This window comes from Peromyscus leucopus, chromosome 5 (genome assembly GCF_004664715.2).
Source record: "Peromyscus leucopus breed LL Stock chromosome 5, UCI_PerLeu_2.1, whole genome shotgun sequence".
Taxonomy (NCBI): domain Eukaryota; kingdom Metazoa; phylum Chordata; class Mammalia; order Rodentia; family Cricetidae; genus Peromyscus; species Peromyscus leucopus.
Genome location: NC_051067.1, coordinates 80,093,892 through 80,165,980, shown reverse-complemented (window position 1 = coordinate 80,165,980; position 72,089 = coordinate 80,093,892).

Below are 72,089 nucleotides of genomic sequence, written 5' to 3'. Positions count from 1 at the left end.
TGTCGTTCATAATGAATTCTGAAGGAAACAAAGAATTTAAGGCAAACTCTGGAGACAGCCGGAGCGCGAAGCCTTTCTCGTTGCCTGAGCTGCCCTGGAGAAGACGCATAACTGATCAAACATTGGTGGGATCATAGGCGGCTGCTGGCCCCAGGGATGCGTGGGAGGAAGCAGGAAAACTCTGGAGCCCTGGCCAGCCTCAATCTGACTTTTATTAAAGAAATTACACGCTCCTCGAAGCTTCCACTCGCATCAATAATATCAACTTTTGGACAAATGATTCTCTCAGGGGAGCGGGTTCTGAGTTTGCCTCCTAATCTCCTTCCTTTGAAGTATCCAAGGGCTTAAAGCATGGGTCAATATCGGGGGCCTCTGGCCTTTGTTGGGGGGGCTTGAAAGGGTCTTGCCTGGAGGAGAGTGAGACCACCAGCATCCATAGGGCCTTGTAGGCCACTGTTTCCACGCAGGCCCTCTCCAGGACACAGATAGCCACCTGCTCACCCTGCCTGAAAGTTCCCTGAGGCCCTGCTGTGCTACAGGAAATGTCCCACCTCCCCACAGCTCTAACATGGGCCACTCTCATGGTCACAAGCCTTAAGATTAAAAACAATTCTGAAAATACAGCTGTGGTATTTCTGACACTGTAAGATATGGAGCTAGCGTCTTGGAAAATAACAGGAGACACAGCGAGCCAGCTCCATAGTCTCTTCAGCCGCATTTCCTGGGTGCGCTGAGCTCAGGAGCTGCACCCTGTACCTCGTGTTAGGGCGCAAGCCCTGGGTGGCTCACACTCGCAGGCTCCTCCTGTGTTCTCTACACCTCGCCCAGGAATTAAGTGGAATTGTTCTTATTCTATTGGATCCAGACCCTGTGTTTTAACCTATGAGCTATTAAGTTTTTGTGGCCAAGTGAGTTTGTAAAACTCAGAGTCAATCAAGATTGACAGGTTTGTGCTCCAGGAATTCGCAGTCTCCCGACACGTGGTTGGCTATCGGAAGGCTCCATGAAGACCGTGTACACATTTCTAAGCAGAGTGGACCGTAGAGCAACCCCTGCATGTATTTTCCGAAAAGCCTGTGTTCTGTAAGGATTTACCAAGGGGATGAGTTCCCAAGGAGACAGAAGCATCACTGTGGATAGGCAGAGCAGCACACACTGGGTGCTCTTTGATTTGTGTACAAAATGAATCAGCATGTTTCTCAAAACCACTTCCATAATCACAGATAACTGAGTTGAAAGCCTGACATGGATCCAGGTTCATACCATGCTGGGTACCTAGAGCCAGAGGAATACTTTGGTAGATCTTTACTGCTTATTAAAAAACAAAAATAACAAACAAATAAAAGACCCCAAACACAAAACAAACAAACAACAAACCCCCCTCATGAACCTCCTCTCTGGGAAGTCTCCTGCAGCAACACCCCTCCAAAGCCCACCTCTCGTCAGATCAGCAAATCAGAGCCCAAAGGCTGGCTGTCGTTTGTCTTGTTTTTTTTTTTTGTTTTTTTTTTTTTATTTTATGTGCCTTGATGTTTTACCTACATGTATGTCTGTTTGAGAGCACTGGATGCTCTGGACTTGGAGTTACAGACAGTGGTGGGCTGCCATGTGGGTGCTGGGAATTGAACCGAGGTCTTCTGGAAGAGCAGTCAGTGCTCTTAACCACTGAGCCATCTCTCCAGCAAGAGCAGAACTGTGTGCTTTTGTGGAACACTCTAAGGCTGGCAAGGTACAGAGCAAATGGTGACTGCTATCACCCAGTAAGGAACCCTTGATCTTCTCATATACCAAACCCCTTGATGGTAGGGGTCTGTCTCCGATGTCCTTTGTCTCTGTCTCCTTCCAAGTATCTCAAATAACAGGTTCTGTCAGAACTGGGCATGGGGAATCTGTAAGTACCTGAAGTTGTTATCAGCATGAGCTCATGTGGGGAGCTAGCTAAGGCCTGGTGACTGCTCTTCCCCTTGGTCTCAGAGGTCTGAGCTTTTGTGTGGCACCTCAGGTATCTGCCATTGTGACCTTGGTGCCTCAGAATAAGCAGTCATCCATCATGGCCAAGGGTCTTGTGAAGTGACTGTGCTCAGCTGGGCAGCTCTTCTAGCGGGGAGCTATAGTCCTCTGGGGATTCAGTACTGTTGGAATAAGCAACACGTCTCTCCCACACCCGTGGCAGTTGATGTTGGCTATGTGTTGGATATCCTATTGACCAGAAAACCAGGGCTGGCTTCCACCATCATGGAAATTCCTCTTCATTTGGCTCAGGCTTCTGTGAACAGCCACTGTGCTCTAAGAGGAGGAAAGTATAATTATCTTAATCAAACTCTATTCTTACAAGTCCCAGGACACTCCCTCTGAATTCCACGGTTAAAACAGATCACGGGAACATCTCAGATTCCAAGGGGAGATGACAAAGACTGCCTTGGGATGACACAGAATCTGTGGCCACTTTGGAACCAGCAATACCTGAACTCCCGGGCTCCCTGTCTCACCTTATCCTGGATCTGGTCAGTTGCAGACAGCCTTGCTCCTCCTCTACTGGCTTATCTGGGAGGTGACTCAGAGCTTAACTCTCCCTGGATATCTTAGTGTGACAATTGCAGGCTGGCCTGCAGCTATGAAGCTATAAATGACTGTGTTTACTCCTAACAAGCAGCCCCTGGCTAGGTAGGGGCTCTGGCCAACATTTCAGGTATCCAGGAATCTGTGTCCTCCTGGAGATAAGCTCAAAGTGGCGTCAGGGAGACTCTCGCCATGGATTTTCAGCAACTGTCTCTACTTCTTGAACCCCCCTTCTGTCTCCCTAAGAGGAGTGAGCTCAGGGCCCTCTGCTTCTGCCTTACAAGGCACGCATGCTCCTTGCTTCTCTGGGCTTTGAGGACCCCTGAGCAGAGGGTCTAAACTCTGACTTTGGGAGGGGAACAGCAAACGTGGATGTCTTCCTCAGCTTCTCTAGGCAGAGCGCTCACACGCCAGCATTTGCCACACGCAAATGAATGTGCTATTCCCAACACGATAAATTTCACATCAGTCCTGCTGACGTGAGCTTACTAAACGCCCGATAGCGTTTTCTTTGTTAGGCTTCGCTGCAATCATCACGCTTTCTGTTGAACTGATAGTAGACATATTCCTCAGCCAACAACCCAAATGTCACCCCATGCACCACTGCCCTCATTTTTCACCATGAGGGTGGGTGCAGGTGTCATTATCCCAGCCCTGAGCACCCTAGTCCCTGGTCCCCATTGTGCCATGATGAACAACTCTGGAGACTGTTTACACAGTGCTGAAGCCCCCAGAAACAAGAGGAAGACAGCTGTGTAAAGTTCACACTGGCCCTGGAAAGTCCTCACTGAACCCAGGGGTCTTGCTGGGTCAAATGCAGGGCAACCTTGTGTGAGGCTGTTTATTAAAAGCTGTAGTAGCCAGAGCAGAGCTCCAAGGAGCTGTGCCCAAGGCTTTGGCCCATCCTGCTACTGAACTACTGAGTTGTTTGTTTGTTTATGTTTACTTATTTATTTTTGGTTTGGGGAAAAACTCAAATTGGACTGATCCTCTGAAACAGTCAGTCCCCTTGCCTCGGCCTCCCAAAGGCTGCGTGTTGTGGCCTTCGGGTTCTGTTCAGTCTGCCTCTTCCCATGAAGACAACTTCAGTTTTTCCTGGCCACTTTCAGTGGTCAAGTGATACTCAGGGAAAGGGGGCAGCCTGGATACCCCTGGCTGGTTAGGGTACAAGCTGGGTTGGATGAGGAAAGAGGAGACTCTGAGGAGATGAGCGTGTCTGCCCTGGGGCCAGAGATGAAGTGAATCACAGGGAGGTCTCCTCTCTCTAATTTGCCTGCTCCCCACCAGCAATGAGAGGAGTGCTCTTATCAGCTAGAGAATTCAGCCAGCCAGGCAGGGTCACATACCACACAGTAGCTGTGCCTGGATCGGCTGTCTAGCCAAGAACAGGCTGGCCTTTGTTCCTGTGGGACTGGGGGTGCCACCTGGGGATGGGGGACCCAAAGTGGGTGCAATTATGCTTTTTTAAGGAATAGAAATTGTATCTTCCACCACGGACCATGGGAAAATAAATGGAAGGATATATAATGTTGAGAGGGAGAGAGGCAAGCCGGGCCAGTGAATGCCAGCAACTCCTCTCCCCTAAGTGACTACATGAGCTCATGTACCTGTGCCATTTCGGGGGACCTCCTACAGTACCAAAGAACATATTTATTGTTTCAAACCAAGCTCATCCTCTTCTAACAGCTTACCCACACAATCTTGGTCTTGAACTTTGAAGAATCCTTATAGATTATTTATACATCTCTATCCATACATCCATCCACTCAACCAACCTACCCATTCATGTTGACATGAGTCCATCCATCCTTTCATCTATGCATCCAACCATCTACCGATCCACCTTGTCCATTCATTCATCTATCCATTAATCCATCTACCCATACATATCCATTCAAATCTACCCCTCCTATCCAACACAACAAGCATTTATTGAGCACATACTACCTGCCACCCAGTGGTGAGCAAGAGTAACAAGCTCCCTGCTCTCAAGAAGTCAACATGCTATTAGGAAAGATGGATAGTAGGCAAACAAGCGATTAAATAAGCAAAATAATTTGGAGATAATAGTGAATACTCAAAGAGAAAAACCAAAGAGACAGGCAATAAGGAGGGAGTCCTGTGGTGACCAGGAAAGGCCTTTCTCAGCAAGCAACTTGGGCTGAAAACTTGGGTTGAAATGACAAGGAGCCAACTACACAAAAGAGAGTGGCAGTCGGGCTGGTGTCAGTCTCAGTGCTGGTGGTGTATACACACACACACACACACACACACACACATGCGCACACATGCATGCACACACTCAAAGTAGAGATAATAGCAAGTGTGAGGTGGATTTTCTAAAGTAGACACAAGCCTGTTGGGTTTAAATGACAGAGAGGAGGCCGGCCTCCCTAGAGCAAGCTAAGCAGAACCCACTCATTCAAATGAAAAATGGCACCAAGTCCTACTGTAAATCAACTCAGGCCAGAGGGATTGGAATAAAGTCGCTTTAGAGCCTCTGGCAGGATCCAGCTGCCAGCCCGAGTTCAGGCCTTCCCCGAAACCCTCGGCATTTGTTTGAACTCTTTGGCAATGCTAAATCGTGCCTCTAAAATTAGTCAAGTTCACAAGCACCTCAAGACTGTGTCTCAAGGGGCGGTTGTTGGGGGTGTGTGTGCAGCAGGGCTTTCCTTGGGTGACATATTCCTGAACAAAAATCCTGCCTATTTCTGAAGGGTTGACACTCTTGTCAGCCAAACGGCATTGTGCCATGGCTCCCCGCTCCGGCGCCGCAGCTCATCCCAGCTGGTTCCCGGGAGCCACACACAGGACGTATTTCAAGCCAGGAGACTTTGAAGTGCGTGCTCTCTTAAGGCTTAACAATGTCAAGCTTCATAACCCAAGAGCTGGTTTGCTGGCTTCCTACTTTAAATCGCTCCTAATTTGAAACATGCAAACATTTCCACTTTATCAAGCAGGGTTACTAAACATATTATTGCTGGAACCTGCATGGTTTATGGTCTCTATACAGCCAGAGAGCCGAGTTTTATTAAAATAGACTGTTAAGAGGCTCAACTCATTATGAAATCTTCCAGGCTCCAGAATGAAAGAGTTTTGTTTATTCTAAGGGCAGGGGGAAAAAAGGACTGGAAAGAAGAGGAAGATTTTGTGTGTGTGTGTGTGTGTGTGTGTGTGTGTGTGTGTGTGTGTGCGCGCACTTGCTGGTGGTGAGAGGTGGGGACACAGCAGAGACCACCAACAGTCCTGGCCCTGGCCCCCCACTGCCCATGCTCCACAGTCTGTCCTCTGTCCAAAGCCTGGCATTCGTTCGTGGGGCCTTGGATCTGCTACTTACAGCAGAGCTGACTCTGGCTCAAAGACAATGCAAAGGAAGAAAGAAAGGTTATCTTCACCTGGGGTGAGAAATAAGCCTCTGGGACCCCGTGAAGACAAGCACACAGAGGACATTAAAGATGAGACCTGACGGGAAACCACACCTGTCTGCAAAGCTTGTCAAAGGAGCTCCAGACTGCAAACACAGGCCGGCAGCATCTGGTGCTTCTGAGTGCTCCACGCTGGAGGAAAGACGGTATTAATGATGTGAAGGATGGGGCTGGGGCTGGGAGGTCGTAAAGGTGGAGGTAGGACACCTGCAAAGCCATAGAGTGGATCCAGCTCACACACACACACACACACACACACACACACACACACACACACACACGGCGGGAAGGGGGGGAGATGATAGATAGATAGATAGATAGATAGATAGATAGATAGATAGATAGATAGATAGATGATAGATAGATAAATGATAGATAGATAGATAGATAGATAGATAGATAGGTAGATAGACAGACAGATAGATGATAGATAGATAGATAGATAGATAGATAGATAGATAGATAATAGATAGAGAGATAGATAGATAAATGATAGATAGATAGACAGACAGACAGATAGATGATAGATAGATAGATGATAGATAGATAGATGATAGACAAATGATAGATAGATAAATGATAGATAGATAGATAGACAGATAGATAAATGATAGATAGAAGATAGATAGATAGGTAGATAGATAGACAGATAGACAGATAGACAGATAGACTGAGAATGCAAGAGTCATCCCTCATCCCTCTGCATACAGGTACCTGGACCAAGCCTCAGAGATACTAAATCACTTGAATGTCCCATTGTCACTTACTGCCAGACTATGCCCTACAGAGACCAGCTTTCTCTGAAGCCATTTGGGCTGGTAGACAGGAACCCAATTGTCCTTGTCCCAGCACAGCCTGCACACAGACACTAACCCTAGCTGTCATCTAGCAACAACCATAGGAGAGATGCCCACTGAGACCAGCAGAAAGACCTCCCAGCTGAGCAGTCAAACCACAGAACACATGGTTACTGTCTGAAACCATGAGGATCTGATTGGTTGGGTGTGCAACAGCTGATAATCAACACACCATTTTTTTTTTCCTCCTCAAGGGTTTTTTGGAAAAGAAGTTCTCCTAGACTGACAGATGTCTTTGAGGCATCCTGATCATAGCAGGGATGATGATGATGATGACTATGATGATGATGATGATGATGATGATGATGATGAAGATGACGATGATGTTGATGATGATGACAGTTGTCATATGTGGGATATACAGGATGACCCAGGCTTAGGGCTGGAGAGGTGGATTAGTGGGTAAGAGTGACTGCTGTGTAGCCGTGAGGACCTGAGTTCAGATCCCTGCACCAGTGTAAGAAGCTGGGTATGGTCTCCCACGCCTGTAACGCCAGCACCTGGTAGTGGTGGGTGGGAGGTAGAAGGGGCAGACAGGAGGAAGACTGGGGCTTGGCAGCTTCCAGCCTAACCAAAATCCTGAACTCCAGGTTCGGGGAGAGATCTTGCCTCAAAGGAATAAGGTGAAGAGTGATAAAGAAGGACATCCATCATCTTCCTCTGGCCTTTATACACACATGTGTTGTGTATCACACACAAATGGCAGTCAAAAAAACCAATTTTGAAGACAAGGGTGCACCAGGCATGATTTCTAAGTGTTTGTATGTTTTTGTGACACCTAAGGCAAATTCTGTTACGGCCCCTATCGAACAGATGAGGAAACTCTGACTCCGCATCTGGGTCCCGAGTCCATTTTTAAGGCCCTCCATGACACGACTCCACAGTCCATCTCACGGCCAAGTCTCTTGCTAGGGTTTGAATGTGTCCCCAGCAAAAACATGCGTTATAAATGTAATCCCGGGACTCGGAGTGTGGCTTAGTTGGTAGAGTGCTTTTATCCACAAAACCCTGGGTTCAATCTCCAGCACCTCGTGAAGGAAGAGGCAGGGAGGTCGCAAGTTTAAGGTTACCTCAGCTGCAAAATCAGTCCGGGCTACACAAGACCATAAAACAAGGGGTAGGGGAGAAGGAAGGAAAGAAGAATACAGTTAATTAATCAAAACTTCAGTGCAATATCATTGGAAGATGGAGCCTAATAAGCAATGGCTAGATCACAGCCAAGGCCCTATACTGTTGGTGCCACATAGAAAAGGTCTTGAGGCGCCTGTTTTCTCTTGAATATTCTCTCCCTCCCTTCCCCCCATTTCCTCCCTCCCCCTCCCCCCACTCCCTCCTTTTCCCCTCCTCCTCACTATGTTCTCATTCTTGCTCTCTTTTCTCATCCTTGAGCTCACAGGTGCTAACCCTTCAGCCTTCCCTAGACAAATGATAGAGCAGAAGCCCTTGTTTTTCTTTCTTCTCTGCAACCATGGTGCTGGACACCATAGCCAACACCGTGCAAGCTGCAGTATTCTGTAACAAACCTAAAGGAGGGACAAATGGCTGGGTGTTGTTCACCGTGCTTTTAATTTTCTATCAAGTGCCACTCTCGACTCTGAGATTTTGAGTCTGGCCTGGTTAAAGTGAAGAGGGAGGAGGAGGCTGGAAAGGTGTTAACAAGCTATAAATGACCTTCCTGGCCTATTCAGGCATAAGTAATGTCTCCAAATTGCCTACAGTCAAAACTGCCAATTCCGGGCTGATTGCGATGAATCAGGCTCCCCCTATCCGCAATAATGTGATCAATTTCTCATTTCGCTGAATAAATAAGCTGGAAGACGGGGAGCTGTGTCTGACCCACCGTTAACCTTCTGCCTCATTATTCATATCAGACCTATGACATACATGTAAGAGATCCCTGGTTCAATTTTAGCTAATTATTTGTTAGGACTGAAGGCTCTGCGAAGTGTTACTGATGGTACAAGTGTCCAGGGACCTTCAGGCTGAGAATTCAGATGGAGCCAGCCTTTGTCTAGGGGAGGAAGGCAAGGGTTTCTTTCCTCTCCAGCTGAGGGCTGCCAGTGGTGTCTCTGTGTGTGCTTGGCCATGTTACTTGCCTCTGTGTGTCATGTGGGTGTTTTGTGACATTGCCAGCTGTTGTTACCTTTCATCTTCTTATTATAGTCAATAAAGACCACTTTTCCTAACCCGTTCCTGCCTTGGGGAGAAATCATTCAAGTATTTCCCCTCACCCTACCATCCCCAGCACCTCCCTGGAGAGACTATAGCTTATGGAAAGAGTGGAAGTTCTCATTGAAGCCGGGCATGGTGACACGTGCTTGCGAATCCCACACTCTGGAGGTTGAGGCAGGAAGATTGCAAGTTTGAGGGCAGCTTGGCCTACATAACAAGATTCTGTCTCAAAAAATTAAAACAATTACAAAAAATTAAAACAACAACAGCAAAACGTCCCCCTAGTGGCTGTAACTGGCCGATGTCTCTGGAGAGATGTCCAGGTGTGTCTCTGTATCAGGCACAAGCACACACAGGGTACATCATTGGCCTGTTCCAGGGGTGGCAGCAGCTTCCCTGGAAGGGGAAGGAAAGGGCTTTTCAGCTCAGCCTGAAATCTTTGACCTATCCAGAGGGATCTTGGGTGAGAGGTTGAAATTCACTGCCCTAGCCAAGGCTCCATCTAAAAATCAGGTTGATGGCTCCAAGGAACTGTCCAAGACCAAGAGTACACAGTTCACTGTAGATAAGCTATGGTTCTTTAGAGACAAAGGCCTTTGTCACACAGTAGCCACCATATTGCCTACACAATGGTCTAGTCTTTCTCATTTTCAGACACAGAATTTTCTCCAAACGCTCTTGCTCAGAAGTTTCTCTTAATATATCTGTCCTTTCATTCTACATTCCTGAGAAGACCAGGCCCAGCACAGGACCCAGGAGAGGCTCCTTTGCATGGCAAATGAGTGAGTGACTTGAATGAGCAACTGCATCCCATCTCCTCTGCATCAGGACCAGAAGTGGAGCCTGTCCACTATGGTGCAGTGGCACTCCTGTCGCTGCAGCTACTACGTGTTATTTATCATGTGCCAGACACGGTGGAAACATTGCACATGCATTTCTCAGTTAGCCCCTACTAGTCCCTGTTATCTGATACCACTCATCTCCACATTTTAGACACAAGGAAAAGGAGACCAGAGATGTGGAGGAATTGTCCAAAGATGACACACTTAGTGTGTAGACGAATCCAGCCCACTACTCGACTCCAGGGCTAACTCCAGACCATGGAGTGAGCATAGAGTGGAGTAGACGCTCAACCCAGCTGGTGAGTGAGTGAGTCATGTTTATCAAGGGCAGAGGGATGCCATCATGTATACCTGTCTACACAGAAGACTGAGATGGATGAAGAGGACACCAACAGCAGAAACAAGAGGACAAATAGGAGGAGGACGATGATCACAGCACCATCAGGAGGGTGCTGGGGGAGAGAACAGAGAAGAAGAGGAAGAGGGGGTGGCAGGAGGAGGATGGTGAGGAGCAGGAAAAGGACCTTGTACCCTGAAGACGCCTGCCTGATTGGCTTGTGCATTCATTAACTCAGCCATCTTCCTGATTTGAACCATGTATCAGGTTCTGTGTTGGAGGATGAGTATTCCAGCAGGGGTGGGATGGTGTTGGGTGGCTGTGCAGACAGAATCCCTGCTTCCTGTCCCCCAAAACTTGATATCTTATGAGAAGAGACGAGCATGGTGTCTGGGCCATCCAAAAGCTAAGAGAGTAAAGGGCAGCTACTGACTTCCTCTGTGGATGTCAGCTGAGGCCTGAAGGGCCACAGAAGCTGTCCAGTAAAGGGACTGGAGAAGTGGAGGAGAGAGTCACAACCTGGCCTTAGGAAAGGAACACACATGCAGAACCCGAAATGGTGTAGGGAAGGGCCAGGCCTCTAGTTGAAGGGTCGACAGGTAGACAGAGAGGGAATCAGCTGCCCAAAGGCTCCCCACAGGGCAGGCAGTGGGGGTGAAACTGCCCAGGAACCCAGAGCACACACGTCTCCTTCAGGTTCACAAGTCCCTCATGGGTCATGAGTGGGGGCCCCCCTCAGGTCATACTATAAACATGGTCCCATTGTGTCTCTACTGTTTGTAAGTAGCTTGGTCTCCAGAGGGCCAAAGCAAATATTTGCTGAGGCTGGCACTGCTCCAGCGGTGGGGGGGGGTGCGGGGGGTACGGGGCAGGGAGAGAATGTGTGGTCATGTTGCTGACCTTGAGCTGTTGAGACTCGAGAAGCACATAGCAACCTTCCATTCTCAATCAGAGCAGGCTGGGAAAAAGCCCCTCACCCTGGTTCTGGGGACAAGTGGCCTGGGTACCCTTCGTGCTACCTTCTTTAAGGTCCCAGTCGAAAGTCTCTTTCCTATATGTTTCAATTTTACCACAGTCTTCATTTTCATTCAAAAATCCACGACAGCAATTAGTGGGTAAGCCAACATTGCTTCGCCGCAGATCCAGATCTTACAGCTGAGTGGGCCAGGCCAAGGCTGAGTACCACCAAAGGCTGAGAGACAGGAAGCCAGGAAAGATGAAGTTCACGTAAAAAAAATTCAGGCCCCACTGGGTCTCTGATGCGTGGTCAGGGAAGGGTGCCCAGTGCCTCAGTGCTCAGCACTTAATGGAACTCATACCTCAGTTTCTAGGTGTCCAAATCAGCTTGTGGAAAATTCACACGGGTTCTTGCATCTGGGGCCAAGGAGGGACACCGTGAGATGCAAGGCAGGCTTTTCCTGTGATGTTAGGAAAATTCCCAGCTCCCCCCAGGCCTCTGTTCCAGTCTCTAGCTCCAGCCTCACTTTTTCCACCACCTTATCAATTCCTGATAGGCAGGCTGACTCAGAGTTGGGGGATGGTGAGGTCCAGCAGATCTCAACCCCACCAAGCTAAGCCCCAATGAGGCTCTGAACTTCCCCAAAGCATGATATCATCAGTACAGCTTCCTGTCCTCTACCCCGTACATGTGGACTCTGGGTGTGAGAGGCTGAGGTTCATAGGAAGCAACCTGTCAAAGATGAACCCCTAAAACAGAGGAGGATTTCTGAGATTTTTCTTATAATTTCATATGAATTATACAAAGTAACAGGTTTTACGGAGACATTTGCGTACAATCACAGGCTATACTATGATTATAGCCTCTGTTGCTCTTTGTCACCTTGCCCTCTGGTCCCTTTCCTCTTCTCTAATAGTGTTCCCTCTTCTTTCAGGTTTTATGGGTTGAGTTGTTGTTGTGTTTTTTTTTTTTTTAAATAAATCTAGATTCCAACATGAAAGAAAACATGATATTTGTCTTTCTGAGTCTGACTTTTTTTTTCACTTAACATGGTGATCCATTTTCCTGTAAACAATGCGATTTCATTCTTCATAGTCAAGCAAAATTCCATTGTGTACATGAAGCACATTTCTCCATTCACTCATCCATGGAGGGCATCCAGGCTCTTCTATACCCTGGCTGTGTGAAGAGCCCTGCCATAAGCATGGATGTACAGGTATCTCAGTGGCACACTAGCTTAGAATCCCTCAGCCTGGGTCCAGCACATGGCAGTTCTATTTTCAGCTGTTTGAGGCACTTCCACAGTGATTTCCACGGTGGCTGAACTAGTTTCCATTCCTACCAGGGGTGTATAAAAGCCTTTTCCACCTCATCGTTGTCTTGATGATCACCATTCTAATTGTGGTGAGGTGGGATCTCAGTGTAGATTTAATCTGCATTCCCCTCATGGCTAACGATGGTGAATTTCTCCTCATACATTCTTTGACATTTGTTCCTCTTTTGAAAAAGTGTAGGTTCAGTTCATTTTCCCATTTGTACTTATGACAAACACCACTTAGAGCTTTTGAGTACATTGGTATTTTTTAGCATTCTCACCAAACATTTCTGGTTTTTACTCCCCTGAGTTTCAGACAGCATTGTGTTTCCTATACCTTATGAGTGAATGGTATTGTGTGACTAACACTAGCCAGTGAGTTATTTATTACAGGAAGTGACATACATCATTTCGTGGCTACTCAATTGCTACTCTAAGTGGGGAAGGGGGAGTGAGTGAGATGGGGTCTTCTTGAGCTATGTCTTTCTCTTCTAGAACTGTGATTGGTGGCTTGATGGTGACAACTGATTATTTGGAAGTCTAGGTGACTAGAATGGATTCAATAGACATGTGCTTTAAACAAGAAACAAATCTGTGTTGATTTATTTTTCAGAATCTTGGTGCTGTTTGTTACAGCACCATACACTATTCCATACTGGCTGAAATATAATATGGAAGTATATGGGCTTGGTGGCGGAGAGAAAGGTTCTAGTATTAAGTCTCAGGACCCTACAGTATTCTTTCCTCCTCCCTTTGTCTTGGCACTATCAGGAGGAGCTTTATGAGCACTTAGTTAAATTTCTCTGTCTCATTGTGTATAAAATGCGGTAACTTGCCTGAGTATTCTATGAAGCCCATAGACACTGCACGTAGCGTCTAGCCTTTTGTCTATGCTGTGCTTGGTATATTTCATTGATTCTAAAATGCCTGCTTGTTCACATCCAACACAATCAATGCCAACTTCCAATTAATCGGCAGTGTTTTTCTTGGTAGAAACATATAAAATAATGCTGTGTCTTCCTTCCTAATGGTGTCAAAGTCGCTTAAATGCTACAGTTGGCACTTGGTGGATGGTGGAGATCCTTTTTATCTTTCTCATTATCTCACTGGACTTTGCTGGTTTGGCTTGACATCTGGAAAAGGGCCATTGCTGTTTCAAACAAGCAGATGACACAGCAATGCTTTCTGAGTATAACAGCTCTGGCATCAGAGAGGGTGCAATCCAGAAGGGTCCCCCATAGGAAGCCTGTCTGAGCATCTCAGCATGCGCATACCGTTTCTCTCCAGTGTTCTTGAGGAGGCAGCTCTTCAGGCGTGATGGGGCCTAGAACAGCCAGGTAGACACAGAGGTGCCTAGAGGATGCCCAGCAGGAAAGGCAGAGCCAAGACACAGTCCCTTAGACCCAGGCTACAGTACCAGGTGCGTGTCTCAGGCCAGTGACCTTGGCAATCTACTTCTCCTTTCTTGGGTTGGTCATCTGTCATTGGACCATCAGTGGAGTTCCAGGAGGGTCACTACACGGTAAAGAGGGAGAACAGATGTAAGGTGTGTAGCACTGAGCTACCAAAAATGCGAGTCCCCGGCCACATGTGGCTGTGGCTCACTGGGAACGCTGCCAGTCCAGTTAAGATGTGTTGCAGAGGACTCAATATCCAGCAGATGTCCGACCAAAAATGAGTGTAAAATAGCTCTTTAAATCCGGAAGTAGTTTGGTGACCCTTCAGTCCCAACACTTGGGAGACTGAGGCAGGAGGATCACAAGTTTGAAGCCAGCTTGGGCTAAATAGTGAAACCCAGTCTCGAACAAACAAAATCACATTGATAATTTTTTTATATCAATACTGAAAAAATATTGCTAAAATGATCATGTGGATGTGCTATGCTGGGTAAAACGCAAGATTAAAATTAATTTCACCTTTTTTCCTTTCACTATTTATTGTGTGGCTAATAGAGAAATTTAAACTACTCTCGTCGTCTGTGTTATATTGGTCTAGAACATCACTTGGCCTACACTATGTATTCAGGGAGTGCCAGACAGCAGGCCAGATGTCAGTCTTCTAGAAGGGAGTGGTCATGTCCATCCAGGCTTCTCAGAGGAGAAAAGAAAACATTTTAATGTGGACAGAATTCTCAGCGATCTCTCTATGACAAAGGACATTTGGTTGTATACAGATGACACATTGCCCTACCATCTGGCCCACGTACCCTCCCTCAGCCATGCCAGGCATGCTTGCTGTGACTTAATGGTCCTTCTCCCTAAAATCTCAGTGGGCCCTGTCCCTGCTATGGCCACTGTTTTATCCCTGGCATCTATCGAGGTGCCTGGCTCAACCGAAGTAATCAGCAAGTGTTTGTACAAAGAGGGTCTCAGGCATTCTAAATGCAATTGCTCTTTGTTTGAACCAAGTTTTAGCATGTATGCAGGGTTTAGTAAGAGAAAGAGTATGTATGAGCTGTGAGCTGATGAATCCAGAAGCAAACCTCAGTACTTCTCTCTGGTAAATGGGACTAGTTCTGCTTAATTTTCACTTCCCAGAATTACTGGGGAGATAGATAAAAAATGTGGAGAGCAAAAAGAAGGCAAGAGATGGGGAATGTGTTCACTCAGCTCTCTGGGGCAACCAGCCATGTGCAAACTCCGGCACAGTCCCTGTATAGCATCGTTAAGTGCACGCTTGCGCATGTAGATACACACACCTGGATATACAGCTTGGGGAGAGAGGGTGGACATTTCTACTTTCCCTTTTATGATCACTAGTGGGGCCCCAAAATTATTTCATAGATGACACACCTCCTAGGCACAGAGGTCTCAATGGCTGGCAGAGGTCTCTGGACATCAAACAGTTCTTAGGAATAATATTTTGAGGAGTCGAGTGTAAATGAATGGAAAACACATGGATTACATTTCCATAAGATACATATGGATGTAAAAATGAAAGAAAAGCCTTCAGTTAGAGCATGATGAAATAAAAACCACCGAGCCTGGATGTCCCAAAAGGACTATTTTCTTGCAGCCCTGACAGCACTCCTTGGCTATGATGGCAAAGGTTTGAGGGGAGGGAAAGAAAGGGGATGCCTGCAAGACCAGAAATCTGCACTGAGATGTGGCTGTGATCTTCTTCTTCCCTCTTACTCTTTGTGGCTTTAGTGGGAACCAGAAGGAAGCTAGCTCTTCCTCAGCAAGGCAGGGAGCCACTCAGCCAGCCAAAACTGATGCCTGGGCCTATCCTGCTCAGCCAGAGAGCTGCAGAGCAGATCACTCCCTGCAACAGAAGGAACGCAAGCTAAATAATGTTTAATTGACACAGCAGATTGTTTACTTTCAAATAATTGCACCAAATTGCAGTGCTTAAAAAGTACTCAGACTTTGCAACTTGGCCCCATGGGCCAGCTCCAGGAGGTTGGGATGGGTTTGGGGGAGGGCAGGAAGACCCTTGGGTAGGCAGATGTGAGATCAGCTGCAGAGAGATGGGTGGGTTTCTCCTCACGGGGTACTTTGTCCTTGGTGAATGTCCCCAGACCCTTGAAGTCTCCATACCACTCTTATGGGATGCCAGTGGGGTTGGCAGGTCTGGAAACCTGCTGCTTTGAGCAGAAACAGTATTCCCATCAGTTCCAGAAGACAAGAAGCCAGGCACCCACCTGGCACCTCCAGATGACAGGAACATCTGCCCAGTCAGAGTGGTGTCACAGAAACATTGAAATATGTCTGCATTCTGCACAGCACAGTGGCTCACAAGTGGTCCCTTGCCTTCTTGCTCACCCCAGACCCTTCTCTGGAGACCCAAGATGCTCACCGCTCTAGAAACTTGAGAGCCAGAACCAGGCACTGGCAGTGTCCCACCAACTCCAACGTGTGGGCAGTGCCCATCCTGACCAGCCAGTGCTAACCTGGCTCTCTAAGACCTGAGTTGTTAGATCTCATGGCCACCCATGCCCAGGCAAGTGTTGGGTCACAGTAAGCCAGCGGGTGGGAACATCTGACAGAGGAAGATGCTTCACAGGCTGGGACAGTCCTTGTCAGACCTCTGCCCACTCCCTCCACCCCCAGCCCAGCACTCAAGCCAAGCTAAAACTGCTTAAAACATTTGGCATTGCAGGCAAAATTTGTAATATGCTTCTTGGGGGCCTGTGAAAATATCTGAGAACTAAAAACAAATTGGCTCCAAAATATAAAAAAGGAGCTCACAAAACTAAAATTAATGCAGTTTTAAATGTCTACAAGTCACAGCATTACGTCAGCTCTCAACTGTGAGCCAACTCAATTTGTATATGGTCATATAAAGATCCTGTTTAATGTGGACCGCAAGTGCTTTCATTATTTTACATAATGAGAACTGGGTCTTCTGAAGTTTAGTCTTTGGGTTCACAGGTCATAGGTGGCTTTGAGCCTTGTGTAGGAAGAGCTCAAGTCCAGGTTCACTGTGGCTAAGCTGACCAAGCACCTCTCTAGTGCTCCTGGATCATTGGGTCCTCCCCACCCCCTGGCCCTTCCAAGGGCCTCTGTTGGGCCAGCTTTTAGTATTATTTGATACTTAATCATCAGTGTTTGCTTAAACCTGGCCTCAGCTTTCTGCACCATGGCTCCTCAGCTCTCTTTTGAGATTGTCTGTGTCCACAGTGTCAATTGTCACATCCCTGTGGCTGGCTTCCAAATCCCTGTCCCTAGCTCCAGCTTCCTCCAGAGTGCCAGACGCATATCTTCAAGTGGGGATTGAGTGTTCCCTCTCAGATGTCACACATATGCCCCACTGGTTGCATCCCTGGGTCTCCTGGCCTCACCCCCATACCCCATGCTCCCCCACACACCCCCATCTCTCTCTCCCTTCACATTGTGCTTTATGTCAGTACACAGTCTGCTGGGGCCAATGCTTGCATTCGACAAGTTCCCTTCCAGACACTTTTTGACCCAGCTGAAACCAAGCCAGGTTCCTGGGCCACCATACAGAGCCCATGTGTTCTGGTCCCAGCTTCCTTCTGCCCAACTCTCCTCCTGTGAGTGCCCAGGGCCAAAGTCCTTTTCTCCAACTAACCTGTCTTGGTCGTTATTCTGACCTTCTCCTCTTCCCACTGCCGTATTGCCACTCAGTCTACCAGCCCGGACAGCCCTCTCCCCCTCCATCCACAGGCACCTCCACTGGAGAGTCAAGCGTAACTTGAGAATAGCTAATTTATACAGCATGACCCTGTGACAACAAGAACTCCCCCTGACGCTCCAGATTAACTCATTTAATCCATGCGGTTGTGCTACAAAGGAAGTATCCGAGTCGTCCCATTTCACAGATGAGGGGAGTAAGGCTCAGTGAGGTTAAGTAACCAAAGGTTGTACAGCTTGTGAGGAGGAGAGCTGGAACGGGAAGCCCAGAAGCCCAGCTCATCCTCTTTTTTTCACACAGCCCTCCTGCCACAGCCCTGCCTCTGCAGGGCTAACTGGTCTGAACACGGGGCTATGACTGGGTAGCTCCTTTTCCTTCTCTTTGTTCTGCTGTTCTTTCTTCCTTCCTCTCCTTCCTCCCAATCTCCTCTCCCTCTAAAGCAGGGTTTGGGTCATCTCTGGGCTCATGCCAATGGAGTCCTTTCATGGAGACAAGCAGGCACACAGATAGATGCCCTGAGCCTGGGCCTGTGGCAGAGGTCCTGTGAGCAGATACCTTCAGGGCAGAGCAGACATGTCTAGGCAGTCCCAAGACAGGATGCTTCAGAACAGCCTCAGGTTCTGGGATGGAAACTGTGTGAGCTTCTGAGAAGATGGTGAACAGCCTCTCACCATCACCACCATCACCACCATCACCACCATCACCAACACCACCATCACCACCATCACCAACAGCAGCAGCAATAAAACTAGAAAACGCTCCTGGGGAAGTGAGGGTGTCTACCTTTGCCTACGTTCCTCTGAAAAGTCCAACTGGGCACAGTGGCTAGCTTCTAAATTTGGGCATTTGTGGGCACTGGTTGGCAGGCTGGAGAAGGGCCCTTGTGGCCTGTGGCTTGCCTGAAAACCAGTTAAGCCCCAAGTTCTAAACACAAAGCAGCTGTTTGCCCAGAATCTGAGCCTGTCCCTGTCGCTGGCTCTTCCTTCCCAGCCACCCTCTCCCGTTCTCCCTGTTTCATTATTAAAGTGCCAGGAGTGTGGTGTGAATGAGAACTAGGATGGTGCACACTCAAGCTATGTTATCTGCCACAGACAATCAGGGGTTCGGGGTGGGCTGGCAGGCCATCCGGCAGCCCTGCCTGAGCGCCACTGTTTACAGAAGAAAGGGAAACTGGAAATGGATCTAGTGTTGGTGCGGGGGCTGGGTCAGGCAGGCACAGGATTCGGTTGCCACTCTTTCAGCCCTGAGAAATGCCAGCCGATCTGTATCAGGCCAAACTGGGGTATCTCTCAGGTAAATCTCCCCTTCCGCGCTCAGAGCCAGGGCTCTACTTTCCGATGCCCGGCAGAACAGTCCACCCACCGAATCCACCTGATCAAATGACAACCCAGGGACCAGGCAAGGCTGGCATCCTGACACACCTTCTCACTGAGGCCCTCTGGACCCCCTCTGGAAGAGGAGGACCTCCCCTTCCCCCTCCTCTGGGGCCAGGAGATTTGGTCCACCTATCTCTATAAAGCCGTCACAGTCCTAAAAACAAAGTTGAATGGAGCTTGGCCTTCTTTGTAATGCCCAGGTTCTTTAATTTATTAAAAATCACTAACCACTGATACCAGGCACCTGATAACCAGGAAGCATGTCTGTTTATTAAGTACCTCCCATCACCAGGCACCATGGATGATGTTTTGCTCCTTATTCTCAGAAGGCAATGGCCAGGCAGTTTCCCACCCCACAGACAGGAAGGCTGAGGTGCATGTGGGCCCATAACCATCTCAAGAAAATGCCTCTCAAGAGACAAAAACAGGACCTCCTGATGCCTAAGCCCATGTTCCCCGCCCCCATCACCCCCAACACCCCGACACATTCAACCACCTCTACCAGTACCACCCTGTCTATGTATAAGTTGATATTTCATCCTGGATGCCTACATACTTATCAACAGTACCACCCTGAGAGCTAGTCTCTCCACCAAGACAACGAGGCCTTTTGACAAAGGTGCTTTCTTGGTCCTGACAGTTCTGAAGCCCTGAGTCTGTGGATCCAGTCAAAGACTTTCAGGCAGTAAATTGAGTTGTTTGAAAATTAAAAATAAGCATGGGAGGGCGAGACTCACAGTGGCTGGGACTTTAAGCCATGCTGTGTAAAAATAAAGACTGGCTCCGTGTTGGCAGGAGAGGTGCCAGCTTGCCTAGGCTCTCAGGCTGGCATCCTTGGAACACACTCCTTAACGTGGCTGCATGCTGAGCCCCTGGTGGGTGTATGGTGTGCCCTCACTGGGCCATGGTCCAGGCTGGCATGTGACTTCCTGTGGGATGTAGGAGGGTCTAAGGGGCCACGTCCAGCTGACAGACCGTGCAGAGGATGGGTTTGGCAGACTCTCGTGTTGTCTTTCTCAAATAGCTCTTAGGAGTCCATTTTCTGGTCCTTTACTCCAGTCTATGATCCCAAACTTCCCTCTCCTGCCCCCTCCCCTTCCTGCTCTCAACGAGTGTGGCGGGAACCTGGCCAGCCAACGCCTGGGAGAAATGAAGACATTTCTCAAATGGCATGTTCCAGTGGCCGAGTGTTGGCAGCCAGCGCTGTGGGGGATAGAGCCTGTTCCCTGTGCATCCCCTAAATATCCTAAGTATGTCCCCTCTTCGGCCGCAAAACCACAGCAATGTCTCCTTGCCTTCCCCTCCTCCCTCGGACCCAGGGTCTGCATGCCCACTGTCAGGCCTCAGTGGCGCCAGCGTTGCCAAGGGAGGTGCTGCGGCCAGCCTGGAGCTCGGCGGACCGCTGGGCTGGTACGGCTACCAATGGCATGTCCTTTCCAGCTCTGGCCTCTGTACCTTGAGCTGCTTTCCAGGGGTCAGTGCATCTGCATCATGGGGAAAGTAACCTCATGTTACTCATCTGGGGCATGACTTCCTTCTTCTCTCTGTTCTTTGGCCAATCCCTGGGCACCACTGAGCGTGGAGCTCACAGCCTGGGCACACACTCCCAAGTCTCGTCTATTTCTCACATGCAGTGGCCTTTGGAAAGCTCCTTCCTTCTCCAGATCGCTCTTGTGCAGTGAGCACTGGAGTAGCGGGAACGATCTGGGAATTCCTCGGGGATTTGATGGGAAGGGTTCAGCGAGGGGAAGACTGCCCACCAGAGGTGTCGGCTGGTCCCTCTCAGTAGCGTCTTGTCCTATATTCACATCTGTGCAGAGAATACACTTCTCCTGTATTGAGTGAGCCGTGCAAACCTGCTGATGTCACAGGCCCTTGTCTTCATGGGCCTCCAAGAGAGCCAAGGATAGTTTCTATCCCAGTGGGAATGGGCCAGCCTTGAGTCAATGGGGAAGGGCTGCGGGAAGTTCTGCAGAAGACAGGGATGGTACAGTGACTTCATCCTGGCCTTCTTTGGAGGCTTTCCTAATCTTGGGGTCAGAAAGAGCTCTCTCCTCTTTCTTCAGAGAGCCCTCCAGCTCCCAGCATCTGTAGAGATGGAATTTTTCTAGATGGTTATTTTGTGTTCTTTGGTGGGTTCAAGTCCTCTTACTGCCTCTCATCCTCCTTGACTGGCTCAGAGCGCGGAGCAAGCTCTTACCTTCCATCCCAATCTCCCAGTCACCTTCCTCACGTGCCCCTCACCTCTCTCACTCACCACGGCATCACCATGACCTGCTGTCTTGCTCCCGTATCAGCTTTTCCTCGAAGGTCGGCATTTTGGCTCATGGTGCCTCATACCCAGGGCCATCTCCACACCATCTCCACTTGAGGGTGCAGGTGTCTGAGATGCTCACACTCCCGCCTGGCACTTGGTTGACATCTATTTGCTGAGTTACTTCCTCCTCTCCCCTCTTCCTGGTTACACTCCGGCCGTTCAGCTCACGTCGCAGGCACCGGTGGGCTCTTCCTCGCTTCCTTGGGGGGAAACTTTTGGGTTCTAAATTGTGCTCTGCTTTATTTCCCGGGCTATATATGGCTTCCACCGCTTTCCCTGCTTCTTGGCCCCGACTCAGGCACACTATAAGCCAGTGGAGCAGATAAGATACACGTGCCCTGGCCACACACTCTTCTAGAACCTTGCCACACTCACATCAAGGCATGAAGCCTTGCTTCTCCCCTCGCAAACCCACAGAGGAGGGACTGTCTCACTGATCATCACAGTGGGGATGACACCAGGAGACTTCTGGGGCTATGCCAGGTCTGATCATTTCTGGGACACAAGCCTTTGCCGCCTAGCGATGACATAGACCAGCTTCACTAAAGCTACCACACTGGAGAGATCATACAGAAAAAAAAAGGAGAAGAGAGGAGAGAAGGACAGGAGGAGAGGAAAGGGAAGGAGCGGGGAGGGAAGAGGAGGAAGAGGAGAAGAAAGGAGGGGAGAGGAGGAACCAGCCACTGTCTTGGATGCCTTCGGACATCCCAGCCCCAAATCATTCAGTAGCGCCTTCCAAATAGACCCAAGGCAGAGCCATTCAGTTGAGCCTAGTCACCCCCAGACCATGAGATCTTAGTTAACCCCCATTGCTAGGGCTTCTGCCATAAAGGCAGTTACAGGAATCAGGCTACAGGGCCAGGGAGTCCTGATTTCAAGGCCCAGCTGCTAGCAAGTCGCCCTAGCCAGGTCACCTGCTGCTGACCTGTCTCAGTTTTCTCACCTGTTAAATGGGAACTCTAACTCCTGCTCAGCAGGCTAGTTGTGGGGCTTCCAGACAATACGGAAAGTGTCCCATAGCGTGTCTCCCACTTGGTGGGGTCCTGGTAAAGGACAGCTTATAACCCAATCCCCTCTAACTATCCTGTCTTAGGTACCTGAGTGTCAGCCTTGGGTGGTCAGATTCTACCCTGCTCAATGCCTTCCACCTCTGTGATGATGACTTCTGCCTTCCCAGCAGCAAAACAGCAGCCCCCAGGTCAAAGCCAAATGCCATCTGGCCCAGGCTTTTCCACACTCCCCCTTGCCTTGGGTATTGGTATATTGGGGGAAAGCTTTAAAATTGCCTTGGACAGCCAGAGAATGACTGGGCCAGGGCCCTGGGTGGTGTTTGTCCCGTGGTCCTTGGAAAGCTTCCCTGCTTAGCCCTTTGGGGCCACAATGGCCAATTTCTTCACCGGGGCAAATGGATGGTGGGGCCCAGCCCCTCAAAGTCCCACTGCCGTCTGACCAGATGCCTCACACAAACGTGAGTGACAAGAGATGAACAGGCATTTCAAGAAGGGGACCAATCACACCAGAGAGTTTGGGGGCATGTCTGGGGAAGCCCACCGCAGCATGAGCGGTTCTGCTGAGAGAGCGTTGGAAGCGAGGAAGGCATCTGAGCTAGGCTGTGACGAGCTGTGGACAGCTGGGGTGGAAGCAGGATGTTAGAAAACCGTTCACGGTCCTAGAGAGGGCAGGTGCAGAGGCCGATGTGAACAAGGAGATGCACAGACCACCTTGTGGTCACTGCTGCAGACCTCTCATGGATTGGAGAGGCAGGTGGATGAGCAGGATGGGGAGGTGCTGTGGGTTCAGGTGACCCCTTACTCCGTACAGTAACCACTTGGGATTTATCCTTGGCACAGGGACTGGCCTTTCCCCCAGAGGATGACAGCTCCAGTGAGGACACACAGGGATCCCAGGTAAAAAGGCTTCTGAGTCAGGAGCAAGGAAGGGGTGACCCTTGAACAGCATTTCTATGTACTACTTGCCTGGGCTTCACGGTCATAAATGAAGGAAGAATAGACCAGCAGGCTCAGGAGGTCACTGAGAAGGGCTTGAGTTAGTGTCGGAGCTGCGGGCGAGTTCTGGACACTTGCCGACCCAGAGATGTCCCCACACCTTGTGTGACAATAGGTCCACAACAGGCCTATGGGTCCTGGCTGGACTAGGCTGCCACCATTCCAGGATCACTGCTTCCCTTTCCCAAACAGGGTTCCAGGGAATATGGGAGGTTTGGCCTTATGGCCCCTTACTTTTTCAGAGTCTTGAACTAACCCATATCTGTGAGATACTGTGAATGTACATTTGAATGTGTGCTGTTTGTGCGTAGACGTGTGTGTGTGTGTACCAAAGTGTTGGAGAGCTTCCTCCTCTGTGTTTCTACATACAAGTAAGTGTGGGGCAATGCCTAAGTGTGTGCAGTGTATGGTGTACGTGGATGTTGTATCTGTTAGTTTGTGCTGTGTAACAAGCCAACCTCAAACAGTACCCTGAAGCAACCCTCACTGATAATTTCCCTTAATTCTTTGGTGTGGCCGAGAAGGTCTTCTGAGCCACTGCTGACCTGCTTATATGTCTGTGGCAGTTGGTGGCTCTGCTAGAGAGACGCTTGACAGTGACATTATTCATAAGTCTGGCACTGGCAGTTGTTATGAGTCAAGGACGAACAACCACATGGCCGTGCTCTCCAGAAGGCTAGTCAGGGCTCATTGTACAGTGATATTAGCTTTGAAGCACAGCTGAGTACCAACACCTCCCAGTCTCCTCTAGTATTATGTGGGTCACTGTCTTACTGGCCAGATTTGATTCCATGGTTCAGCCCCAAGCCAGCCGTGCGGAAGGAGAGAAGAGACGGCCAGGCACTGATACCGGGAAGGACTTACTGTTCCTATTTTTGAATGTGTGAATACCTGCAGAACCATGCCTATGTGCGCAGTCACACTACAGAACAGCTGCTGGAAGCTGTAAGTGAGCATCCCCCCCCCACTGTGTGTGTGTGTGTGTGTGTGTGTGTGTGTGTGTATGTGTGTGTGTACAGGTAGATGTCCCCAGGTATACCTTCATGTGTACGCATGTGCAATAGGATATGTACATGATTGTCCAAGGGGTTAGTGATAGAAGCATGCGTGTGCACACACTAGAGTGCCTCTCAACACACACCCATGCATTCCAGTGTGCATATGGATCATGCATGGTGTACATGGGTGCCTGGCTGAGCAGGCAGAGATTCTGTGTGCCTCCTCCCCCCATGTCTTACATCAACAAGTGTCTTGGTCCTTTTTTTTTTGGTTGCTGTACCAGAATAACTAGGCTGGCGATTTATAATGAACAAAAATTTATTAAGCTTGTGGTTCTGAGAACTGGGAAGCCCCTCAGGAGACACAGGTAGTGAGGACCTTCTTCCTGTACCACAGCCTGGGAAGAAGGGGAGGGAAGAGGAGGGGAGAGGAAAAGAGGGGAGGAGAACGGACACCTCTGTGGCAAACCCACTCTGACAACAGAAGCCCACTTTGCAGAGAGCCGCATTAAACCGCCCATCCCTCACTAGAAACCCCTTGGTTCCCCCACACCCTGCCGCTGCCCAGGCTCAGGCTCACATGGCTTGTCTCCTGGCTCTGCCTAGGGTCTCAGAAACTCAACAGCATCTGACTGAGCCTGTCACCAAGCATCCAGCTTAAGATGGTTCTTTCACTTTAACAACATTCTAGTATTGGGCCCATCTCACAGATAGCAAAGTCCAGGCCCTCTGTTCTCAAAGCCCCAGCTTGAAGCTACCTACCAACACCAGGGACCATGTTTAGAGAAGTGACCTGGTAACCTGATCACCACCTCACAATTCCACCTCTCAACACTGTTACCCTAGGGGGCATGCTCATACCATAGCAGGAATGGGTGTGTGCAGCAAACAAGGTTGTCTCCCCACTTCCTAGATCAACTCCCAGCACACCCCAAATTACTGGTGCAAGGCTAGAGTCTACTCCTCAGATACCAGATTATTGTGTTCTCCCTGTCCTACCTGTCCTTCACTAGTGCTTACTGAATGGCTTTCATTTCCAAATCTGCCTTCTTGTCACCTGTCTGGGTCAGTCAGAATATGTCTGAGGAAGGTGCAGTAACAAACAGCCCCAGCCCCCAACTAGTCTCAATGGCTAGTAATAAGAAGAATCTGGCCTAAGGGGAAAGGCTTGTCTAGGAGAAGATTCTATGGAAGACCAGAGTCGCACTTCAGCCAGAAGTAAAAAGAGGAAACATCCCAACCAGGGAGATGCTAGTGTCCTGTTGAAACCAGAGGTGGCTCGGCTGTCCCCGAGGACTAGCGTTTCTCACTGCTCCTGCAGAACAGCCCCAGTGGATTCAGTGAGCTTGTACATCCACTGTAGACCAGGGCCTTTTCGTCAGGGAGGACGCCCTGATGACTTGTCCCTGAGGCTTGTCTGCTTCTTGCCTCACCAGGTCCCTTACTCTACCTGCTGCTGTTGACTGGATCATTGCCTTTGCACGCCTTTCAAAACCTCTGTTAGGCACACAAGTGGAAAGCTGGAGGCTTCGGGATGGCAGTACCCAATCAGAGTCACCCCCAGTCAGTGACTGATGGGCTTAGTCTACCTTTCCCCCAGCTCCCTGTGAGTCTCAGTGGGACAAGATTTCTGTGACTCCCAGGGCATTAAGCTCCCGTCATCCGCAAGTGGGATGCCCTGTGGTCGCTGACTTGCTCGGTCTCACTTCCGTCCTGCACAGCCTGAGGAACCCACCTATGCTGGCTCATACCCGTGTCTGGTTCACTGCTAATGAAAGGGGTAAGCCTGGTGGGAGCCCATCCATGATGCCCCCTTGTGGACCATTGCTCTGTGCTGTTCCCCACAACAGAGGGACTCCAGGGCAGCTGGGGACGTAGCCCACCGTAGCCAATGAAGTCCGGACCCCACAGGTCCTTATAGCCTTGCCACCTCCAGGCTCATGGATAAGGATTTAGGAGGCCACAGTGAGGTTGTCCTCTGGCTTAAATTGCATCGGAGAAAGTTGTTGATCGGACTCAAATCTACAGAGGAGCTTGTTGATACAACCCCCTGAAGACCTCGACCATTCTGTGTTCAGATGAGGGTGACAGGGAAGTCCCTTGCCCAGCCCTGGCACCAATACTGGCCTTTCCACTACCCTGCAGCCTCCCATAGGCCAGCCTCTGTCCACTGTCTGCCTCCTGTGTTGCTCTGCTCGACCCTCACAGTCTGTGTGGTAGTGTCAGGACCGCTGCCTGCTTTAGGCCAGGTCTATGGTCCCCAGTACCACCCCCCATTTGTCCTGCTTTAGTCCACCAGCTCCTTCTCTACTCTTCAGCCCATGTTACTTCCTCCAAGAAGCCTCCCTGGCCTGCTTCTCCTAATTCCCAACATTTTTCTCTTTGTCATTTCTTGTCGCCCACGTGACCTGTGTCTGCCAGCTCAGACACTCCACACCTGCGGGCTGTGCTTGCTCTACCTACCCCAGCACCCAGCGCCCAGCGCCCAGCGCCCAGCACCCAGCACCCAGCACCCAGCACCAAGCCGGGCACACACTGGCACTCACGGGCTGCTGAGCAAGTGAGCATAGGCCAGGCGCCCCGTAGAGAAAGGGGCAGGGAGAGAAAACAAGATCTTCTGTGATTGAGCCAATGAAGTCGCTGGAGAGAGCAAACCCGAGGAGCTATAAATAGCCTGGAAGTCATGCATATTACATTAGGGGTGTTGGTGACAGCTTAAGTATATTTCCATAAGACTCCATTATATTTACGTATTAGTTAATGGATACTTAAAATATTATGTTACCGTAATGCTCATGTTTTATTAGCAAACTATCGCATCAAATGGAGTTGCTAAGTGTGATGGAAAATTGGCTGTGCAGCTAGATTTCTGTATTTTCACACTGAATTTTTGATTTCTAATTCCCCAGTCACCCACATCTGGTGAGGAGGTGATTTTCCTCAGAACATGTGTGAACTCTGCCTCCCACTTGACCTGGAAGTGTGGGAGTGTGAAGGACCCTGGCCCCTCCACAGCCAAAAGAGGGCATGTTGACCCTGTACGATAGGGCTTCTCTCTCTGTGCCTTGGTTACCTCCTCTATCAAGTGAAGGAGATGAACAGTTGGGCTTGATGGTGGTCTCCACACTAGTCAAAGTTCCCAAGAGAAACAAAACCAACATGGCGTGAGTATACATGGAGGGGAAGGAAGAGAGGGAAGTGGAGGGGGGTGGGTAGGGCATGTGGCATATGCCTGTAATCCTAGCACTAGGGAGGCTAGGCTATGGAGCTTAAGATGTTGAGGCCAGCAACGATCTAATGATCTACATAGTGAAACCTGGAGGAGGGAGGGAGGAGGGAGGGAGGGAGGGAGGGAGGGAGGGGATGGGAGGGTTGGGGGAGGGGGCTAGGATGTGTGACAGCCCTGCAGCCTGGAGGCCCAGGGAGCTTGAGACCCACAGCCTATGGGTGGGGAGGGCACTGTTCCTTGAGGCCTTCGGCTTCTTCTCTGAAAGCCTTCAATTGATTGGAAGGGCCCATCCACATCGCAAAGGTTCCTCTGCTTCATGCAAAATCTATTTTACATCCTCTGGACAATCAGCCCCCAGAACACCTTGAGAAATGTTGGGGAGGTGCCTTCCCCCTTTTAACCTTTCCTTGTGGGTGCTAAGACATTACGAGAATGGTGTAGGCAAGAGCTGTGCAGTGGGACACAACGGGTATGGGAGACTGAGTGAGGATGGGGCTACAGGGGTGGGAAGACGTACTTGTGAACCTCTGTTCATCTGAGTGGCCAGCCTAGAGCCCTAAGTGTCTCCTGGTTGTGGTCATGGAGAAAGATACTGGTAAGGGGCAGCCATAGAATCTGCCTGCCATCCTGGTATCCCCAGATCTCTGGCTCTCAGCTGTGTCCACAAAGGCTTACAATGGAGAAGTAACATGGACTCCATGAGAGAGGTTGGTATTCAGATGGCATGCCAGCTCAGCGCTGCCAGCTTCTGCATCCATGCAGGGTGACCTGCAGGACCAGAGCCCAGGCTGTCTTCCTGGCTGAGAACAAGGATTCAGTAAATGCTCCGTGCAAAGAGATGAGTGAGGGAAACCACGGCAAGGATTCGAGGTGGAGACCAAGAACTGTACTTGCTGGGTGACCTTGGACAGCTCCCGAGCTTTCTAAGTCTGGTCTCCTCATCTGAAAAATGGGAGTTTCGACAGTGCTTGCCTGGGGATGACCCAATCTTAGAATGTGGCTTAGATGCCAGCATGCAAGGGATGCGCTTGAGACTCTTCCCAGTCCCCACAGAGCTGACACTGACGTGGCGGGTTCCTGGTGTGTAATAGTGCAAACGACACAACAAAGTAAAAACATAATTAAAAATATGTGACTCAAGTTATGAAGAAGCGGTCAGCCGGGCTTCAGCAGAGGGGTGCCTGAGCTGGGTTTAACTTTAAAGTTGAGGGGTTTTAGGGTGATTTGAAAGACGGCATTGAGCAATGTCTGCAAAGGAGGCACAGAAGGACAGTACAATGCGGCAGAGCCAGAGCCAGCCTGTCGTCCCTGCTCCCACTACCCAGGCTGCATACTCATCAGCACAGACTGGTGTAGCAAGAGAGACCCAAGAAGCTTCCTAGACTCAACAGCTCATCCTATCAGAAAAGTTTGTCAGCTCCTCGCCCTGGGTCTGCTTGGATTTTCTGGGTGCTGGGAGGGCTCCATAAACAATGTCCTGTTATGACTTTTACTAGGTGACAGGTGACGCTGCCACTGAGCTGGTAGAGAGCAGGAACCAGAAGCCGCCCTCCCCGGCACTGTGCCCTAGTTCCATTTTTTTGATGGGTTGCCTGGTGTCAGAGAGAACGGGAAGAAGGGCCTCCAGGCCCAGAAAGCAGCTTGCCCAACTTGCGAGTGGGAGATGACAGATGGTGTTTGGAGAATGGTAAGTGGCACACGGAAACAGGCTCCCATTTCCACCTCCAAAAATACCTCTACCCTGCATGTGGCCAGTGGTGGGCTGGCGGGACCCCCAGCTGTCAGCAGGCTGCTTGGCCAGCAGCTGGGCCACAGTGCTGCGAGACGCATCGCATTAGCCGCCTGATTGAGTTATGACAGCTCCTCGCGCCCAACGGGAAGCCGGGGAGGCGGGCCTAGCGGGGGCCGCACACAAATGATGATAGAGTGCTCACTTTAAGGGACCATCTCAGCAATATTTCATGCTGGCGGCGGCGGCGGGGAGGGGCGGCAGGCTGCCCCCGTCGTACAGCTAACTACTCCATCAACCGAGGTGATTCACGACGCAGCTACTCTCCGTCATAATATTTCAAACAAATGGGGCCGTGGATAGAAATAATATCTGCATCAATATTAACCCTGAAAGAACTAATGGACAGAAGCCATAATTTCCTGGACACTCTAATAACGCATTTTTGACCATCCTTGGCATGGGACAATTTTTCTTTCTCTCGTTTCTCTCCTCTACTTGTCTGTCTGTCTCTCCCCTTCTGGAGCTCTTGTAGATCTACCTTGCTCACCCCAGCCTACGGTCTGAGGACATGAAGCGCCACTGCTCTCCCCTCCTGCCAACCTCAGACCTCCCCTGAAGAGAAGAGAAGGAAGCCAAGGTTTTGTGTGCCTGGTAAGCGACTCTGCAGCGGTGGGCAAGGAGGACTGCCAAGCCAAGTGGAGCTGGCCTGGCAAAGATGACAGAATAGAGACCCTGCTGAGCCTGTCCCCATATCCATCCCTACAGCAGATGGTTGCCGTACACCTACTGTGTGCTGGCCCTTTACGAAGTGCTTAGGAAAGCAGAATATCCCATGCATTTCTTGATAGTAGAGGGGTGGGCATTTGAGAGTCCCCAAGACACATGTAGTTAACGACTCAGTGGGGTAGCAAGGCCAGGATGCCCCACAGTGTTCTAGCCTCGAGCAGAAGCCTGGGATTCTTGGACAAGCAAGATGTGCAGACTGAGTTGGAGTCATCTTCCACCTCTTCTTGTCCCCAGTGGCCGAGACCAGGCTCTGTGGAGGCAGTGGAGCGGGGTGGGGCGTGCCCTCCAGAGGTTACCCTTTCAGTGGCACTCATCCCAGGGAGGTTCCAAGCTGAGCTGACCTCCTGCTCCACACCCACCTACACATCTGCAGAGCTGACCTCCAGTTGCACACCCACCTACAAATCTGCCAAAGAGAAGCTTTCTGCTGCAGGAGACAGGCCCAGGGCTCCCCAGGGCTCCCCAGGGCTCCCATGCTAACCTGTCCTGAGCAGGTCACTGCAGAATACCTCTGGCCCAGATTCTGGAACTGCAGTGAGCATGGGAACCAAGAAAGGGGGTGGGGTGGGGACTTGCTGAGTATATAATGCTTAAAGTCACAGCCAGAGGACAAGGGTTTGTGCTTATAACTCACCCCCAGGGGACACCGTGCTGTTGACTCAGGACACATTTTAGGAACCACTCATTCAGATTAATATGATGAGGTTGGTGTGTTGAAAAGGAGTTTAGAATGATGGGGCTGGACAGCCCTGCTCTCTACTGTGTGCCCGCAGGTCCAAGAAGCAGGTGAATGGTAGCATGAGTTGACTCTTCCAGTACCAGCAGAGCTGTTCTGAGTTCCTGAGTTTCCCAGGCCATTTACCCATAGGATTGACTCTCTCAAGTTTCCTGTTGAGGATCCAGGGCCAAGACCCAGGTATGTGAGCTCAGAGTGGTTAAGGGGTATGAGGAGTCTGTATATACTCCTAGAGCGAGGGCAAGAAATCAGAAAGGCACTCAGTACACACCACCTTCATTCCCACATTACGGTGTGCCCTTCAGTTGTGGGCCTCTGTGCAGCAGATCTGTTCGGGAAGCCGTTGATGGAAACGTCTACATCCCTTCTGACTGAGGGTCAGTCAGCTGCCTTTCTGTTAGAGGTGGAGAGATCTGGTATCTCACGCTGCGGTGCCACGATAAAGCCGCTTGGTTCCCACCACTCCACACCGTGCGGGCTGCGGTTGCTCAGCACGGGTGCCACCTGACCATGCCTCACCTGGCCTTGTGTCCTGCGGGTCTGCCAGCCCTGCCTCATGGAATGCATGGCATTCCCATATGCTGAGCCTGGAAGGCATGTCCTTGACTAAGGAAATGGAAACAGATGAACTCTTGCTTCCCCTTTTCATCCTCTAGGAACTGCTTGGCTATGTAATCATTGAGGTGGCCAGAGGGTCCCAGGGGACAACATCAAAGGCATCCTTGCATTGGTCCTTCTCCTCCTGTCCCTGGACTCCTGCCTCACACACCTCCCCGGGCAGCATTTCCTTAGCAAACTTCCTCACCACAAGCCTTACCATGGCTTAGCTTTGAGGGGAGCCTTCACCTTGACTTGCAGAGAACCTCCAAAAAACAGACAGATTGCAATTCTGGCAGAGATCATCCCCATCCAACCCACTGACTGATGCCCACTGAGCTGTGAGCCCATGGCCTCACATGCTGGCCCCAGAGGCTCATTCATGACAACCAGCAAGCTACAGACACCAGCCTCAAGGAGTTCCTGGTGTGTGGAGGACACAGGTTCCAAGCCAAGGGCTGCTTGCAAGGGCCAAGTGCCAGCATCAGAAGAAGCAGAGTGGGCACCCTACCCACTCTACCCAGCCTAGGTGACACTTGAGCTGAGATCTGTCACCAGACCAGGACAAAATCCAAACTAGCTCTTCAGTTTTCAAAGTCCATGGGGGCAGAGGGTGTAAGGGGGGGTGACAGGAATTGGATACAAGCAATGGGTATAACTTACAACAGAATCCATTGCAATCTACTGATCTGCCCTTACAGACATCCTCCCTGTGGGCAAGGCAGGGCCTGGCCAGCCCAGGTGGTCGACTTTTTCCTCTCTGGCTTTTGAGGGGTGGGGAGAAGCAGGTTCCCAAGCCAAGGGGATGAGATGCGAGCCCAAGATAACCCACCAGAGCACAAGGCTCCAGGCCCGTCCTGGCTTTGGTCCCCTTCCTCCAACATGCTGTTTCCTCTCGTGCTTCCACCAAACTCCTTCCTCCTCCAGGGCCTTTCCCTACCTGGGTCCTTTTCCTACCCAGACAGATAGGCACCACACTGGAGGAAGACTTGGGCCTGGGGGTGTCAGGATGTCAGGGGATGTGACTTTTAAGGACTGAACTTGTTTCCTGAACTAAACCACCTCCTTCAGGACAGCCTCTTGCCTCAGAAAAGAAAGTCAGCCTAGTCTGGCCAGACGATGCTGCAGAGGGCCTCCAGGCACGTTTGGACACCCTCATAGGAACCCCCTTCAATGCCAAAGTACAGTTGCTTTTAATTGCTCTTAGGTTCTAAACGGAACCAGGCGCACAGCAAGGCCCAAAGAGAGTTTAGAGATGTGAGGCTGGAGAGAGAATCAAGTTAAAAGCTGGAAGAGCCAGCTTACACTCACTTCTGAGCTGGGGAGAGGGTCGCATGCACAGCCCCTAAGTAGCTCTCCTGGGCCTCAGAAGTAGTCAGGCTTCTCCTGTCTTCTCATGGGGCCACCAAGCCTTGAGCTCCAGGACCTGTTTTGGCGAGAGGCTTCTGTTTCCTTCCGGTTCCTTTCTCTCTCTGGGAAGTGTGGGTGCAACTCCTTCAGGGGATGTGGGATTTGGCTACTGATTCTGCTGAGAGCCTGCATTTCCTGGGCTGAAACTGGCACAACTTCTCTCTGTGGTTCTTCCTGGTCAGCTCTCAGACCCCCTAGGTTGTAGAGTCAGCAAGGTCTCTCTCTCTCTCGTCCCCTCTCTGGAACCAGAGGATGTTGGCTGAGAACAGACAGACAAGGCAGCCAGCAGTCAGAGTCTAACATAACTGACTCTTTCACTAAGCAAGGGACTCACCTTCCCTGGACAATGCAATTTGCCTATTGGCTTGGCATCCCGGAGACCCATGTTTGAGTTTTGTTCCTGCCTTGCTGTGTGGCTTTGGGTAAGTCACTTTCCCTCTCTGAGGCTCAATATCTCCATCTACAAAATATTCATGGTTGGGACATCTGTCACAGGCGAGGTAAGAAGTGTGCTTCTGGGAGGTGTGAAGGAAAACGAGAACCCGCTTTGGGGAAGGACCCTTTGCAGCCCGACAGCCTGCAGCATCCTTCCCAGCAAAATCCTGTATTTGGAATTCCAAGAACACTAAAGTTCTTTATTGCTGAAGGGCGAAAGGGCCGAATATTGCTTAGCAAATTACCATGTGCTGGGGGCGCCATTATGCCTTGACACAACCATTGGTCAGCAAATTGGTCACATTATTGGTTAGTAAATTTGAAGCTGCAGAATTATTTATTGGCAAATTAGAGATGGCAGAATTATTGGTTGGCGAGGCTAGAATTGCAGTGATTGGTTAGCAAATTAGAGATGCCTGTTTTGGTCTGTGAATAAATCACGGCTGGTCAGGGTATCGGAGGCCAAATTAGAGGTGGCTGGGTTATTTATGGCCAAGCCAGAACAGCAGAAAGCGCCTTTGCCAGGCAGAGTGGGTCTCAGCCCTCCATGTGTGGGGCCACCCCACGAATGCCTTCAGATTGGCACTTTGCAAGGGGACACTTGTCATCTGTTAGCTAATAATGAAGTGGGACAAGCAGGACTGATTCTGCACCTTCTGCTCTTAGCTCCACCCCACCTTTCTAAAAGAGCTCACAAGGTGTTCGTGGAACTGGGACTGCTTGGTGGAACAGACATGCCAAGCCTCTGTCCCCAAAACGATGGCAGCAGAGGTGCTGGCTGGAAATGAAGCTGAGTCTGCCTCAGGATGTGCTCTCTGTAGATGAGACTTCGGGCTGTCTTCTGGCCCAGGACATGGGGCCGAAGAGGTCCTTGACCTCAGCAGCCCAAGATCAAGTCGAAGCTTCTCTTCTTTAAGGGTCTTGTTGGACCACAGCTCATCGGGAAGACCATCTCTTCTCAACACTCCCAGTGAGCTGTGTCCTGCTTGAGTCTTTCCTGTATGGACTGCTCATTACTCAGTTACATTTGCCCAAACCTCCGGTTGCTTTTGACTCTTGTTGAATCTATCAAAGCTCTTCTACTACAGAAAAAGTTTCTAAGGTCAGAACTCCTGTTCTTGCTCCACTAATGTAGCTGGGAATAAAAGTCACTTTGTGTAGGTACATAGGATGGATGAGTTGGTAGGATGGATAGATGGAATATAGATGATGGATGATTGTCAATTTATGGATGGATGGATGATGGATGGCAGATGGAGGGTAGATGGATGAATGATGGATGGATAATAGATGAAGGGTGGATGCTTGGATTATAGATGAATGGGTGATAGATGAATGGGTGGATGATATATAGATATGATAGACGATCAGCATTTTGTGTAAGTATGGATGATGGCTGGACAGATGGATGATAGATGAAAGATGAGTGGAGGATGGATAGACCATGGATGATGAATGGATAGATGGAGTATAGGTGGGTGGAGGCTGGATATATGGAGAATGGACAATGGATAGATGATGGATGAATGAGTGAAAGATAGGTAGAGGATGTATAGATTATGGGTAAAGGATGAATTAAAGGTGATGGATAGGTGGACAATGGATTAGTAAATGAATGAATGGAAGATGAATGGATATTGAGTAGAGAATAGATAGATGGAGTATGAAGGGATTTGGTAGATGCATGATGAATGGAGAGTGCATGATAGATGAGTTGGTGAAAGATAGAGGGTGGATGGATAGTAGATGGATGGAGAGAGGGACAATGTATGAATAAGTGTATGAATGGAAGATGGATGAATGGAAGATAGATAGATAGACTGATGGATGGATGAATGGATGAATAGATAGATAGATAGATAGATAGATAGATAGATAGATAGATAGACAGATAGAAAGAAAGAAAGAAAAGTCTTGGATAAGTGAGTTGGCAAGTTACTAGAACTTGGGCAGATCAATGGTGTTGAAATTGCTGGGCAGAAAGACAAGCAATTGTTACTGATGTTGTTTGTAGGAAGCCAGGAATTCCAAAGAGATATTAGGAGTTTCAAATAAAAAGGGTTTGTCACCCTGTAATCTACTTCCCACTCTTCCTTGGGACAGTTTTTAAAGTAAAACATCAAGGGATAGTCCTGTCACCATTCCCACATCTAGGATAAGAGAAAGCCATGGTCTTCTGGGTACCCAAGGGCAGTGAACTCCACTCATCTTTAGCCTGCAGCAGAGAGTAAGCCCCAGGGAAGAGAAGCACAGAGCTAAAGGAGAGCCATGATGTCATGGTGAGCACAGGCCTCCTTGCTACCATGGAGTCCTAGACAGTACAGCGTATCTCCACATCCTCGTGATAATAGGCTAAGTGCTAGCATCCTCAAATGACTACTCTCTCCTCATCTCATTGTTCACCTCACCTCATTTGGGAGGGAAGTTGGTGAGAAACGTTTTCATTTTAGAAACAGAAAACTCAAGCTTAGAGGGAGAGATGTTTTGCTCAGGGCAAGCTGTGATTTAGGGTAGACTCCAGGTCTCCAGACAACCTCCTCAAACCGGCCACCACCAGCCAATACACCTGCCTCTTTGTTCATCTCCCAGATCTTTTGGCATTGTTGTTAAGTTGTAAAGAGTAGAAGTGTGTTTAGTTTCTGGTACTGGAGGTTGGGAAGTCTAAGAGTAGGTCCCTGCTTCTGCTTGGGATCTGGCCAGTGTCCTATTACCATGGTGGTGAGCACACATAGCAAGAGAGACAGATGTGCTGCCCTTTCCCAGATCTTGTTTTACACACACACACACACACACACACACACACACACACACACACACACACACACACACACTGCTGTCAGTGCTCGCACTTAGGTTACAACTTATCTTTCTTCTCCTCCCCAATGATACCATATGCACCTGCCAGCAGGGCCTTCACTGTCTGTCTCCAGCCAGAAGCTCCAGGCCAGTACAGGGTCCACATCAAATGAACGGGGAGAATGAAATGGAGATGTAATTCCACACCATTGGCACTTGGGTTTTCTCACCTTTCCCAGGGGTCTGGCTGGGAGTCTCCCCCAAGAAGACTTCCGGCATGACCCCATCCCGCTGCTCCATTTACCATATTCCCAAGATGTCATTTGCCTGCCCTCTTCCAGCTGCCTGTCTGAACTTCCCTCACCTCAGGCTTCTCCTCGGCTTTGGCTGACAGGAGGCACCAGTATGAGATGAGATAGGAAGAGAGAGGGAGAACCCGGGGTGTTTCTTCTCTGGTCCCTCCATGCTTTCTTGCTGTGTCTACTAGGAACTGCATTTCTTTCAGAATGACCAGTCCCCACAGGTGCTCTGGATCTCCCTGGGCTTCAAAAATGCTGCTTCTCCTTTGCCTCTTGGTCTTACGACACCAGGATGAATGCAGAGAAGAGGGAGTTGAAGAAAACTCACTTGAGTCTGCAGTAAGGGAGAATATTGGCCAGTTTTCCATGGATGTTGCAGAATACCTGGGGTTACCTTATAAAGCAAAGCTGTTTACTTATTTCACAGGTCTGAAGACTGGAAACTCAAGACTAGACAAGGTTAACTTATTGATTTTGTCTCTGGTGAGCCACCTAGGCTGAGCCCTATGGTGGATGGCATCATGGTAGGAAAAAATGAGAGGGAAGGGGAGGAGTCTGGAAGCCACAGAGCACTGGGGTCCTGGGAAAGCGACATTAACCTCTTCAGAAAGGGGGCCCCTTAGTGACCTCAATACTTCCCTCCAGGCCCCACCTCTTAGGGGTCCTACCATCCCTTAGCATGTGACAGCCTCCCGTCAGCACAGGTGACTTTAGAGGACAATCGACGCCACGACATTCTCCCTCCCAACCTCAGCTCTGAGGAGGAGGAGTTCTCTGTCCCGTTCCTGCTCTCTGGCTTCCTCGTGACAGGCATCCCAAGGTACGTCTTGGGAGAAGATATCCCCACTTTCCTGTCCCTCAGCAAGCACCACAGTGTGGTCTCTGTGCTTTGTGACTGGATCTCCATGAACTCACCTGTGACCTTCTTTCTTGCTATAGCTCGAATGGCAAGTCCTTCCACAGCCTCATGGGTTTAGATGATCGTCCTCCAGCTGGTGGCACTGTTTGGGGAGATTGCGGAACCTCTAGGAACCTAGATGACTAGCTAGGGGGACCCAAGGGAGCCGGCTTGTGAGTTGCAGCCTGGCCTCACCTCTGGCCCTAGCTGTCTTCTTCCTGTGTGCCTCCACTGTGTCATCAGCCCCAGCTCCCACCATGACCGACCCACCACAGCCACCATGCCTTCCCTACATGATGGACTCTATCCCCTGAACCACAAGGCAGAGTAGAGACTCCCTTAAGCTGCTTCTGTGGGGCATAGGGTCTCAGCGACATGATAAGTAGCTAACACATTCCACTGCCCTTCACTGCCTCCTGTTCCATGCGGTAGAATCCCTGCACTGATCGGATGAGATAGCGTGCTCCCCTGTCTACAGCATGGGAGCCCCCAGAAAGTGGGAGACGTGACTATCTTAAAAACAACTCTCCCTTTATTGTTGGACATCTTGGTTCTTTCAGCTTTTCCCCATCACAAAGGATGCTGTGTGAACATCTGTGAAAATAAAGCCATGCTCACACTTCACACTGGTGTTTTGTTGTTCTGTTTTGTTTTTTAGACTTGATTCTTTCTCCTAGTTGGGGTTCCCAGCGACATTGCAGTTCTGACTTTTGGTAACTCTGCAAATGCAGTCTAGTCGGTCTTCTGGAGCTGCCTTGCTAGGTGATATTTATAACAGTTGCACAAGCCATCATGGATGAAGTGCCTACTGTGTACCCAGGGCTGTGTTGAGCGTCTAGTGTGTGCTGAGCAACCTCTCTGAGGTAAGCTCCCCTACAGATTCACCACCCATAATGGGAATGAGAGCAGCACTATGGCTTACTCACGGTCACTTGGCCTCTGCCATCACTGAGATTCAAGTCATTCAGACATTCACTGTCCCCAGGCTGGTGTGGCCGGCCTTCTCTCCCTGGCACTCATGCCTGAGGAAGTGTTCTATGCAGACTTCTTTCAGTGGGCAGGAGGTCTCTCCAGTGAGGACCCAGCAGGAGTGAGGAGACAGGAACTCTCACCTTACATGGCCTGTGCTGACTCATTTCACGTCAACTTGATACAAGCTAGAGTCATGAAAGGAGGGAACCTTAATTGAGAAATGCCTCCATAAGATCCGGCTGTAGGGCATTTTCTTAATTAGTGATGGATGGGGAGGGTCCAGCCCATGGTGGGTGATTCCATCCTGGGCATGTGGTCCTGGGTTCTATGAGAAAGCAGGCTGAGCAAGCCATGAGGAGCAAGCCAGTAAGCAGCTCCCCTCCATGGCCTCTGCAGCAGCTCCTGCCTCCAGGTTCCTGCGCTGTTTGAGTTCCTATCCTGACTTCCTTCGATGATGAACGGTGCTGTGGAAGTGTAAGCCAAATAAGCCCTTCCCTCCCCAACTTGCTTTTGGTCATGCTGTTTCATCACAGCAACAGTCACCCCAACTAGGACATTTCCCAGCTGAACCACATCAGCATCTTACAGCTCAGAGAACACTGAACAGAGACTAGAGTTAGAACCAGGAGGGGGTGTGCTGAGAACACATGCTTCCACACGTGACAACCTGCTGGTGTTTCACTGGGCTGGGAGGAGGTGCTTCTCAAGCTATGTCCCAGCGCTATATCCTAGCTCCCTGAGGTTGGCGATCAGGCTAAGCAGCCCTTCCTGGGTAGTCTAGGGACAGGGGGTGAGCAAAGAAGCTCCCCTGGTCTGCTTTGCCTTGTTTCCCATCGTTAGATTAGCTGTGCTCTTCTGAGAGGCTCCCTGGGCTGATCTGGCTCGAAGTCAGTGCACTTTGCATGTGGGAACCCACATCTGTGGTGTCCAGTTCCTAGAGTGCTCTGAAGTGAACAGGGAGGCACAGTCAACTGCCAGGAAGATGCAGATAGAAGCATTGCCCCTTCATCCTCTGTTGCTTGGCAGCCTCCATCCCAGAACCGACCACGGTCTTATTCAGGATCCCAGGACCTTAAGGAAAGGCCTTGGTCTCCTCTTTCCCTGACTCTGAGGACAAGTGACAGAATTGTACAGAAGAGTCAAAGCCAGCTAGGGTCACAGTCAGGCTGGGGTGAGATGCTCAGGCCATGGCCCTGTTCCCCTGTGAGCCCGGACAAAGGAAAAGAGGATGTTGCCAGGAACAGCCAGGGCCAGGTCGCTGCTTGTTTGGTACAACTCTGTCACCATTTCCATAGCCTCACTGGGTGCTGAGACTATCATAGGCACGGCCACAGGGGTGCATACTGGATCTAGATCCACAACCACCCATCATGGCCCAGACGTGTTTTATTTCATCTGTGCAGGATTTTTTTAAAGTATGGAATTGTATCGAACCATTTTAGAAATGCATTTTTTTGCACTAATGACTGCTGTTGACAGTATCAGATCTGACCATCCTGAACACACACTCTGATGACAGCAGTGTGATTAGTAACTCTCTCTCTCCTTCCTCCACTCCCCCTTTCTCTAGCTCCGAACTCATCCCGTGTTCCTGACTCACCTACTTTACCACCTAAGCCTGGCTATCCTAGGACAGCCGAGAGCTGGTTCTGCCTTCAATGTCAGGTGACCAATGTGACATGGCTTCAGAGCAGGAAGGGGATGTACATGGTGCTGTAAGGCGCTGACCAAGGTTCTATGAACTAAGAATTCTTTCAAAGACATCAAGGCAGATCTCTTGCAGGAAGTTACAGCTAAGCCATGAGCCCAGTAACAGTCATGGGTCAGTGACAGAAAAGGGGAGCGGGCTACCCAGGAACCAGCGGGTGCTGGAGATGACAGATTCTTTCAAGACAATGAATGCAAAAGGATGGAGGTGGGGTGGACAAGTGGAGGTCAGGCCCTTGGCTATTGTAAAGGGTCCCGATGACTGTGAAGCCCTGTCCCCAGAGGCTGTCCTGATTTTGTTGGAAAAAGCCTAGTTCTAACTACAGTGAGATGGTTAATTTTAATTGTCAGCTTGACGGGACTTAGAATCACCATGGAGACAGATCTCTGGTCATGTCTGTGAGAGATTTTTCTAGATTAGGCTGAGGTATGAAGACCCATCCTAAATAGGGAGTGAGGTCCCAGCCTGAAGGAAAAGGAGAAAGGAAGCCACTTCCATTGACTGACGACAGTCGTGGAACACAGACAGAGGTGGAGTCTCAGAAGCACACACTTGCCATGGCTTGAATCTGAAATGACCCTCATTGGCTCATATTCTAAATGATGGCACAAGCAGGGGGCTTTATGGAACTATTAGGAAGTGTGACCTAGTTGTCAAAAGTACGTCACTGGGGTGGGAATTTAAAGGTTTTAGCCCAGATGCTGGTTCCTGTTACTTTTGGCTTCCTGTCCACCCTGATGTGAACAGCTGTTGCCACATGCTCCTTCTGCTTCAGGCTTGGCTAAGTCTCTTGTGGGGTTCTAACTATGATGAACTGTGGCCCTCTAAAACCATGAGCCCAAATAAATCTTTATTCCCAGGGAATTGCTTACAGAGACACACGGGTAGCTAATAGAGCATCCAGTGCAGACTGGAATCCTGCAGAAAAGCTAAGCAGAGAAGGTTGGCCCGCCTCTGAAATAACCACGAAACACCCACAAACTAGCATACACAGCTCCGTCGTAATGACGGCTCCTAGCTACTGGGAGTTGAGCAGGAAAAATGAGTGCACACAGGCTAAGAACTTGGCCACTGCAGCAGGTCCAGGGCAGGCTTTAGGCAAGGGTTTTCCCTTTGCATGGTCAGGGACACAAATCAAGTGGAGGTTATGTCAGACCCTCACTGAGCTGCTTCCCTGAGGCTGTGACTCCGACAGGTGTTTCAGAACCACCATCCTCCCTCTCTCTTGCTCTCTCCCCCCATCCCGCTCTGCTTCTTCTTTTTTCTTTCTTTCTTTCTTTCTTTTTTTTTTTTTTTACTTTGCTCTCTGGGTGGGTTTCTTTGCTTGCTTTCTCACAGACTAATTATTATTACATGAAAAAAATAGCTTCTTGCCCCTAAGAAAGACACTCTCTTACTCCAGTAACAGGGAATTTTCAATGGCAGTCATGGGGCAATTATACGCTGCGATTTACACTACATCCTCCTGCCTGGTCTTTGACAGAACGAGTCCCTATTATTAGTCAGGCAATAATCAAATGCCTAAAATAGGCTGAGAAAGGATCTCTGAGCCACAGGCACGGGCTGTTACCGGGAGCTAAGATCCACTTCAGGGGCAGGTCTTCAGCAAAATAAGCAAGAGTGTGCAAATGCACTCTCTTAAAACTAGAAGCTGTAGATACAGAAGAGGAAAGGGGTGTGGGGGCTGCAGCTAGGCACCCTCACACCCATCAAGTTCTTAACTCAGGGTGTCCTCTGGGAGTTCTGATGTAAAGGACAGTTTACTGAGCATTGGTTGAACTTCACTGCCCAGGAAATCACTAGAAGGAGGGTCAGAAATTCTAGTTCTTAAATTTCTTTCCTCTTCCTGGTCTTTTTATCCCAAATTCTGCTTTGTGTGTGTGTGTGTGTGTGTGTGTGTGTGTGTGTGTGTGTGTGTGTGTGTGTGTGTGTGTACCTGTGTGGTGATATTTTTCACATTCTTCTCATATCCATGTACACCCTGTGCTATCATATTGAATTGTTATTTTCTCTTTAAGAGAAGTGTTTGGAATAAACAAAACTGTAAGCTTCAGTTTTAGAGTAGGCAACTTATACCATTATTACTGTGAAGGGAGGTGGGTTGCCTTCATTCCAACGAATCCAGGATTCTCTCTCCCCCAGCTTCTTGCTGATCCCCTTTTCCTCTGGATTCTGGGTACACTTGGAATCCCTGCATGAACTCTGAGCATGTTCTAGGGTTATGTGGGGTTAGAGAGGCGGCATCACAAGTGGAGAGCAGTGAGAATTGATGGGAGTCTTTGTGTGTAGGGATTTCTGCTCAGGGGTCTGCTTTGCTTGAAGAAGCCCTAACTTCTGACAGGTATCCAGCTTCCTCCTGCCTCCTCTTCCTAGTACAGTGTTTACAGCAGGTGTAGTTTTCTCTTGCCCTTCACTAGGCAGGTAGGAGCAGGCGTCCACCTCCTTGTCTTCTTCACATTCTCGTGGTCTAGAATGCTCCAGGGAGCCATCCGACTAACTTGGAGTCAGCTTGTTGAGGTTCTGGGATCCCACTGGATGACAACTTGGAGGGGTCGTCCCTAAAGAAACAGGAGCAGGTCTGTTAGCACTTACTGTCTTCGGGCCTTCTCGGTGGAGCTGTTCGCCGCAGGGTCTACCACTCAGAAGCAGCTCTCTCACAGTCCTCATTTTCCTCACAGGAGTATATCACCCTTCTTAGCACATGCTGCCATTCTGGCTCCATGACAGGAGCCCAATTCCAATGCCACCTTTAAGAGAAGTATTTGGCATTCTCAGGTTCGATGCTCACTGTTCAGTGGGAAAGCCGAGGATGGTGCCTCCGTGTCCCAGCCTAGGCAATCAAGGGAAGAGGGCACACTGAGCCCTAAGCCTGGTCCTGGACTTCCCACAGCATACAACCCACGCCATAGGACCCCACTGCCATGAGGCCAGCTCAGAGACTCCCAGAAGAACTTGTCTGCCTCCAACTTGGCTTAACAGAGAACGATCTGCCCTAGCATGCCCTCTTCCCAGTGCGTCTGAGTCTGTGAGCAGCCTTGCTCCTCTTCCCAAGTGCTGACCTAGGTCAGCCTGACCTGGGAAGCATCCCCAGGGTCCCAAGCTTTGAGCTGAATGGTTACAGGCTGTGTCTTCTGTCATGATGAGCCCCTAGCTCCCTTCCATCTCATCTTGCCAGAAGGTCCTTCCATCTCAACCTTAACCAGAGCTGGGGCACAGAAAGTGAATCTCAGTCTCCACCAGCTGTGAGAGCCCATTTCATCCCAAGGATCTCCAAGACATGTGGAATGGCTGCAGGGTGCAGCTTGGAATAAAGCATTAAATGAAGAATCCAAAGACCTGGTTCGGGTGAATTCCCTTTTGTGGATCTCAGCAAATGAATTTACCTGATTTGTAGATCATACACCCAGAGAGACATAACACACGTATCTGTTCACCCAGAAAGGGACCCTACAACAGACTAAGTAATAATTGCACCAAAGTCCAGCTTAGTGAACCAATGAGCTTTTATTGGATTCTTACAGGAGTGCAAGTGTTGTGGAATATTATTTTAACTGGGCAAAGATGTGTTACATTTGTTTTTGCTGTGGAATATTACTTTAACTGTGAAAAGGTGTGTTACTTCTGCTTATGCTGCATTTGTTTAATTATGTAAAGATGTGTTACATTTGTTTCACCTTGCCTGCCTAAGGCACCTGATTGGTCTAATGAAAAGCTGAACGGCCAATAGATAGGCAGGAGAGGGATAGGCGGGGCTGGCAGGCAGAGAGAATAAATAAGAGGAGAAATCTAGGCTCTAGAAGAGAACAAGAGGAGGAGAGAATGAGGGAGACACCAGTCAGACAAACACAAGAACAGTGAAAGCAAGATATACAGAAGGGAAGAAAGGTAAAAAGCCCTGAGGCAAAAGATAGATAGAAACAGGCTAAGTTAAAAGAGCTAGCCAGAAACGAGCCTAAGTTAGGCCGAGCATTCATAACTAATAATAAGTCTCTGTGTCATGATTTGAGAGCTAGTTGGTGCCTGCAAAGAAAAAGCCTGGTACATGTGGGTGAAGAGTTCTTACAGCATCAGGCATGGCACCAAGACAGCCATGCCACCAAAGCCCACCCTGGTACGGATGAAACCTGAGGAAACTGTGACCCTGGGCTCTCTGCACATCTTGCTGCTGCTCCACAGTCTGAGGCGCTCCCCTCTGCCTTCAGCTGGTCAGATCCCCGCCCCCAGCAGTTGTTCAGTCCTTTTATAAAGCTGGCGAGGGGATTTCTCTATTTTCTCGGTCTTGTGGCTTTTTCCTTACCTTTTCTTCCCTTTTGGAGGGTACAGGGAACATTTTAATTCAGAGGGCATTGATACACAGCAGACTGTATTTCTTTTATTCAGCAGAGGAAATGTCTTTTAAATTTTACTTTTATACACAGAAATAGACAAGAATCATAGATATTCATCATAGACATATTCCAGGGTTTAGTATTCTTTCTGGAAAGAATCAGGAAGGAAAGATTTTAGACTGCAGGTTACACCATCACTGTTGAAGCCGCTTAGCTTGGTCTTTGAAGTATGAAACCAGCATGGTTCATGTGTAAATGAATTGCCATGGCTATGTTCAAAGAAAACTTTATTGACACAATCAGGTAGCAGGCCACATCTGGCCCACCAGCCATAGTTAGCCAACTGCTAAAGTATACAGGTGACGGCCCTCATAGGGCCTCATCTGTGCTCTCCCAGGGGCACCTGGACAATTCTAGTCACTGGAACACTCTTGGCTATAAAGAATGCTTTGGAGACTAAAAGGCTTAGCTTAGGCTCTGCTTTATTGCTTTGTTGGCCAAGCTGCATCCTTTGGATTCCAAGCACTTGGTGGCCCTTTCCAATCTCTGGGATTTAGACCCTTCCTCAGGAAGGGTAGTGAGAACCAGAGGTAGGGTGGTGGAACACTCGGCTAGGAAGGCAAATGGAAGCCTCTGGAAAATGCCTGTGGTTGGGATCTCCCCCTGCTTCGTGACTGTAACTTTATGATGGCCCTTGTGGCAAAGGGTCCAGCTTTTCAGTAGAGCTGCATGTGTCCAAGAGCAGACGGAGTGCCGATGAGCTGATGAGAGACGGTGGGATGCTCCGGGCTACACCAGGGTTGGGCTGGACTTCCCTGAATGGCCTGTGTGTAGCCTGGGCTACTCACTTAGGCTGTCCGGTGCTCGGCACTCACTGTTCAAAGAGGGAGGGGGATAGCCCTCTCTCAAGTTCACTCTCAGAACTTTTGTCTTCAGATTGAGTGGAAATGAAGACAACTACCGTTCTGTAACAACTTGTCCATTTCAGCCCCACCCCACTAAAGGGACAATTGGTAACAACTGGAAACAGTTTTGGTTGTCCAGATGGGAAGAAATAGGAAGGTGCTGCTGTCATCTAGTGAGCAGAGACCAGAGAGGCTGCTTAGATGCTCTCCAGTACACTGGCTGGTCCTACAGTAAGGAATTCCTCAATGTGAAGGTTGGCAGAGCCCAGCTAGATGAAGTCTACCCTTGAGTCAGACCCAATGAGTGACTTAGACAGGAACAGCTGTCATCAGTGCCTGGGGCATGATTTGGCTTGGAAGTGAGGTGAGAAGGAAGGGTCTCAGAACCCCTGCTGGATCTTCTCTGGAGTTGGGGTTCAAAGAACCATTGCCCCCAACCAGCATTGGGCAGTACCAACATTAACAGCCTTCTAAACAAATTCATTACTCCCCCAGGACCTGGTTAGCCAAGCTTCCTTGCTGAGATCCCCTCCTCTGGGTCCCCACACCTGCACTGTTCAGTGTCCTCGCCTCTGCCTTGAATTCTGTATCCTTCTCGTCCGGGGTGGGGGAACAATTGTGACAAATCATTAGAAGATCAGGCCCTCGATACGTCATGTGCCCTGTCCCCAGCCGCCCCCAGAGCTGGCTGCAAGCAGAGCGGATCTGGCTGTGGGTGATATCATTCCATGTCCTCAACCAGAGACATTGAGATAATAACTTTCCAAATATTGTCTTACGAGATGGTTATCACTGTAAAACAATATTTTGTCACCAAGCAGTGAGCGAGCGACAGGATCATCTTGCAGATACACAAGGCTGGGGAGGGAGGTGAGGTCATCCTGCAGCTGGGAGGTCTGGAGGAGGCGGCAAATGGCTGAGACAGTGGGCTTCAAAAGTCAGAGGGACTGGATGCACCTTTCCAGGTGGCAATTTTCAGGCTGAAGATGATAGGGCTAAATCAGAAGCAAAAACCAATTTGATCTTTTATCTTTGTCAGGGGCCTGTGAGTAGCCCAGGCTGGCCTTGGTCTCTCTATGTAGCCCTGGTGAGTTTTTCTTGCCTAATCTGCTAAGTGCTGAACTTATAGACCTGTGTCACCAGGCCTGGCTTAGAGTTTGCTTTTAATATTGGGTGAGTGAGGAATGTAGTTGTAAGACGACACCACCCCTACTCTTGAAGATGTGAGACAAGAAGGCAAGCCAGGAGAAGCTGGTATAGACCAAGGCCAGACTAAGCCAGCAAAGGGTCTTGCCCCTTCACAGGGAAGCACTGACTTAGTCACAGTCCCTCAGTGAAAATAGCCACGGAGAGAGCCTCACTCAGCTAGGTGCACACACTTGTTAGAGAGCGAGAACGCATCTTCCTCTGCCTCCTTACTTACTCTCGGTAATGGAGAGGGATCGTGACCGTGGCAGGCTCCTATTCTGTGAGCTCAGAATTACGAGCCCTGGGTAGAGAGGAGAAGAAGGAAATGTTGATTGGAGGATTAAAGGGTCAGGTCCAGATCTCCCACTCGTGGTATGGGCGAGGAGCTGCAGCCAGCCTGGGGCTAGCCACCCCCATCCCTGACGCCCTGCTCTTCAGTCAGAACTCCTTTAGAAGTCACCAGTTTCCTGTGAGACCCTCTCCAGGATGAGCCCCAGCAGGAAAAAGGCAGATGGGAATATAAGGGGGGAGGGGTAGGTCCCGCATGCCTGTTGTTTTATTTTATTTAGGTTAAAGGGAGCCTGGTGGTGTGGGGCTGCATTGACATCTGAGGCAAGTCCCACTTGCTCACCGTCCCAGCCGCAGGCTGTGGCAAAGGACAAGACATCGTCGTCATTCTGGTGGCCCCATCCAAACTTCGGCCCTGCCATTTACTAGTAGCTATGTGATCCCGAGCAAGGTCTCAACTTCTCTGTCTTCAGTTTTCTCATCTGTGAAATGGGGCATAGGCTGTAGTGGTGATGAAGTCTACACCTAGAGCTGGAAGGAAGCCATCGTGGCTGATAGGTTTTGTTCCTATCAAAACCATTGTGAGGGTCGGACCGTGTAGAGAGTCCCTGGTGTTTGGGGGTGTGCTGGTTCGAATGGGATGCCTCGCAATTGTCCGACATTTGCATACTTGCTTCCCTGTTGATGGCGCCGTTTGGCTGTTGGGGTGGGTTTAGGGCTTGTGGCCTTGTTGGAGGAGACAGGCTATTGGAGGCTTTGTTCTTATGCTCCCAGTCCTGCGTTCGCGCTCTCTGCTTCCTGCTTAGGATTCGAGATGTAAGCTGTCAGCTTGCTGTTCCAGCTGTCACACTGACTCCCATGCCTCTGCTCTGCCATCGTAGACTCTGACTCTCTGGAACCGTAAGCCCCAAGGAACTCCTCCTGTAAGTTCTATGACTTCTCTGTCATAGTGTCTTATACATCTATTGGAACGTAACTGATACAGTGAGACAATCACCACCTACGCTGTGCACGGACAGCTGAAGCCCACTGTGTGTGTGTGGGGGGGGAGGTTACATTTCAGTGTAGAAGATGAATTTTGAAGTGTTTTAAAGATATAGCTTTGATAATGGCTATTGAAACAGCCATTGTTATGGAAAGTAAAAAGAGGAAGGGGGATGTGGGCAGGACTGTGACAGCTGAGGCAGGAAAGTGCTGCAAACTGGCATTCGGGTTGGAGAAGAGGATCATGGCTGGTCCTGAAGACTGCGTGCTAGGCAGGAACACAATGGCCAGAAAGGAATGCCTTATCCACAGCAGGTGTCCCCAGAAAGGGGAGGAGACAGGGCTGTGGCCAGATGAGCAGGGAAGGGCCACGGGGGTCTTATGAGCCATGCAGAGGACTTCTGAGCGAGTCTGTCCCGTCTATATCCTAAGGCTGCTGAACAAAGTGCCATAAACTGGGTGTCTTGAAACACCAGGAAGTCACCGCCTCGGTCTCAGAGTCTAGAAGGCCCATGTCAATGGGTCAGCTGTCCCCAGTGTGATGCCACTTCCTGGCAGGGCCACCAAGCCTCTGCCTGTGGTTGGGTTACTCCAGTCCGATTTTGCAGCGACACGGTGTCTCTCAGTGGGGTTAAGAGTTGTATGACCACATTCGGTTAAGGTTCCACCCTCCCTCAGTGTGACCTCATCCTAGCTACTTACAGCTAACATGACCCCATTTCCAAATAAGGTGGGTGGCTGGGGGTAGGACTTCCACACGTATTTTGTAAGGAAACAGTTTAAGTCATTAAAGTGAGTCTCACAGAAAGTCAGGGAGGGGATTTGAACAGGGTCCTATGACGTCATTGATTTATATTATAAAAATATTCCACCTGCTGCGGCACAAGACTCCAGAAGCCTGAAGTGGAAGCTGGAACTCACCAAGGAGCTGTCACAGTGGCAGAATATACTGTAGTCACTGCTGAGGCAGGGGAACAAGGTGGTGGCTACATCCTTGATGCAATATGAAGGGAGAATGGATGAAACATGCTGATGAATTGAATGTCCCTGTGAAGGTGACACATAGTTGTTAGTGTGACTTCATTGGTTTGTTTGTTTGTTGTTTTTTTTTTTTAACCTAACTATCTGGTAGAATCATTTGCCTATTTACTGATACAGTGGCCAAAGGAACTAAGACAGCTTCGTGGTGGGCTAGGAAACAGTGGCCCCAGAGTTTTATTGCAAAGCCAGGTGTGATAGCACACACTTGTTATTCCAGCACTCAGGAGGTTGAAGCAGAAGGATTACTGTGGGTTTGGAGCTTCACCGGCTACATAGTGAATACCAGGCCAGCCAAAGCAACATAGTGTGACGATCTCAAAACAAAACTAAACCAAAGTCCCACTGGCAACCACTGAGCTGGCTTTTCGACCTCCAAGTGGAGTAGCACATGTAGGTAGAGCCTTCAAACGCAACACATGCAAACAGAGCCCCCTGCTCCAAGCCTCAAGCCTGACTCCTCCAGGGTCTACATCTCAGTTAAAGCCCTGCCACCCACACAGATCTCAAGCAGGAATTCTTGGAGCAGGTCCAGCCTGTAGCATGTTGCCAAGTCTTTGGGATCTTGCCTGCGTAGAGGTACCTCACACCAACCCCTGGGCCTCTACCTGCCTGCTCTCATCCCAGCACTTTGCTTCTGCCCAGGTGGCCATTTTGGCTTCCTCAGTTTCCCTGTTCCCAGTCTGTCCTGTGCTCCACACTGACCCACAGCTACAGAGTGGCAACTGAGGCCAGAAGGGCATCTTCTGCAGAGGTGTGGAGCTGCCAGGCTCCTCAGGAAGCTGGGCAGTACTGATCACATCTGTTGAATGAGTACGTCATCTTGAAAGCCAAGGTTGAAGATTCAAGTGCTGACTCTGAGCCGTTTTGGCTGAGTTGAGTCCATGTGTCCTGAAGACGTTTTTGCCCCAGCTAGAATAGACAAGCTTTATAGTAAAGACGGAACAACAGACATGCATGGCTTTGCTGTGGGCTGGCCACAGTCTAAGATCCCTGGAGGTTAACTCACACTATCCCCCTGAGCCTCAGCTTCCCCAGCGCTGGAGAGTAACTATGCCTAAGCAAGAGAGTTACATAAGGATAAACTGTGACTCCACATGTGCCCAGCCAGCTAGCCGAACACCTGATGGAGAGGGACTTCCACTGACTGCAGCCAAGCAAATGCTTGAGAGTTAATATCCACCGCTGCCTGACAGTCCTTGGCTGGAAGAAGAACAGTTTTGAGGTACTACAGTCATTTAAAGTCCTCAGTTATTAATTTTATACAGAGTTATTTTGTCGTGATTTTTTTTTTGTAATTAGATGCTGTAATTTTTTTTTTTTTAGTGATTTTCTCTTCTTTGTAATTAGAAATAGCGATTAGAGTATCTTTTATATTACATGGCATTTTTCCTTTAAACAATTGTATACATTTTGTATTCTTTCCTTTTCTCCACACAGACTTTAATGAGAACGGGTTCATTGTGTACCATAATTTGCTATTATTATAGTGTGTCATGAAAATGAGTTATTTCCGTCACAGAAATATAATGCCCAGTGTAATGTATTTTTTGCTAGTGGGTTTTTTTTTTTTTTTTCCTCTCTAGAGACAGGGAAATGTGTTTGCCAAATTTGGAGCCCACTTGAACCTGAAAGGCTGGGTTCCACAGCTCAGGCCCCTGGAGTCTAATAGAACCTCCCACAGCTTTGCATGGGACAAACTGCAGCCAGTGGAGAGGTGGGTGTCCACGTCTCATTGTGGGCATGCACGATTCGAATGGTGAGTTTTCAGCAAGTGGCATCTGTTCCAGCCAGGCGGGGTAAACCAGAAGCACACTGCCTCTTCCTAAGAAAGGGAGCTGGGAGCACCGTTCTGTGTGGTAGAGCACCGTTCTGTGTGGTGGAGCACAGTCCTGTGTGGTGGAGCACAGTCCTGTGTGGTGGAGCACAGTTCTGTGTGGTGGAGCACCGTTCTGTGTGGTGGAGCACAGTCCTGTGTGGTGGAGCACATTTCTGTGTGATGGAGCACCATTCTGTGTGGTGGAGCACAGTCCTGTGTGGTGGAGCACATTTCTGTGTGGTGGAGCACAGTTCTGTGTGGTGGAGCACAGTTCTGTGTGGTGGAGCACCGTTCTGTGTGGTGGAGCACAGTCCTGTGTGGTGGAGCACCGTTCTGTGTGGTGGAGCACCGTTCTGTGTGGTGGAGCACCGTTCTGTGTGGTGGAGCACAGTCCTGTGTGGTGGAGCACAGTTCTGTGTGGTGGAGCACCGTTCTGTGTGGTGGAGCACCGTTCTGTGTGGTGGAGCACCGTTCTGTGTGGTGGAGCACAGTTCTGTGTGGTGGAGCACAGTTCTGTGTGGTGGAGCACCGTTCTGTGTGGTGGAGCACAGTCCTGTGTGGTGGAGCACCGTTCTGTGTGGTGGAGCACCGTTCTGTGTGGTGGAGCACCGTTCTGTGTGGTGGAGCACAGTCCTGTGTGGTGGAGCACAGTTCTGTGTGGTGGAGCACCGTTCTGTGTGGTGGAGCACCGTTCTGTGTGGTGGAGCACCGTTCTGTGTGGTGGAGCACCGTTCTGTGTGGTGGAGCACAGTTCTGTGTGGTGGAGCACCATTCTGTGTGGTGGAGCACAGTCCTGTGTGGTGGAGCACAGTTCCGTGTGGTGGAGCACCGTTCTGTGTGGTGGAGCACAGTCCTGTGTGGTGGAGCACCGTTCTGTGTGGTGGAGCACCGTTCTGTGTGGTGGAGCACAGTCCTGTGTGGTGGAGCACAGTCCTGTGTGGTGGAGCATTGTTCTGTGTGGTGGAGCACCGTTCTGTGTGGTGGAGCACCGTTCTGTGTGGTGGAGCACCGTTCTGTGTGGTGGAGCACAGTCCTGTGTGGTGGAGCACAGTCCTGTGTGGTGGAGCACAGTTCTGTGTGGTGGAGCACAGTCCTGTGTGGTGGAGCACCGTTCTGTATGGTGGAGCACAGTCCTGTGTGGTGGAGCACAGTTCTGTGTGGTGGAACACCGTTCTGTGTGGTGGAGCACCGTTCTGTGGTGGAGCACCGTTCTGTGGTGGAATACTTGTGTTGGTATGTACAAGGCTGTAGGTTTAGTTTCCAGCACCACAAAAATAACAAATAAGAGTGTAGAGCCGGACTGGGGCTGAGGGTTAGTCAGGAAATCTGCTGTGTCTCTGTGCTGAGGGTGCTTCACTCATGCAGAAGGCAGCATGTGGCCTGTGACGTGAGGCACAGGCTGGCCTGCTCACAGAACATGCTAAGTTCTGCCAGTCAGGGTAGGTGCCCTGTCAGTTCCAGCCTGCCAACTCACATTACTGCTAAGGCAATTGCTGCTAAGGGACAGACAGACAACCCCCAACACACAGTGACATGGCTGCCCAGTGGCTCCCACCCACCAACTGAAGCATCCTCCACAAGACGTTGTTCCTAGGGTAGAGATAAACATGGACATGCCCAGTACAAGGCAAGTGAGGACATTGAGGGTTCTCTTGGTTGCAACATCTAATGGCTTTGGTTGGGAGGGTCCTGTAGAAGAGAAGCCAATGATATATAGCTTCTCTCATGATCCCTATGGTTTAGATTAGATGGTTTCTGGAGAGCCTATGACATCTGTCCCCAAACAGAAGTCACACTGTGTTCTCTGAGAAGCATTCTAGTCTCCAGCATGTTCTTAAAGCATCTGGGTCTGCCGGGCCCTGCTGGAGAGACCAGGCTCTGGGTTCAAACCTTGGAGCTGACCCTCTCTTCCCACAGAAGACAGAAGCCAGGGCCCAGGGATGCTGGCTGAGGGAGGTCCTCTTCTGGCCTGGCTTGCAAAGCCTCACGCTTCCTCTCATCTCTTATTCTCCTAGTAGCCCCGAGAAGGGCTTCCTTGAGAGACAATTCTCAGCATGTCACAGAGAAAACAGAGATGCTCAGTAAATGGTGATGTCATGACTCAACATCTGGTGATGCCATAACTCAACATCTGGTGTGAGTCTCAGCACATCCTCAGTATGGAGAGCAGGCTGAGGCTGGGAGGAGAAGAGAGTGGGAAGTCAGGGGCCACAGCTGTAGGGTGGGCCCACACCATTGCCTCTGTAGCAATCTCTTCCTCAGCCAGCCTTGATTCCATGCATCCTGGCCAAGAAACCAGACCTCTGTTCCTTAAGACCTTGGCAAATTACTTCATGGGCCTCTGTTTCTCCATCTGTAGTAGATTAACCCATGAGGTTATGGTAAGGGACGAACATGCTCCCCCAGAGCCTGTAGGCACTCTGGTATAAACCTTGTATGTTCCTTTGTATAGTGTTCACAAAGTTGCCAGGTCCCGGTTGGGGGCTACAACCCCACAAACCTTGATTGGCTAAGCCAGGCAACTGCAACAGTGTGTCTGTCCAAAACAGAGACATTTTCTAATGTATCTAGCCAGAGAAGCCCTGCTATAGTTTGGATGTTAAATGTCCCCAACAGGCCATGTATTGGAAGTTTGGTTTCGAGGTAGCTCTATATGAAGGTAGTGGAACATTCATGCGACTTAGTGGGAGGTATTTAGGTTATTGGGAGCATGTCCTTAAAAGTTTCTTCCCTCTGTTTCACTCCTTGGCCAAAAGATGAGGGAGTCTTTGCCACACAACATGATCCTTTGTGGGTACTACCTCACCCAAAGCAACAGGCCCACCGACTAGGGACCAGAACCTCTGAAACTGATCAACAGAAAACCTTTTGTCTTCCTAAGTTGCTCAGCTACGTTGCTTGTTACAATCAGGGAAAGCTGACTTTTCTAATTCCTAAAGGAGACCTGCACAGGTCTAGATACTGGTGGTTCTAGAGCCCCTGCAATTGAGGTGCCTGTAGCTACTACATCTTTCAGTGAGACCCTCTTCCTCTTCCCGCCCAACCTGTCCTCTGGAAGGGGGAAGTCATGTCTGGTCACTGAGTCTAGGAAGAAAGGACGTCTCACCAGTACTCCCTCTTAGGTAGCCAAGAGCTTGTATCCGGGCTGCCAAAATCTCAGCCTCCCCGACGGCTCCCACTTGATCTTCCAAGTCCCCACCCTTCCCTGCAGAGCACACCCCCACCACATCCTCACATAGCTCCCTCTTGCAGTGACTTTCGACTCTCTCCCTAGCTGGGGACCCCTATTTAAGCAGCTCAAAGTGACATTTCAACATTCCCACCTAATGCAGAGCCCTCAAGTTGTGTGGGGAATGCACCCCCACTCAGGGCCCCGCCCCCTCCCTGAAAGCCCCTCCCTTTTTAATTGTTTTGTCCCCCTAAATTCAGATGTAATTCAAGTTGAAGAGACAGTGACTGGATTCCTTCTGCTGGCCGGGAATTATTAGTATGACTTTTTGGCAGCCTGACAGTACTGTTTCGACAATCTATACGTATTGATTTAGGTCGATAATAAACAATTTGATTAGCCTCCCCATCCGTGGGCTGTCATTTCAATCACTGGCAGGGCCCAGCAGAGTGGAAGGGGCTCAGCACGCACAAGTGGCAAGAATTCTCAAAATAAGAAACTCTGTGCTGATTAGAGGCCTGGCTTCAGTGAATTGGACAAGACAGCTCGGCTGCCACGTTATTAACTCCCTGAGAAAATCCCAGCCGTCCCCGGGGCCAGCCGCATATTCTGATGGGGATCGATAAGCAATCTCCGGTGTATATGGAATTCAGACTCGAATCATTTGTCTCTGGCTCCTTTCTCCAAAGGGAGCACTGTGGTCCAGACCTGGCACCCCGCTCCACCCCCATCCCCTTTTAACTAATGACCCGCCGCAGAGGAGGCTGGCGGATGGCAAGGACCTCTTCCATCATCCCGTGCACTTTCTCAGGTGGGCTAATGATGATAATGGCCTCCTTGCAATTTTTTTTTTTTTAATGCCGCCTGCCCCAGTGTCTTGGAGGTGAGTTTGTGTAAGTGATGGGCATGCCCCTCAAAGACAGAGAGACACATGTCCTGGTAACGGACACCTCTCCATCCTGCAGTGTCCACACTGTTGATGAGACTGTAACAGCAAGAGCATGGCTTCTGATGGGCCTCCTCTACAAGATAGATGGCAACGCCCCCAAGTGGAAGACCCTGGGACTGTGGCTGGTTCAGGAAGGCTCCAAGTGTCCCTGTGAGCTGGAGGCTAGGGCCTTTGGTCTCTAATTGGTGGTGTTTCCTTAGAGACCATTAGATGCTTGCCCCTTTGGTTACAGGAGGTCTCCGGAGGCCACTAAAAGTGGCTGGTACCTGCATAGGACCACAATGCTTGCATTGTGTCTCTGGCCTCCTACCTGCTCAGTTTAGAGGGAGCAGTGTGGACAAATGGTTAGGACAGGCACCCCTAGGTTGCCTCTGGTGCTGGTCTTCATTTCCTTGAACTTAAATTTCATCGTGTGAGACGTGAGGCGACCTCCCCCTCACCTATCTGTGATAAGCATTGAAGAAAAATGCAGGCTGTGGGTCCAGCCCAGCACTGCTGGCATGGCAGATGCTCAGCAAATACTTTTTAACACTGACATTAGATACCAGTGCAGGGAGATAAATGCATTGCTGTTTACATGTGGCTGCTGCTTTTATCAGGACCCTCCTTCCAGAACATGGGATCTGAGTAGGGCTGGGGTACAGCTCAGCGGTACCTAACAGGTTAAATCAGAGTGTAGTTCTGCAGTGAGGGTGGGCACCTGACCACTTGGTACAGCTGCTCCTTCTCTTTCTCAGCTCTGAGGGTCCCCAGGGTTGTCTGAGCCCACCCAGACACTCCTGTGACAGTGGGAGAGTGATAATGCCCAGACTTTGCTCCCAAGGGAAGAATCGAGGTCTGGGGGAAGAGTCAAGAAGACTTTGCTCCTAAGGGCTTCTGCTCCTGAGGGAAGAATTAAGGACTCTTCCTCTCCTGAGTCTTCAGTTTGTCCAGCTTGGCCACCGCAGCTCTCAGATTGTCTGTGAAAGAGAAATTTCTATGGATTGTGAAGTTGCCAAAAAAACCTGAATGTCCATAATCCTGACACCACCACCATGGTCACCATGCTGCTTCACATGGAAGAGCTCCCTGGCTGCTGAGGCAGAAGAGGCCAGAGGCCCTGAGCCCCGTCCAGTGAGGCAGCTGACATCTCACCCAAGAGACCCATGTCTTGGGGGTGGAAAAAAGCCAAGAATGGTGACTGTGATGACTTGATTGGGCTGTGAGAAACAAAGGCCTAAAATAACAAGATTTCAACATGCTCAGACTTTATCTCTCTTCTACATAAAAGCCGGGAAGTTGGCCAGCCAGGCCTGGTGTGACTGCTCAGCGGCATGAAGTCCTCGGGGACCCAGTTTCCTCCCAGATCAGGACTCCCCATCCTTAGGGTCACGGGGCCAGCTTTGTCATCACTTTCCAGCATGGCAGCCAATGGGTCAACAGTCCAAGAAGTGACAGAGAGGAAGCCACAAGAGATTGGGACAGGAGTACAAGCCAATTCTCATCTTCCTTAAAAAATTTAAAACAGAAAAGTTGTAATGATAGTACAGAGTTGCAATAGCACCCACAACCCAGTTTCCCCTATTATTAATATCTTATTGTACAATACTGTTAACTAAAGTCTATGCTTCTTTAGATTTCTCAGTTTCTACCCAACATCATACTCCGGCTCCAGGATCTTGCTGGATGCTTGGCAGGAGGACTAGACAGGTGTTCTGCAGAGTGTCCCTCGACTATGTCTAATGTTTTGATCATGAATAGCCTGGGGTTGTGGGCTGTGGGGAGGAGGCTAGAGAGACACGCGGTCATTCTTGCTCTTCGTGGCTTCCAGTTTTAGATGATTATGTGTAAAGCTGCTCTAGTCCTTCATGCCTAGTTTATGTGGTATCCCAAATCTTTTAAAAAGATTCTGTCAGGCAGTTGCACACCTCTGCCTCCTTATGTGCTACATTAGGTGGTCACACTTAGCTGCAAGGGAATTGGAGTAACATGGGCTTCATCCTCTACCCTGTAAGATGTAACCATTTACTTGTGGTGGAAAAAGAGATACTGTGATAGGCAGCCGTCTCAGTTGAGATGCACAGTGCTGAAAGGAGATGGCATGAGCAAAATACAAAGGAAGGGGTGGGCTACAAATGCTCAGTCCCTGCTACCAAGGGGCCCAAGAGAAGGCTGGTTAACTGTCCCTGGTCCATAAAAGGGTCCTGTGGTAAGGGAATGCTTAGTAATTCATTAATTCAGAAAAAAATGGATTGGCTATCTTGAGAAACAAAATCAAGACCATAGTCCTGATGAGGTATATTTATAAAGCCTTCCAGTGATGCCAGGTCGCAGATCTCAATGAAGCAATGAGCCGAGGCTTCCCACCTTCAGAGCTCCGTGCAGGGAGCTGCAGCATGAGAGGAGCCTCCTCTAGAGTCCAGGACTGGCATCAGCATGCTCACCAGTGTAAGGAACACCCTGAGCACACCAGCCTTCTAGGCACTCCTCGACACCTGGGAGCCTTGCAAAGGAAGCTGGAGGAATCACTAGACCTAGGTTTCCAAAAGGATTGGATGAGCCACCATGCCATATATCGATACAAATAAATATGAGTTTCCTTCAACTGGCCCTGTTGGGAAGTCTGAATATTCTTACTGGCGCCCAATCAATACTAGAGAGTCTAAAACTCCTAATACAAGGACTGGGACAATGACTCGGTTGATGAAGTGCTTGCCACGCAAGTGTGAGGACCTGAGTTCTGATCCCCAAAACCTATGTGATAGGCCAGGTGGGGCAGTGTACCCCGTCACTGTAACACCAAGAGGTGGAGACAGGAGGATTCCTGGGGCTAGTTGATTCAAATCAGTGAGTTCCAGGTTCAGTGAGAGACTCTCATCTCAAGGATGAGGTCACAGGGCAGGGCCTGGAGAGCTGACTCCAAGGTTAAGAGTGCTGTCCACATAGTCACAAGGCTTTCAACCCCAGAACTCCTAACAAGCCCAAGTGTGGCACAAAGATTTGTAACCCTAGCTCCCAGGGATCAGGTGCCCTCTTCTGTCCTCTGCATAGACACCCTACACACACACACACTCACACACACACACACATATACACATAGGTGCACACATACACACATAAAAACTTTTTAAAAAATTGAAAATTAAGGAAGCTGAGAAGCTGGCTCCACACAAGCAGGAGGACCTGAGTTTGGACCCATGTAAAAGCTGGGCATTGCAGGGACATGTCTGTTACCCTGGCTGTGGGGGAGGGGCAGAATCAGGGGATCCCCGGAACTTATAGTCAGCTGGCCTAGTAAAAACTGAAGAGCTTCAGGTTCAGTGAGAGACTCTGACTCCCAAAAAAAGGTGGAGAGTAACTGAGGAAGACACTCAGCGTCCACCTCCATGTAGACATCAACACGTGTGCCCGAGCATCCGCGTACACCCACATGAACACAAAACATAAATAAATAAAGGTAAAAGGCAATTGAGGAAGACACACAACATCAAATTCTGGCCGTCACACATAGTGCACACATGTGCATGCGTACCCACAAACACATGTGTACACATGCAAACACGTACACCACCACCACTTGCTCCTAACATGACTCTAGTGCTGTGGTACATGCCTATAATTCCAGCACTTGGAAGACTGGGGCAAGAGACTAGGAAGATCCAGGCTATCCAGGACCACATAGCAGGGCTCTGCCTCAAGACAAACCACAACAAAGACACCCCCCCACCCCCAACCCCCGCACGCCAACACACAAAACCAACAAAACATTAGTATGGCATTTCAAATTCTTCATTTACTAAATGAAAATTTATTCTCTTGGCTTCCTCATTACCCATAACCTATGTTCACGGGGTAGTTAGTTACACACTATTTGGTCCTGCTTTATCTTATTGAGAATTACATGCAGGTTCAATTAATTAGTAAGCAGATATAAGCCCCTCAAGGGGTTGGCCTTGGCTTCCTCTGCTCTCTCCAGGATGTCCTGGCTCGGGATGGGGCTGTGGTGGGCAGCCAGGCGGCCCAGCCTTCCCTCTTCTCTACCGACACTCTATACCAGTCATTGAACTCAGTTAGAGCTCCAGGCTCCATCTGTGTGCCGGAACCAACACCTTGCCAGGTGTGTGTAAGCACTAACACAACTGACCCACAGCACATGCCCAGGTGGGATGAAAGTAACAACAGACCCCCACCCCCATGTCAAAGGATGTGTGAATACTTCTCTCTGGATTGGGGCAGGCAGTTAACAAGAAAAGGCTGGAGCTATGCTAATCCCCATTAATATCCTCAGAGGGTGTGGGGGAAGATGGGCCGCTGAGCCTTGAAATGCAGTCAGATCCAGTTTTTATCTCCTCTGCTACAGCTTTATTGTGGTAAAATATGCTCACATTAGCAGAGGGCAATCACCCTAAATAGACAATGGGAGAGGTGTGAGATGGCAGAGGGAATTTCAGAGCCTCTGCCTGGTCTCCCAGCTCCAGGCCACTTGGGTTTCTGTACTGCGGCTGCCTGTCGGTGGGATTGTGAGGAGTCGCTGATGGATATTTGCGTGGTTAGTCTGCATTAGACTCAATTTATCCCCCAGCACTCATTGTAGCTATTGATTGATTTTTAAATTAGATGAAGGCAATCAGTAAATACCACCCAATCAAGTTCTAAAAACATACAGGAGATTAGACAATTTAGGGTAATCAATGGGATATTCCTTGATTTGCTACCACTCAATTCTGATCATAAATTACAACTATAACTTGCAAGTTAGTAAGCTATAAAACAAGTAGATGTGACAAGAAAAACCATAAGAAATGAATTAAGGGGCCGGAGAAGCACCGATGATGTTGTCCTGTAACGAGGCGGAATGACGCTTCCTTCATAGTTCACATTTTCTGCTGGATCTTGTCACCAGCAATTGGTCAAAACAAGGAGGAAAGCGAACGCATCCTTTTTTTGTCCTTTAAAATAATCAAGGAGGCTGGCAAATCCAAGCGGTGGCCAATGAGAGCCCTTCTCTCAGAGCAAGGAGTGAACAATAACTGATTAACCTAATTTTGTGGTTGCAAATAAATGTCATATAATTTTAGGCTCAAAACCCCAAGGTTTGTTAAAACCCTCACCTACCTCACAGACACTTTCAAATGCTAATTTGAAAGTCACACTTCTGTACTGTTATTTCCTACAAAGTCTAAGATGTAACAATAATTAAATGTAATTTTAGACCAGAACTTCATACTCTTCAAATGCTATATTTGTCTGATTGTACAATCTGCCCATCTTCCATATTTTCAAGGGAAGCACGTTTTTGGATGGTGGGTTTCTTTCCCTACCCATCCCATAGGCGCAGGGCTTCGGGGAATCCAATCAGCTTTCACAGGCAGAGGCCCTGCAGCAGCCTCTATCCATCCTTCCTTCCTTCCTTCCTTCCTTCCTTCCTTCCTTCCTTCCTTCCTTCCTTCCTTCCTTCCTTCCTCCCTCCCTCCCTCCTTCCTCCCTCCCTCCCTCCTACCCTCCCTTCTTCCCTCCCACTTTCATTCATTTGTGCACCAGCACAGAAACACCGGAAGGGAACTGGATAATTTGGGGTTCCCCATTGCCTGTCCTTGTCAGCGCATCCAGAGGTTTTGTGGAAGTCACTAGTCAAGCCTAGTACACTCTCAAGCCAATGTCTGCCTCAGATCGCATCCACCAGGGAAACAGCTGGTGGCCTCCCTCTCTGAGGGCTATCCCGAGCACCAAATGGTTTCTTCTCTGGGAAACCATTAGATACAGTGCTGAGTGTCACCCAGGCTATGCCCTCAGTAGGCAACAGCAATAAACAGAGATGGTCTGCACCAGACATGGCTGAGTGCTAGGCTATGAGCCAGACCTGACTTACAGATGGATTTCATGTCATCTCCATGGTGTGGAAACTTTTTTTTTTTTTTGAAGTATTTGTTAATATTTTAAAAGCAGGGCACTTCAAGAAAGAAAAAGAATATCCAAATTTCCATCCATGCTCTTTAGTAAAGCGAGATGGGCCCACTGGGTTCACATTCCCCACCCTTCCCCTCGGACCCCACGGACCAGGGCTGAGCATCCGCCACTCCCTATGAACATGGGCGTGTTCTCCTGGGTGCCTCACCACGGCCTTCAGTACCCTGCACTGATTCTACTTGTTCAGCCCTGAGTGGTCCACGAGCTTTGTCTTTCCCTGAGTATTTCCAGGAAGTGGAAGTGTGTTCCCATCTTTTATTGATAACCCCTGGAGTGAATGACCCATTTCACTTGACTGCCCCCCAATTTTAAGGACCAGACTTTATCCTAATGTTATTTTTGCTTTGTTACAGTTAGCCTAGGCAGGCATGTTACCCAGGAAGTCCGGTTTGGGTGAATGAATGGGAAGGAGGCTGTCTTACTAGGGTTTCTGCTGCTGCAAAGAGACACCATGACCACAGTGACTCTTGTAAAGGAAAACATTTAATTGGGGCTCGCTTACAGTTCAGAGGTTCAGTCCACTATCATCATGGTGGGAAAAATGGTGGAGTGCTGGCAGAAATTGTGCTGGAGAGGTAGCTGAGAGTTCTACACCTGGATCCTCAGGCAGTGGGAGAGAGAGACACTGGGCCTGGCTTGAGCATCTGAAACCTTAAAGCCTGCCCCCAGTGACACACTTCCTCCACAAGACCACACCTCCTCATATGCCACTCCCTATGGGTCTAGGGGGGCCATTTTCATTCGAACCATCACAGAAGCTAAAGAATTCTGTAAGGTGCAAGTAGTTTCCAGGGGGGAGTGGAAGCCACCCGGCACCAGCCTTCGTCATCGCCGATGAGGTCTAGGAAGGCACTGGCAGATGCTGATCAAGGAGCTTGAGAGCCCAGGAAAGTGGAACCGGCTAGAGCCCTCTGTTTCCTGTGGCCAGGACTGCTCAGGAATGAACTTACCTCACACTCCTGTAACAGACGAGGGTGCTAGAAGGAGTCCCACCTGGCAGGTGTTCTTTCCATCGCCGGCTATGAAGCACATTCTTGCTTTGTCTCTGCAGGGTTTTTTGTTTTTTGTTTTTTTTGTTTTTTTTTTTTTTTTTTTTTTTTTTTTTTTCATTTTCCCCAAACCTGGCGTGTGAAGGAAGAGTAAGAGCTGGCAACTTAACTGTGACTCAGTAAATAAGGGAGGGGCTAGGCTCTGGTTTTAGGACATATCCTGCCTCCAGTTCTAGCATCTTCTACCATCTCTGAACAGCCATTTTCTCCCAAAGGAATGGAGATGGGGAACTGGGAGGAGAATGTCAACCTGTATGACTATATGCTCATTCTATCATCCGTGTTTTTGTTGTTTTGTTTGTTTGTTTGTTTTTGTTTTTCAAGACAGGGTTTCTCTGTGTAACAGCTCTGGCTGTCCTGGACTAGCTCTGTAGACCAGGGTAGTTTCAAACTCACAAAGACCCACCCCCCACCCCCCCACCCCCCCACCCCCCACCCCCACCTCTGCCTCCTGAGTGCTGGGATTAAAGGCATGCACCACCCCTGCCTGGCTTCATCTACGTTTTTAAGGGCCAACATCCCACAGGCATAAGATTAAAGGAATCCCATTTGCTTTCAGGATCTCATGGGGCCTTTTAATAGGAGCTTCAGCAATTTACAAACTTCTCAGCCTCAGTTTTACCTACCTGCAAAATGAGAATAATGGTGGCTTCCTTCCTCGGCTGCTGAGCAAGATGTATACAGCAAACGTTTACTGAGCACTTACTATATGGCAGGTACTATGCTAAACCCTGGGCATGCATTCACAGTGCCTGATGACACAGGGTAGATGTCCTCTGTCCAATGAGCCCCTGTTAAGCAAATCTCCTTGTATCCCTATAACCTCACAAGAGAGGTTTTTTCATTATCTTTAGTTGTATAGAGAAACTGAGGATAAAGAGGTTCTATAATTTGTTCCAAGATTGGACAGCTGGTAAGTAAATGGGCTGAGACCCTGACTAGAGAGCTTGATCACTTCCTCTAGAGCCCATTTGCCAAGGGCTACATCTGTATCTCTGTCTCAAGCAATGATGTGGTCTCTGCTGAATCCCACGTTACGGGCACCAGCAATTTCATAAGGGTGAGTTGTTGGGAGGCTTTCTTAAGAGACACAATGATGACAGAGATGTCTGGAATCCATGAGCACATGTGAGATTACATTCCAGGCTGCAAGTTTGGGTTCTAGGCCCAGGACAGCATCCCAGTAGCCCCTCTGAGGGCTGCCGAGCTTTAGAGGGATTTCCTGGGAGATGACCAGGAGAAGTGGCCTTACTTTATCATGATACAGAACTAAAAGGACAGACCAATTAATCATGGAAGTTTCTAAAAGTGCTTTTATTTTGCCATTTAGCATGCCAGCAAGATCATTTCCCTTAATGTATACTCCTGGTATTAACACGCCTTAATCCATCACAGGCTGTATTATGAAATTACTGGGGTTTACGCCTGGGTCCTGCTGAAGATCATTAACCCAACTCTTCTTGGGCCATACATCATCAGAGGTATTACCTCACAGGTCTAGGGACCCCTGTCCCTGGTTGTGTGGCAGGGCAGCCATAGTCATTTTTCCTTGCCTCCTCTGACAGAAGGGATTGCTTACATTACTGAGCAGATGGCTCCAGACTGAGGGACAGACATCACCTCCCACTACTCAGCCACCTCTCCTTCCTCTGACCCGGGTTTCCTAAGGGGCAGCTGAGAGGAAAACTGCATCCATCCAAAGTCATTCTTTCCCACCTCCCCAGCACCCAGGCTGCCCAGGCCTGTGTTCCTGTGGCCTTAAGCCTGTTGGTGACTTCTGTGTCCTTCTGCTCTCCTGGGGCTCTTCTCTGAGACAGGCTGGGGGACAGGAGAGGATATGCTCCCTGGCAGGTACCAGCTCCAGGGCTCACCGTGGGTCATCCACTGATGGCCTTGCCTGTTCTCCTTGCTTCCTCTGCCCCATCACCCCACAATCCACCTCGTTAACTTGCTCTATTTTTATGTTTTGAGGAACGATTTTCCTTTATTTTTTTTCTTTGATTTTTCAAGGCAGAGTTTTTCTGTGTGTAGTCCTGGCTGTCCTAGAACTCTCTCTGTAGACCAGGCTGGCCTCAAACTCAGAGATCCATCTGTCTCTGTCTCCCAAGTGCTAGGATTAAAGGCATGCATCACCACCACCTGGCTATTTTATTAGTTTTTTTTAGTTGACAAGTAAAAATTATACATATTCAGGACATAGAACATGATATTTGGATATATAAACATACTATGGAAGAGTTCAGTGGAGGAGCCATATGTCATATGTATTACTTCACTTGTGTGTGTGTGAGTGTGTGTGTGTGTGTGTGTGTGTGTGTGTGTGTGTTAAGAACACTGATTATCTAGCCACTTAGTCATTTTCAGATACAGAATATCTTGTCATTAACTAACTGTCATGTCCTACAAGGTACCCCTTGAACTTACTCCTCTTGTCTAACTGAAATTTCATATCCTTTGGCCAAAATTCCTGAAACATCCTTATGCTCTGGCCTCTGAAAATTACCAACCCTGCCATCTGCATGGGTTTAGCTCGTTCAGATTCCATAATCAAGTGGTTTATTTCACTTAACTTAATGTCCATCGGGCTCTGATGTTGCAAACGAGAGCATTTCCTTTTAAGTCTGGATAGTATTCTGCTGCACACATGGACCACTTTCCCTTTATCCATCCACTTGTTAATGAACACTTGGGCTTGGCTTGTGTCTTAGCTATAGTGAGTTCTCCACAACAGCACACTGAGCCTGTCAGTTCAGGCCAAACCTGGGAGTGGCAACACCAGGTCATGCCATTTGCTCAGGACCCTCTGACATGTTCTCCAAGAGTCGTGCTGATCTACATTCTCACCCACAGTGAGCAAACCACCCTGTTTTTGAAGCCCAGCCCTTACAGAATTCTTTAATCTCACTCATCTTTGCACATCAGTAGCTCTTACTGGCTCTATTATCAGAAAGTCTCTCAAACCAATCACTCCTCTTTTTCCCTGACTTCATCAAGTCAAGTCCAGGCACATCTATGTGGTCCTCTGCCCAGGCCTCAGCCCCATGGTGCTTCTCCTCTGCACAGCCAGAGGGAGCTGTTAGAAACATAAGCACCCAGATATTGGAAATGTCCTATATGTTGACCTGAGAGCAGTGATATACACATGCATGATTACTCTTCAAGTGTCTGTCTACTAAGATGTGTGCATTTACATGCCCCCGAATATATTTTATAGCTTTTTTTCTTTTTGCAGTATTGAGGATAGAAAACACACGCACCAGGAAAACACTCCACCACCCAGCTGCTGCCCCAGCCCATGCCCCTTTTAAACATTAAATTTAAGTTAGGGCCTCACTACACCCCTTCGCTGGCCTTGAACTTACTCTGTGGTCTAGGCTGGCCTTGATTTTTGTGACTCACCTATTTCACACTCCTGCATAGTTGGATTAGAATCCTGTGCCACTAGACTTGGCTATAACTTAATTTTTAAGTAAAATAAGAAAAAGCACAAATCGGGGGTCTGGAAAGCTGGCTCATACTGCTCTTCCACACGTCCTGAGTGTGCTTCCCAGCACCCACATCAGGCAGTTCACAACTGCCTGTAATTCTAACTCCAGTGGATCTGATGCCCTCTGCTGACCTCCTCACGTCTGCACGCATGTGCATAAACCCACACAGAGACACACAAGCATACACATAATTTACAAATAAATCTTTTCTTTTATAAAAAAAAAAAAAAAAAAACCCTGTGCTGTGGATATCACTCTATGTAAATAAAACACTGATGGCCAATGACCAGGCAGGAAGTATAGGCGGGACAGAGAGAGGAGAATTGGGGAAACAGGAAGAAGGAGGAGAGAGACTGCAGCCACCGCCAGGAGAAGAACATGTAGAGACGCCGGTAAGCCACCAGCCACGTGGCAAGCTATAGATTTATAAAAATGGGTTAATTTAAGATAAAAGAACAGTTAGCAAGAAGCCTGCCACGGCCATACAGTTTATAAGTGATATAAGCGTCTGAGTGATTATTTTATAAGTGGATTGTGGGACTGCGGGGCTTGGGGAACCTGGAGAGAAGCCCTCCAGCAACAAATGGCGCCCCAACGTTAAGCTGTGTGGTAGATTTAGTCTTTACTAGTATTTAAAAAAAAAAAAAAAAAAAAGAGGTTTCTGGGCTACACGCTGCTTTGATAAAAGCTTAGACCCACTATTTCTGAGACTTGATGACTCCCAGAGCTGGCGGAAAACGTACCACTGCCATGTTGGGAAGCTGAAGTGGGCGGAGCCAGCAGCCACAGCGCCGTTTCAGGCTTACAATGGTACAGTTTAAAGCAATAGGCTCAAGGCTCAAGGTAATATAAAACATAAGCCACATAAAGATGGCTACCACACAGAGAATCTGGATTATGTTCTCTTTGATATTCATAACTAAAGAAAAACATTTGATTACAAAACCTGTTGAGTTATGCCAAAATGTATATTTTAAAGGTACCTTGACTTCAAAATTTGGATATAAGGATATGTTACTTTGGAAAAGAGGTTCTGCTTTTGTTTCCACAGAAAGCCAGAGGCTGTGGACTTGTTCCAGATTAAGATACATCAGGTTTCACCAGCCAAGACCCCCTGAAAGGACTCCGATGACACCATGGCCCAGATGATCCAACATCCAGATCGGTTTCAAGGCAACTGGCTCAGACGATACAGCCTCACGGACTACCCCATAGGTCTAAAATTTTCTTTGCATCCCCATAAGATACAGCGCCCCCTCCAGCAGGAAGTAGTAAGAGATGCTACGCCCAAATTCCCAAATATACCAAGCTGGCTTTAGAGGTGGAATTGGCTCACTCCCCCTCTAAACCCAGACATATTGCTTTAAAAAAAAAAAAAATGGTTAAGTGATTCTTGTGTCCCAAATCAGAAGAGCCCTCTGGTGTGGGACAGAGAAAAACCAATATTTTTATTTAAAACAGGTTGATTATAAATGTGATCTCTTTCTAAAAAAGAAAAGGGGATATGATATGGATATATAGGATATGGAGATGATAAGATAAAAGGGTAGATTAATGAACCTAATTTTAAAGAACAACTTGTTTAAAATGTTTTACATTGGTATAGATTTTAGTTTATGTTTAAAATGTTCTACATTGGTATAGATTTTAGTTTATGTTTAAAATGTTTTACATTGGTATAAATTTTAGTTCATTGATACAAACTTGAAGTTAATTTTGTTATACTGTATATATATATATATATATATATTTCTATTCTTGTTTGAGGTATTATGTTTATATAACTCATTTAAAATTGTAATGGATAATTAAAAAATAGATTAATAATTAGTCATCTATGATAATCATATTTGTAGCCATGTTAGTTAAGTCTTCTAGGTATACATAGATATATTTCAGATAGATAGGTAATCTTCAAACACTTCATAGACCTAGAGAATATGGCATTTAAATAACTTAGAATTCTGTTGACGTGAGACACAATTGCTCCTGGCTGCACCAATTGATCCCGAGAGAATGTTGGGCTTCTAAGACATTTCCATTTGGAAGTTTGTCTTTTGGCACAAAATGGCCTACTGGGCAAAGAACTGCCCTTGCCTTGATGGCTGACAGTACAAATGCAATGCTGTCCTTTCTGGACAAGTGGGACACAAGGAAAGCGACCACTGTACTCTGCCAAGACAGGGTAAGATGGTCTCTTAAAATTCCTGCTTCTAAAAATGGTCTGTCAGATACTCTAGGCCTGTAGCCAATTTGAATGCACCAACAATGCTGAAAAACATTAGGTGACTGTCCAGGCTGCCAGCTGTCTTGGTCTACTCTTGCAAGATTCCCGAAAGTTGCTTGCATCCATCTACCATTTCTCAGGTACCATTATGTTCCTTCTCAGGTCTTTGATGTGGTTGAAGACTAGATAGTCGTAATTTCCTCAGTTATGATAAAAGATAAGTTAGCTATAAAACCTTAAACTCACAAATATAAGATAGATAGGACATCTTCTTTAATATTGTAACTATAATTCTTGCTCGGTAATTGTTTTGTTATATGTAATTTTACCATGTTAAAGTTAAAACCTTCCTTTTTAAAAAAAGAAGAAAGGGGAAGTGCTGTGGATATCACTCTATGTAAATAAAACACTGATGGCCAATGACCAGGCAGGAAGTATAGGCGGGACAGAGAGAGGAGAATTGGGGAAACAGGAAGAAGGAGGAGAGAGACTGCAGCCACCGCCAGGAGAAGAACATGTAGAGACGCCGGTAAGCCACCAGCCACGTGGCAAGCTATAGATTTATAAAAATGGGTTAATTTAAGATAAAAGAACAGTTAGCAAGAAGCCTGCCACGGCCATACAGTTTATAAGTGATATAAGCGTCTGAGTGATTATTTTATAAGTGGATTGTGGGACTGCGGGGCTTGGGGAACCTGGAGAGAAGCCCTCCAGCAACAACCCTGCCAATCAGAACTCTCTTCCTGAATCCCACTTCCCCTTCACCTCCAAGGATAGATGCCCTACTCTTAGATGGAAGTCTGCAGCCTCTGCGCCGCCAGCTGCCCTCCTGTACCCAGCTTCTTATCATGAGCCCTCCTCCAGACCTCTGTCCTGCTCTGCAGATTTGGAAGGCCCCTTTGCCCAGCCCAACTTTTGGCCTGGAACCCTACTCAAGATTTCTGCACAGTCTTAGCTCGAGGACACCTCCTCAGATGGTTCTGTCCTGCCCCAGATATTCAAAGTACCCTTACCCTAACCCATCACGCTCTGACATTACCCTGGTTTATTTTCTTCACGACATTCAATGACTACTCCATGAAATTAATTTACTCCTGTATCCTTGGCCTGCAAGGTCAGCCAGGGCAGGAAACACATATGTCAGGTTGACTCATCTTCCAGGCCCTGCCCCTCTCTTCCATCTGTGTTAACCACAGAGATAACCATGTTATATGGATACCCTGTCAATCATCTTTTGCTCACGGTTTCCAAGAGTTTGCTCCGGCAGGGAGATGTGATGTATCAGCCATGCAGGAGTGGTCCAAGACAAAAAAGAGCCAGGACGTGACACAGTCCGTAAGACGATCCCCAGGGAGCCACTTTCTCAAACAGCGCCCACCTTCCTCAGTTGTCTTCCCCTCCCCCCAACAGTCTACTCCCATATTGAACCCACTAATGGATTAAGCCACTGATTAGGTCAGAGTCCTCAGAAACATCCAAGCTGACATGCAGGGGTGTGTTACACCAACGTTAGAACACTACGTCTCTCAATTCACAGCCCAGATTAACGAGCATGGGATTTCAGAGGGAAAAGAAGGCGCCCACAGGCCATGCTACCCTTGAGAACAGACTTGCAAGGCAGCCGCTGAGCAGCGTGATGGCTTTCTCTGCAAGGCCCTCCACAGCCAAACCTTTTGTGAACACCATGACACCTGAACCCTGTGGGAAGAGAGCATGAGGAAGAGATGCTGAGCTGAGGGAAGCCTTGGCCTTGTAATGCTCCATGTCAGCCATGGTGGCAACTCAGTGTTCTGGGGGAACTCAGACGTCGGAAGACATGAGCCTGTGAGTATTAGTCAGGGTTCTCTAAAGGAATGGAACTGATAGAACGAGCACACACACACACACACACACACACACACACACACACACAGATTGGTTTACAGGATAAAGGCCAGGGAATCCACCAATGGCTTTCTCATGCTGGAAAAGCCAAGAATCCAGTCATTGTTCAGTCCAAGGCTGGCTGTCTTGGCAGTCTGTCTGGTGCTGAAGGCCTGGAGAATTCCTGGAGAGCTGCTGGTCTTCAGTCTACATCGGAATTCCAATGGAGTTAGTTTTCAGACCAATAAAGGAATGCCACGACAATGGGATAGATGACCTGGCTAGCAGGAATGAGAGCAAGCAGGCTGGAATCGAAGTCTCCTTTTTTTATACCCTTGTATCGGCACCAGAGGGTGCAGCCCTGATTTAGGGTGGGTCTCCCTACTTCAAACAATCTGATCAAGAAAATCCCTCACAGGAGTGCCCAGAAGCTTAAGTTTTAGTTGATTCCAGACGCCATAACGTTGACAGCCAGGACTCACAATCACAGCCTGCGCGCAGCGGGAAAAGCTATGGCAGGGCTGACTTCCGATGAGTGTCCCTCCTGCATAGAGAAGGCGTCGAGAGATAGAGCCTGGGCCTGCACATGTGTGAACAACCTGGGAGCTCACAGGTGCCAGCCCTGGAGACTCGGCCCAGTCACTAAGAGGATTTGTTCCATGTGAGTGGGATTCCAGGCTGATGCTCAGTGGTGGGTCTCTTCAGAGGGAAGCTGGCATGACACTGGCTATGATCCAGCTGGCATTTCAAAGGTGGGCTCATGGAGAGTCCTGAGTGCAGATGTGAGGGAAGGGACATGGAGACCTTGATACCTGGGACAGGCACTTTGGGTCAGTCTCTTGTTAGGTTCCTCTAAGGGTTGCTTGTGAGGGAGGTGACCTAAAAAGTGTAAGTGTGCCAAGACACCAAGACAATGAAGGCATGGCTTGGTGGTGATCTGGAAAAGCCAGGGCTTCTAGGCTTAACCACATGGGCAGCTCTGGGACTATGAAGGCATGTGGCTCATTCCCATAGAATGACACAGGGACTCTCCACAGACTGACTGCTATCTCCATTAGCTGAAGTTAGCCCCTAACATACCTGAAGGCATCCTTAAGCAAGCTTCCTCAGAGACAAAAGAAATGTTCTTAAAGGATCTGTCTCACAGATTCATGGGATCACTCACAGAGGTCATGGGGACACAGGATAGGTGTCAATAGACTTTGCCAGGAGTCATTAAGGTCATAGATTTGGGCTGTCATGCCATCTATACCTCATAACACGAGTGGACAGCTGCTGCTAGATTCAGCCTCTGGGTGCCTCCCAGGTAGTTCTGTGTCTCACTGGTCCTGATCCTGGTCATCCACAGGCCCTCCCCATCTGTCTCTACTAGGCTTTATCTATTGCCTCTTTCAAGGTCAGAGTTGAGGACCCGGTGTTATGGTTTAAATATGAAGTATCCTCTGTCCTGCCCATGTGTTTGAACACTTGCCCTCCACCTGATGGCACTGTTTTGGGAGGTTGTGGAACCTTCTGGACATGGAGTCTTGCTAGAGGATATAGAGTCAGTCATAGGGGTGAGGGTTCTAGGCCAGCTCAGCTTTCAGCCTGGTGTCTTAGGACTACCCGTTATGGTGTGTTCCTACTCTGACAGTCACAAACCTCCAGAGTCATCAAGCCTTCCCTGACATGACAAATTGGATTCCCTAAACTGTGAGCTGGAATAAAACTTCCTTTATGTTGTTTCTGTCAGGTTTTCCCTCACAACGAAGAGATAAGGAACCAATTTGCGGGTGGTGGGAGAACCTGCCATGTTGATAATCTTGTTTTTGCTTTCCCATACCACACTCCCTCATCCTCACAGGTGCCCTAAGCAGTAAATGACACAAGTTCCTATTTTATAGCTGGGGAAACTGAGGCACCAGAAGCCCAGTTCAAGAACTCTGACCGGCTGTGGGAGTACTCTCCACAGAACAGTTCCATAGCCCATAGTGAGCAGACCCAGCCAGCAGCCGAGGGTTTGCCTCAGCTCAGGACCGTCTTAACTGTCACACCGACCCTGTGCCATCCAAACTGTGTCTGCAGAGGGCTCATGCCTTAAGCATGTCCCTCGTGCCCTCTAGAATGTGAGCCCCTCCTCAGAGAAGAGAGAAATGGAGTCCGGACCTGCAGTGAGGCACCCTAGGCAGCCACTGACACAGGACAATGATTGGACCAAGGTATGTCAAGCCAATGACAGTGCCACCAGGCCGCATAGAAGGGAACCCCTGCTCAGACTCAGCCAGGCCCATCAGGGGCACATGAAGCTTGGCAGACCTGACCCCAGGACTATTTGGCTGAGTTAATTAGTACACTATCACAGTTCCTTCTCTGCATCTTTGTCCTTACTGGTTCCTTGGTTGGGAAGGATCAGGGTCTCAGGGGGGGTCGCCATGTACAGCTGGCATACACACATTGGCCATAAAGCAGCATGTCATATGCGCTTTGCTGTTACAGCTTAGTACAGACAGAAGGTCTGGCTGCATTCCCCCAACTCAGCAGGAATACTTGGTTACAGATTAATGGGCAAAGGACAAATCATTCTGGACAAATTTGGTGGAAGGTCAGAAACCACAAGATGGCTAGCAACAGCAAAGGTTAACAGGCAGTTGGCAAGACATGAGTATAGGCTGCTGGACTTTGTAACATCAACACCAGCATGCCCTGGTTGGTCAAGCTCAAAAACCCAACAAGGGAATGTGTGGCAAAGCTACACTGACCAGGGATGCGGCAGGCTGGCCTTCTAGGATTTCCAAGAATGGGAGGCAGGTGAGCTGTAGCTTGCCTGATGGAGAGGATAATGCTGGGAGGGTGGCCAAGAGGCTATGGCCAGATGCTGTATTCTTTAGTTTTCCATTGCTATAAAAAAATACCTCGGGCTGGTAATGATTAAGTGGAAGAGTTTATTTATCTCACAGTTTAGAGGCTGAGAGTCCAACACTGGGCGGTCCCATTGGTTTGGCGGCTGTTGAA